The sequence below is a fragment of the Panthera tigris genome, chromosome C2 (assembly GCF_018350195.1).
Source record: "Panthera tigris isolate Pti1 chromosome C2, P.tigris_Pti1_mat1.1, whole genome shotgun sequence".
Taxonomy (NCBI): domain Eukaryota; kingdom Metazoa; phylum Chordata; class Mammalia; order Carnivora; family Felidae; genus Panthera; species Panthera tigris.
In genome coordinates this window covers 127,100,421-127,161,368 of record NC_056668.1, presented here as the reverse complement: position 1 = coordinate 127,161,368, position 60,948 = coordinate 127,100,421, and the positions used below count along the sequence as shown (strand labels likewise).

At 51.1% G+C, this 60,948-nt stretch overlaps 1 protein-coding gene across 1 annotated transcript; it reads right to left on the bottom strand.

Annotated features, from left to right (window-relative positions):
* Positions 1-820: 820 nt before the first annotated feature.
* Positions 821-44,909, bottom strand: KY (kyphoscoliosis peptidase). Its single transcript, XM_042956716.1, has 11 exons — positions 44,774-44,909; positions 41,657-41,719; positions 37,771-37,833; positions 27,662-27,736; positions 24,782-24,844; positions 21,745-21,827; positions 17,435-17,543; positions 15,807-15,924; positions 7,140-7,328; positions 5,704-5,894; positions 821-1,992 (listed from the first exon to the last, which is right to left on the bottom strand). The coding sequence occupies exons 1-11, from the start codon at positions 44,907-44,909 to the stop codon at positions 1,097-1,099; spliced, it is 1,986 nt and encodes a 661-aa protein (XP_042812650.1). The 3' UTR covers positions 821-1,096.
* Between the last annotated feature and the right edge of the window lie 16,039 nt (positions 44,910-60,948).

Below are 60,948 nucleotides of genomic sequence, written 5' to 3'. Positions count from 1 at the left end.
ACAGAAACTGCTCTCAGAGCAGGTGGAGGTCCCCCCCACCCAACCCCAGCCGGGCTTTGCTGGTAGGGACCACTGGGGGCCGGCATAATCCTATTTTTACATGAGTCTGCTTGGCACTACGGTATTTGCACTACTTCCTGCCTGGCCTCCCTGCCCAGGTCTTTGTTTAGGGTTACCAACAAGGCCCCCTCAAGGCTCTAGCAGCCTCTTGTGGCTTCTTATGAAAGCTGCAGGCCAGGGCCTGCGGTCAGGCTCTGAGAGGGCCTGGAGGGCCACCAACTAACTAGACTGAACTGACCCTCAGATTCCTCTGGGAGCACAGAGTAGGAGGTCTCTCACCCTTAGACTCAGGTGGCAGGGCTAATGTGGCATCTTTCACCCCTGGGCCCTCTACCCCCGACACCCAAGGGTGGGCACCGGGAGTCCCCTTGTAACTTTTCTGTTGCCACATCACAGGTATGCACAGGGATTGTGGAGCCTCCAGCCCATCGTGGGCCGGCCAGCTCCCTCTTCACACCTTCTTTTTTCTAAGGCTCTTGAGGAGCGAGAGGCAGGAGGAATGCTGAAGACGGTCAGGTCTGGGAAAAAAACAGCAGTGCAACCCTCCCGGGGGTCCAGGAATTGGTGAGAAACACTGATGCTGCCTGCAAGGGGCTCTGTGATTCAGAATAACTCAGCCTTGCAGATCAGGTCCCTCTTGGGCACAGAGGAGAACTCTCTCACCATCACGTGAAAAGCTTTCTGCCTGAGCCGTGTCCCTGCTTTCCCACATCAGCCCTATAAAAACAACAACAGCATTAACACGAGAAGGGGGCATCTGGGCAGTGGTGTACAGTTTACAATACCTTGGATTTACATAGCACCTTTTTCTTCTAAAGGGCCTTTGCCTCAGTCCCCTCGGCCACCGCCACAACCGAGGGCAGCCATCAGAACAGAAGCGTCACAGCTCCCGCGGCAGAGCGGAGAGACTGGGGCAGAGGCCTAGAAGTGATTTCATGCAGACTCGGTGTCCAGGGCTCTCTGCACTTCCCGTTGGGCCCTCCCTGGGCAAGTGTGGCCTCGGCCCTCTGGGAGGGTGTGGCTGGGGTGCCGGCCCTCACTGGGCGTTCACTTTGTATTTCAGGATGTAGGAGTAGAAGTTGTGGTTGGCATTCTCCAGCACCATGACATAGACTTCCTGGCAGCCGGCCGTGTTGCAGCTGCCCTCCCAGTAGCCCTCCTGATTCAGGGTCAGGGGCCACGTGTCCTGCCCCTTCACCAGGGCTTTGGCGATGCCATGTAGCTTCAGTTTGAACGGGACGTTCCTGTTGGCAGGAAGCACGCCCGACAGAGGCTCCAGCAGCTCATTGTCCTGCCCCCAGTTGCCAAAGCTCTCGGGGAACATGGGCCAGTTCACCTTGGTGTTGGTGCAGCACAGGAGATAATTGAAGACGAAGACATAGTTGCCCGGCTCCAGCCTCTTCTTGACAAAGATCTTGAGGGCAAACTTGCCGGCCTGGGGCAACTGGACTTTGAGCTCTGCCCGCTTCTCCCGCTGCGTCTGGAAGATGTAGCGCCGCTGCGTCTCCTCGGTGATGGGGCCTTCGTCCCCGTGCAGGGAAGCCAGGACGCTGGTGCCCTCCTCCACGCCGAAGCTGACAGAGCAGCGCCCGTCGCTGGTGTGGATGATGGGGTCGGGGTGGGAGGGCTTCATGATGCCCATCTGCTCTGAGAACCAGCTGGGGCCCACGGGCTGGTGCAGCTCAGCTGGCAGCCGGACGCCGATGTCCACGTAGTTGCACTTGAGCGTGTACTCCAGCACTGAGCTGTAGATGTCAGACTTGCCTTTGGCAAAGATCTGCAGCTTGTGGGTGCCCACGGTTGGAGGGTATATGTCCAGCTTCATCCCGTTCTTCCTGAGGCTCAGCAGTCCATGCTCCTGCTTGCCATTGAGCATAAACATGAAGAGCGTGGGGGCGCAGCTCTCAACGGTGACAGTGGCCTTCCCGTTCACTGTGGAGAGAGAACCAGGGTCAGGTGGGATGGGCCCAGTATGTGCTGATTTGCTGGTAAATGTTTAGCAGCTGGCTCTCTGGGCGAGGGGTGGGGGTGGGGGAAGCCCTAATTTCTAGTGGCTGCCCACTTCCATGGTGTAAATACTTTCAGCACGATGGATTTTAAGCAATCGAAGTGATGTCACCGACCACGATGTGAGCCAGCTGCGGCACACCGCTGGAAGGGCTCCCCTCCGCGCTGCGGGTGGTTCTCTTAGAGTGAGCTGAAAGCTGAGGGTCTCCAAAGAAAATCTGCCCCGGCTGGATGTGCTTGCCCCACCCAGGTGATTCACATTAGATGAAAGTTGCATGGAGGCTTAGTCTGGTTCTTGGAGCAGGGGAGAGGGTCCATGACCAGTTGGAGAGACACCCTTTGTCTCCTTCCAGTCTCGAGTCTTGCCTCACACCTCCCCCTCCTGGCATCTGTTCTTTACAGTGTCAGCAGCTGTCAGGTGAACGCAGGACCTTAAAACCTGGCTGGAATGGTTAACCACCGAAGGCTGCGCTCAAGGGGTGGGGCTGCCTCCTAGCTCCTGGAGCCCCCACCCAGGCCTCCCACAGGGAAGTGGCTCGGTGTGTCTCTGGAAAGGTCAAAGGTGAAGGGGAGGGCCTTTTGCATCCACCCACCTTCTGCCTCTCCCTGTGCCTTCCAGTTTTGTCTTCCTCTGTCCTCGTCACTTTCTTAGGGACAGGTGGCCATTCTCTGGCTTTATAGCCCATGAGCATTCCCCTACGTGGTTCTCCCTGCCTCACGGGACCATGGGGAGGGGTGGTGGCTCCTTTCAGAGCCTCACCCACCTTCCTCCATGCGGAAACCTTTCCCTACCTTCCACTGCCAACCCATTCCCCCACTGCACTTCCCCTCCACCCATGTTAACTCTCTTCTGGCCCCTGACCCCACTCTCCAAAGACTTCAGTCACTTCCTCCTAGAGTCTGGGCTGCTGGCATGCCCTCCTGGAAGTGCTCTTCTCCCCTTTCACCCACCATGCTCTCTAGCCTAGCCCTCTTCCCAGCCCGCTGACCACCACCCCATCTTTGCTGCTATCCCTTTCCTTTCTGGTATATCAGTTGTGGAGTGTTTTGTGCTTTGGTGCTATTTTCTTTGTCTACTTTCTTTCTCTTGGTTGAATCTCTACTCTCTCTTTGCTTCCTCTTCTAAGCCAATTCAGCGGGCAGAAGCTGTCTCAGCCTTCCACTGCTCACGGACCCAGTCTGTTCCATCTTGCATGAGAGTTGGCTGTGAGATCCTGTGGAATTCATGTCTGATGTGGAGTGTCAACCAGCACCTCCACATGGCTGCCCGAGGACCCCGAGGAAAATACCTGGTCACTCTTGGGCTCACTTGTGTGGGTCACCATCAAACTGGAGACCAGTGAGAGACCTGTCCCTCCTGCCTGGCCTGAGTCAGGACCCTCCTTTTGGGGACCACAGGGCATTCTCTCACATCCTCCAGGGCACACCTCCTCACATCCAGTAGCCTTCACAGTCTTCTTCCCTCCACTGCTTTCCTCCAAACCAGGTAAGACCTTAGTATAATGTCTGACTGCAAAGAATGCAAAAAAAAAAAAAAAAAAGCCTTTTTCCAAGCCCTCAAGTGACGTTGAGCTCCCAGGGAAGCCTCTCTTGTAGCTCCGCATCTCCTTCAGGAAACTTAGCACCAGTGCAATGAATTAGTTCTCTGCAATGTCTGTCTTCCCTGCAGGGGTGGGGCTGTGGGGAACTGCACTCCTGCCTCCTTTCCTGACTGTCCAGGGAAAGGACCAGGGTGCCTGGCCCAGCAGATTCTAGGCAAAGGTGAGCTGAATGGCTGGAAGACTTGAAATAAGGGCTGGTGACTTCAGGGACTCTGCAGGAGCCTGTGACCCACCCCTGCATCCCTTTTCCCTCCACCTCCCCTCATCCGTCTCAGTGGTATTCCACCCCCTACATCCTGTGTCCTCTTCCTTCCCTGCTTTTGCCCACCTGTTTCCCTCTTCTGCTTTCTTCCCGTCCCCACTCTTAACAAAACTAGCTCCAACAAAGAAAAATTCTTTAAATATGCATCATGAATATGGAATCAAATTTGAGATTACTGTATATTAAGAAACCCAGTGTTTACAGTTCTGTGTCTCTTGTAAAGGCAAGTTCTACTCTGCTATTAATTTGATGTTGCTGTAGCCTGGTCCATTCTTCCCTGTGGTTCCACGGGCCACAACAGACCGACCAGGCTCCCCATCGGATATAAGCACCGAAATGCATTCTCAAAGACAGCAACCTCATGCTGTTATTTTAACAGCAGGAGCCTCCAGGTATTTGTAGTTTTAAAAAAGTAGCCCAGAGCTCAGCAGACTGGTTACGGCAACCATTGTGAGGTGGAAGGGACAAATCAGTTGGAAGGAGTGTGGGGACACCTGTGCTCCCTGCACCCCGATTACTGTGCAGTGTGGGGTGGGGCTCACCCACAGACCCGTGCACAGACCTCTCTGTGCTAACAGCCAGTGTGAGCTCAGGCCTTCCCAGGCCCCATGCAGCAGAGATGGTGCTGACCAGCAGTCCTTTGCTAAAGTGTGTGGTGGGTGGGTGGCTGGGTGGGGGCAGGTGCATTGACAGGGTTGTGCTGGGCCCTGTAGTGTGTCCAGGTTATGTTCCCAGCCCCAGACCAGGCACGAGGGCCTTGAACACACATAAGACAAAGTCCTCTGGAGTCAGCCCTGTGAGGCTTGTGACCACAGTTCTGTGGCCTCCCCTCCCCTCAACATACAGGTGGCCCCTGTAAACCTCAGAGCGCACAAACACACCAGGCTGGGTGCCCGAGGCCGCTGTGGGGATCCGGGGAGCAAAGGTCAGTCCAGGTCAGCCATGGGACAGCTCAGCTGGGTGTCCTGCACTGCCTACTCCCAGGGAAGTTGGCTGGGAAAGGCTGGACTCTGCCTCCAGGAGGGAAGCAGAGCCAAGGGGCATTTGGGCTAGAGAGGGAAGGGCGCCGAGGAAGCCAGGCTGTTCCTCTGGAGCCAGCCCTAGCCTAGGGGTGCTGGAGGGCTTGCTGTGTCCTGCTAGTGCATGTCTGTCCCTGTGTACCGTGATGCCTGCTCTCTTCCAGCTCCTAAGACCCTGCTCAGCAGCCACTCCCCGTAACAAAACCTCCCCCAGTTCTCTGTCCTGGGAGACCCCCATTGCTCCCCCACTAGCCGGTTAGACCACTGATACACAGATCCCAGCTTGGCTGGGCCAACACGTCCTCTTTTCCAGGAGGTCGGAACAACAGAGCAGGCTAGTGAGCTTCTGTCGAGGACCTGAACTGGGAGGTGGGTACAGCCAGGCCTGAGGCAGTCCTTTCCCTGCTGTGGGCACTGGGAGAGACTCACCTAGCTACGGACCCTTCAGTCCTGACTTGCTGACAGGTTGGGATGTGAGTGTGGCCCTCAGGGGCTAGGGAAACCCAAGGACTTCCTACGCAAGGATGCGTAGGTGTGCTCAGGCATCTGTCCCTGCAAATGTGACCTATGGCTGCGTCCTGCCCTGATACCCTGATGGCCTTGGCTGCCTTAGTAGCACCTGCACATACATACAGCTTACAGCAAGCTCACAGGCCCTGGCAGGGAAGTCCCCTGGGGGCCCGGATGCCTTGAGGTACAGAGCAGGCTGCTCTGTCCCTGCTGCTACCTCACTGGCCACCTGCTTTGGGCTTACCTGTTTTGATCACCGAAGTCTCTGGGTGGGCACTCAGCATCCCTTTGTTGTAGAATTCACTCTTGTGGTACATGTTGTTCTCAAACTGCTTCAGAGATTGAGGAGGTTTGAGCAGTTGCCAGTTCTTGTTGTCTGGGAAATGGTCCTCGATGAACAGTGCAGGATGGGTGAGGAAGTAGAATTCATTGTAGCTAGAGGTTGGGGGAGGGTGAAGCTGGTCAGTAGCCATGTGGGGTGATAGGCCTCAGCTCTGTGGAGAAGGAGGCGGGGGCTCGCAAGGGGATCTCTTGGGCCTTCTTTTGCCTAGTGCATCCACAGTAGGGGTCCTGCCAACAACCCAGTGGAAGGGCCACTATCTCCAGTCTTAACACGAGCACTGCAGATGGCCCCTCAGTGGCTGCTTCCAGAAATAGGAGCCATGGCAGGATCTGAGGCCCCTTTTAAGAGAAGGCCATAGTCCACTGGGGCTGTCTAGGTGGGGAATGGGCTCCTGCTAGTCTCAAAGCCAAACAGAGATTTGAGGGAGCAAAGGCATAACCAATGGATCAGGTGCAGCTAGTGGGGCAGAGGGCCGGCAGGCAGGGAAGGTCTTGGGTGGGCAGCCCTCCTCTGGTCCCTGGGGCCAATGAGACATGGCTCTTTAGAGGTTAGTGATAGGGATCAAGAGAAGAATTGGGAGGTTCATCTGAGATGGGGATGCTTCACTCTTAGCTTATATTTGGTCTGTGTGCAGAACTGTAGAGATTTAAACTGCAAAAATCAGAGACAGTGCTCTCATTTATGATTCAGGATGAATGTCACGGCCTTAGGTTAAAACCACAGTTGGTCAAAGCCTTGGAGAACAGACATGCTCCAGCGCCCTGCACCCTGCCACCCTGCCCCACCGTGTCTCGCGGTGACTCTGTGCACCCACAGCACCCCTTCCTACAAGCCATAACCCCTTCCGCACAGCTATGATGTGGCTGCATTCAGCCCAGAGAGGAGGAGGAGGAACCCTGGTGTCTGGTGGTAGCAGACACCAGGAAGAGAATTCTGGCATCCCAGTGAGAGCTGTAATACGGTCAATGGGCCAAAGGCCTCAATGGGCCAAAGGCCTGAAGGGAATCTACAGACTGCTAAAGAAGCTTCTCAGCCCCGCCTTTCGTCTCCCGTATGGCCTGTGGGCAAATGCTGGGCTTTTAGAACTTGGGTGGAGGGTGCTACGGGGAGCCAGAGGAGGGATTTTTGCCGGTGGAGGGTGAGGTGACAGAAATGTCTGGACCCTTACTGTCGGCTTGGAGCTGGCTCATCTCAGAGCTGGAGGAAGGGCGGGAGTGGCCAGCAGCAAGCAGAGCCCACCTTCCCCACCCACCTGGCTTGTCTACCCGCTGCTTCAACCTGGCACCTCCCCCATGTCCACCAAGCAGACAGGCAACAGAACTGAGATTTATACTTACAGGAAGGTGAATTTGGAGGTGGCAGAGTCCACCAGGCCGCTGCCCCAGGTGCTGTCCAGCAGGTGCCATCTCCCCTCCAGGTACACAGCATTCCAGGCATGGTCAAACTCCCCGGAGAAGCTCTGTCCTGTCTGGTAGCCAAAGCCCTTGGAGTAGCCAGGCACGGTCATGCACTGCACTCCAGCGATCCTGAGGGTGGGACAGGGGGTCTGAGAGGTGGGCTCCTGCTGGCGCTGCCCCTCCCCCACAAGTCTGTCTGTCCACAGCCCCAGGCCTCAGACATATCTGCTGTCCGTCAGTTCCCTGCCCCGCCCCCTTCCTTTTCCCTGCCTTTCACAAGCCACATACAGATGGCCTGAGGGCTTTTATTTCCAGGGCTGGGGGATAGGGGGACACAGGGTCGGTGGGTCCTACCTGCACAGACTGGCTTGAGTCCCTACTGCCTGCGCATCCCTAAAGACTCCTGAAACATCCTTCCCTGGACTGAACCTGCCTGGTGCTTCACCTGCAGCTCTTCTGGAGGATGGTGGGTGCAATGGTGAGGGTCACCCCAAGAACATGGAAACCCAGGAAATGACGATGTTCTTGAAGAACCAGAGCAGCTCTAAACAGGTGACTGAGGAGCTGGTCTAGGTGACCAGTATCAGGGAGGGGTGCTGGATGTGAGGGTACAGAAGAAAGTGGACACTGCCCTAGGACACCTGCGTGGGGACACCTGGGGCGGGGCAGCCAGTGTCTCCAGCCCTGACTGGGAGAGGACCGGCCCGTTGTTAAGATTACTCAGGGCTGACTGCCAGGGCCACTGCGGTGCATTAAGCTCATTTGATGACTGATTGCCCTAGCCACAGTTTCAGAGTCCCCTGTGGAAGTCCTTTGGGGGTGAAAATGTTGACCACTCACTCAACCTGAGCTTTCCACCCTCCCGAGAATGTGTTCCCCCAGAGCTCACAACCTAGGTGGCACCACTTTTTGTGGCCTGGACAGTGGGGGGATGGATGCTGGTCACCTGTGGGGACCACAGAAATCATGCAAGCTACAACCTGGGCATTTACAGCTGAAACCCTGAGGCACCACCCCAAGGCCAAAGCAAGAGCCCTGAGAGTCCCTCCATGACCAGCTGGACTTCCTCTTCAGTGGCCCTGCCCACTGCATGGCAGTTACCAGTGTAGACCGCTACTCTGACCCCCGGGGACACCCTGTGCTAGCTCTCCTGGGGGCCTTTGTGTGAATTAGAGAAAGGTGCTCCTTCTTCATGACCCTTTTCCTTCACTTGTGGCAGATGGGTATAATAAACACACAGTGCATGCTATCCAGGACGTTCATGGTGGCCCCTCAAATGTAGCTCCTTTGAGTATCATGCAAGGTACCCGCTGAGTCTGCACTTCCCTCATATGAAGCAATTCTGTACTGTGGGTGTGGATCAGGCCCAGTGGTCCCTGGTGGCCAGGGCCAGGGTCCTTCTGCGGACCAGGCCTGCAGGCTCAGGGGCCTTCCAAAAGAGGGCCACACAGCCTCTCCAGGTAACCAGCAGGGGGAATGGTTCTGCATTCATCACAGGAACTGGAAATTTTCCCTCTAAAAATATATGTTTGATTAGCAATTCGAATATTGGGGGCACCTGGGTGGCTCAGCTGGTTAAGCGCGGAGTCTTGGTTTCGGCTCAGGTCATGATCTCGGGGTTTGTGAGTTTGAGCCCAGCATCAGGCTCTGTGCTGACAGTGGGGAGCCTGCTTGGGATTTTTTTCTCTCTCCCTCTCTCTCTCTGCCCCTGCCCTGCTCATGTTCTCTCTCTCTCTCTAAAAAAAAACCAAAAAACAAACAAACAAAAAAAGTAACAAAAAAAAACCAAAAAACAAAAAAAACCCCACATCAGAATATTGGATGAAATATTATGTACCTAAATATTACTTGTCATTTGTTGAGAAAGTCTGTGAAGCCGACATGGGGAGCCTGCGCGTTTCCACCTCCCACCCTGCCAAGGTGCTGCTTTGCCTGCACATGACAACCGCTGCTCCCATGTCTGCTTGAGCTTTCCTCCTCTGCAGGGGGCAGGCCTGCCCTTCTGCCTGCGGCCTCACAGAAGCGGGTCCAGGCCTCCCAGGCTGTCTAAGAAATGCCACACGAGCAGAGCATCGAAGCCCTCTGGGAAGGGTTTCAGGAGCACTTGGGGAATGGGGGCAGGGAGCAAGAGGGACTGGATCCTGATGTCAGGTTTTCCTGCTGGTAAAAGCCAAAACCCACTCCTGGAGCAAAAGGGTGACCCTGGGGTAGGAGGCACAGGAGGCAGCTGCGGGTGGAGGAGGAGCGGAGGAGCCCCCAGGAGGAGAGAAAGTGCTTCTGGAGAGCCCCCTGCCTCATTAGCTGCAGGAGGAGAAGGGGCGTGCCTCTCTGGGGTGGGGGGATCTGAACATGTTTAAGGTCTTAGAAAAAATGCGCAGCACAGAGGGGGTGGGGGGGAAACCAAGGCCAGAGGGTGGGATGGAGGTGCGCATTGGCGGGGGGAGGGGGTGCTTTCCTAGAGGGTGGTGTTCCATCTATTCAGAGAGAGTGCGAAACGTGAGGGAAGACACGCCCCAGATGATGTTAATTGATAAATGTCTATAAAACTCTGCCGTCAGCGCAAGGCCTGAGCGTGCGCGTGTGCACGTGTGGGTGCGTGTGCGTGCGTGTGTAGGGGGAGAAGCGGAGGAGGAGGGCAGAGCGAGCCGCGGCTGTCTTTACCTGGTCTCCTAGTAATGCGATTAGGGGTGATTGTAATTTTCTATTTCAAACTTTCAAAGTGAGTTATTTTCCTTTCTTGCCCAGAAACGTCCGTGCGCGCTCACTTGCAGGAAGGAGCATGTGGAGGGATACGTGGAGCCCTGGGAACAGTCCTGCGGGGGGTAAGTTGACTGAGGCGGGCTGTACACTCTGGACAAGCCACCCACTGGGGCCCCGTCTCGCCCCAGAGCCCCCTGCAGTCCAGGAGGGAAGCTGAGCACTGAACGTCCACACGGCCCCCAGGTGTTACAGGGCAACGGCCCAGGTGCCGCTGCGGGCAGTGTGGCCCACTGGAATTCAGCCTGAATGCCCTCCAGGGAGAAGCGTGTCCCAGGCAGTGGACCTGCGGGTACCCTCCCACTGAGGGGTGGAGATAGGATTTGAGAACCAAGTGGGGGAGGAGCAGTGGGCTCAGTCCCAAGCCTGCGAAGGGCGGAAGGAGGCAGAACTGGGTGGCGGGATGGGTGGGCTCTGGGCTGACCCAGGGGATCAGGGCTCCGTCTCAGCTGTACGGTCGCCTCCAGTGTGACCTTGCCAGGCCCATCACGGGCAAAAAGAAAGGTTGGCATGAACTGATCTCTAGGGGCTAATTCTCCTGTGACAGGCTGAACAGAAACTGGAAAGGCCATGGGGAATGCCTGGGGCAGAACAAAGAGGAAAAAATAAACTCAGCTGTAGGCTTATGCCATGCTTGACTATGATAGGAGGATATTTTGTTACCTGGCAGCAATATGCAAGATGAATTGGACAAAGAAGTCATAAGGCATTACTGTTAATAATCCATAATTCTCATGCAAAATAGTGGAACTAGTCATTCCAGCTGCTGGGTGCTAGTCAGGATGACCCACGGCCATTTCATGTTACCAGAAGATCACTGGCTGTGTACACTATGTGAAAAGCACTGTACCAGGCACCAGGGAATAATATCATATCTCATAGCATGATAAATACTATAGCATAATAAAATATTGTAAAAGTAAAGTTCACTGGCTGCCCGAGATGCGCTCATAGTTGTAAGGGGAGCAGATATGTGCACCATCACTAAAATGCCAGTGATGAACACAGCCCTTTTAGGGGACCAAAGGAAGAGGAATTCGCTAGAAAGATCTAGAAGAGCATTGAAGAAGGGACAGAAATGTTTCCACCTCCTACTGAGATCTGACAAGCTATCTTAGAGACCAAAATAGCATCCCATGACATCTACCTAATAACCTCAGGCTGCAGAATGTTGGGTTTTCCTTTTGACCGTTAAAAAAAATTTTTTTCAATGTTTATTTCTGAAACAGAGACAGAGCATGAGTGGGGGAGGGGCAGAGAGAGAGGGAGACACAGAATCCGAAGCGGGCTCCAGGCTCTGAGCTGTCAGCACAGAGCCTGACGTGGGGCTCAAACTCACAAACCGTGAGATCATGACCTGAGCCGAAGTCGGTCGCTCAACCGAGCCACCCAGGCGCCCCTTGACCGTTTTTAAAACACCAACACTAGTGGTATCAATTGAGGATGTGGTAGAACCAGCCTGTGACTGTTATTTTATACAGACATGGTCAGGGTCCTGCCATGACAACCATAAATTCTGTGTTAGCCACACCACTGCCAGGCGCCCAGCAGGGTGGCCGCACTGTCTGGGGTGGGCAATGTGCCCTGTGGGCATCAGGCTCTGACCATAGCAGACTCCCCGAACTGTGATCACCTCTCTAGGGTGTGTGAATCATGTGGAAAATAAGAGAGGGAGAGAGGGAAGGATGTTGCCAAGGGAGAGGTAATGAAGCATGCTTTCTTTTTTGTATCTTGATGAAAATATCATGATTTTTAATGTTAATTTTTTATTGGAAATGTAGTTTCACTAACCTTAAGCCTAATGGTCACTTTAAGTGGACAAGCATATGCGAATTAGAAGTTTTAGGCCCTTGTTGTCCCTGAAACATTGGTCCTCAAGAAAGTTAATATTGATGCAATCAAGGTAGTTTAGAATCTACCAAAAACAGTTTGTGATTTCTCTCCTGCAGCAGGACAATCATAACCATGGCTTATGTTTCACAGTTTATATAGTTGATTTCTTGTAAATTCAACAGCGTCTCTATTTCTGCTATACGGTTCCCTTTGCCTTTTCTGGCACCAGCCTTTATGGTGAGGTCAGTAACTATAACCACAGTAATAAGTCTCATGCTGAGACCCTGCGAAGGGCCTTGTGGGGTGTGATCTCAGGGGCCTCCTCTCTGACAGGTGAGGAGTCAGCAGAACAGAGAAGGAAGCTGACTTGCCTGGGGACACACAGCCAACTAGTGGCCAGAGCCGCACCAGGACTCAGTTGTCCTGCTGCACATAGTTCCGGAGGCTTTGTATTGTACTAGCCGTTTTGATTGCCAAGGTTTGTTTTAATTTATAAATGTATGGTTGGGGCACTGAGCAAAATTAAAGGATGGTTTGTTCTGGTGATGTCATCCATGTCTGCGAATGCTATCCTTTGGCGTATCTATAAGGCTGAGGGAATTCAGATGTCCCTTTCAGAGGCTTTTTATGACAAAGTCAGATCTGGGGATAACTTAAGGTTATGCAGGGTATCTGCCTCTTCTAGGAGGCTAAGATGGTCCATCCCCAGCCTTTCAGGGCCTTTGGAACCAAGTGTTGTGCTGGGATCGTCTGGGACATTGTGCTGAGCAGAAGTGTGCCTCTGCTCTTGTTCTCAGGGAACAGCTGAAGGATGGATGCAAAACAGGCTGACATCTGATTGGTGACAATCAGTCTCCACAATATCAAAGCCTCAAATTGTAATAGGCTCCTTGCTTTACCAAAAGTCTCTAGAAAATCTGCTATAGCTGGTGGCGCTAGAGCCGTGATAACAAGGGGAGGGGCTGTACTGGAGGCTGACTTGGTGACAGGAATCTGGGGAATTGAGCTTGGCCCCTGCAAGGAAGTTAAGCAGAATTCATGAAGGCTGTGGGGAATTGAGGCAGAAGAAAGGACATTAATGCTGGATGATGGGAAATCAGAAAGAAACCAGACCAGCAGTTACAAGCGATAGCACTAACAAAAAAACCCCAAAAAACAACTCCCATCAGTTACTCAGGAAAGACGATGAGGAAGTGAAGGATGTTGCAAAAATATCTGAGTTCCCCACCAAATTACTTTATTAAATCAGTCTTTAATGAGGCTGTTGCAGGGAGGCAGAATGGACTGGCAGAAGTAATGATGGCCGCGTGGGTACTACTCTTGCTAAGAGGCCACCCTGACAACTGAGCCGGGATAAATCAGCAAGTGTGGATTACATGTCTTCTGTTATTAAGGACTCCGCTAATGAATTTACCAAACCTTCGGCAATTATTTGGAAGGTCGGGGAATTAGGAAAGTGATGCATGGCCGAGGTTACTGATCTTTAAAGCAAAAGTTAAAGGGATCCAGGGAACCGTGAGCTACGATTAAACGTCTGAGCAATGTGCAGAGTTTTCCACATGCTAACTGCCAGGCTGGAACTTAGCTTTAAATGCTGTAAAATGTTGGGATGTTTTAATGAGCAGCTGCAGGCCAGAATAGGGCCATTGTTAAGCATCCAGACCAGGCCAAAAAGCTGACAGGTTCACTCAAGGCAAGTGTCAATTTTCTGAGTCTATGTGTGTCTGCAAGAAAGTTCCACAGAGCAACAACACTCCCATACTCAAGAAAGACAGGCAAGGTTGAAAAAACAACCCGTATGTCAGGTGAGCAAACTCTAAAATGCGTGTTCTCATCTAGCCCTACAGAACTGCCAATAGGCAATACAGTCCCCATGTACAGATGAGAAAATTGAGGCTCTGAGAGGTTCAGTGCCTTTCCAAAAAACACAGAACTAACAAGTGGTAAATCAAGAACTGGAAATTAAGGACTGGTAAACTGAGGACTGCAAAAGTCTTTCTGGCTTTAAATCTGGCACCCTTTCTGTACCATGCTGGAAAGCTTGTGGTGGATAAAGAAGGATATACTATATGACTTAAAAGTCCTGAGTGCTTTCAAGTTGGCAAACTAAGATGAAAATTACACTCTGAAAGATGCCAGGCACAAATAGAGCTGAAAACAGTCTGAGGGCTATTCCATTATTTAAAAAGAGAATAAGGCCCATTTCATACAACTGCACTCGGAATATCTTGTCATTTCCTGTCATTGAGGACCTACGGTGTGAAGGATTCTGAGTGGGTGTTCATAGGGGAAGCAGAAATAGAGAGCAGCTAAAGACACATAAAAGATGTATTAGACCTATAAGACATATAAGAAAAGATGAGCACAGGGAACACATCTGTGCTAGAACAAAGTCTGGAAAGGAATGTGGCAATGTGAAGTGTTCTCTCTAAATGGTCAGAGTAACTGAATTTTCTTCTTTTTTCTTTGCATTTTAAAAGTCATCTATCATTAACAAGTATTTTTTTTTTAATTTGGAAAAATTACTAAATAGAAGCATAAGGCAAGACGGGAGCTTGTGTATAAGGTGTGCTGATGACATCAAGGGAGGGAAAAGGAGGGGGCCATCCTGGAAGGAGCATGAGAGACGGGAGCAGAGCGAGCTTGAGGACACGGAAGTGCAGGCAGTGTCACAGGTGCAGGGCTGGAAGCGTGCCGGAGGTCAGATTTTAGAGGACTTTACAGGACAGCATGAGTCGGTAGTCCTGTTCGGAAAGTCAGGGCCTAGGGAGTCTGGGCAGAGGGTCAGTGAGGGTCCCGGTTCCTGGAGGGGCCCGCTGGCACGTTAGGGTGTCCGGGTCTGGAGTGGGGGCAAAAATGTGAGGGGTGGGAAGGACCGGTCCGGTGGACTGGATGGGCTGCAGAGGGGTTGCATCCTCTGCACAGGGACCTGCCCTGGCTGCCTCTGGGACTGTGGTCTCAGGGGCAGGGCTTGGAGGTGGGGGGAGTGAAGAGTGGGGAACAGGCAGGAGGCCTGGAGCCACATGGGGGCAGGCACATGTCTATGCCTGGTGGTGGTGTTGCAGGGTGGGAACCCGACAGCTGGGTGCTAGGCCGGGAATGGGCTGTGTGTGCAGCGAGGACAGAATACAAATGCCCACCTGTGGACTCTTAAGTGTCTGTTGCTGCACTTGGTTTGATGATGAATTGCCACCTGAGTCCTGGTGGGCTGATATCTGGGTGCCCGAGGGGCCCCTCTCCCCAGAGGCCTGTGGAGACGGTGGGCAGAGCCTGTCCATCTCCCTGGAGAGGAGGCCAGGGCTGACTGATTGTGTCCTGTGGAACACCGCAGACCTTGGAGACTGGGCACAGGAGGCTGTGGGGTTGGCGGGGCTCCCCCAGCCTGGAGCCTGTCTCGAGGTCACCTAGAAGCAGCAACGGTATCTCCAAACACAAGTGGTTTCCTTACCAGCTACTCGCCTGCTGTCACCCACCTGGGCAGCGTGACCAGGTGCGTGTTCCCAGAGCAATGAAAGTGGAGCCCAAAGGCTCCAGGAGAAAAGCTGCTTCCTAGTTATTCAGCTTCTCCAACTGACAGATCTTTTCAGGTAGGAGCTCTTTTGTTTTCCCCAAGAGAGGGCCCCTGTGCCAGCCCTGAGGACAGCTTTCACAGTCCCCTTGGCGTCAGCAGCCATTGTCCTCCTGTTCCCGGACCTGCCATTCTTCTAACCTTCAGCTGCACAGAGATCGGAGAAGGTGGGAAAAGGGCCTTTTATAACCAAATTATCTCAGTGCATTCATCTGCCATTATGTTAATGCATCGTGAAGCCCGGCAGATGGTACAAAGTCAATTATGCTGGTGTTAAAAAGGGAGAAATTGACCTTTCAGGACTCACTTGGATTCCAGAGCAGAGTTTGCAAACTCAGGTTTCAGGCCTGGCATGTGGGTGAAGGTGCTTGGTGCTTCGGAAGGGGAGAAGGGATGGGTCAGGGTGGTCAGCCCAGGGCTCCCTGCCTTTTGCTGGACCCCTCTCGTACCTGCACATCTTCTCAAAGAGTCCAGCGTAGCCGTCACAGTTGGTCTTCTGGGTCCGCAGGATGTCGGTGGGCTTGAAGGCCTGGCGGTCCTTCTCCTGGGCAGCCTCAATGTCGTACTCTGGAGGGCAGAGGAGGCTGTGAGAAACAGGTCCTGGGAGGCAAACAAGGTTGGTGCAGAGGAGAAGGGGGCGGGGAGTCCATGGCTTGCGGCCCCACCCTCACCCTCGGCTGTGCTTTCGGCACCATTTGGGTGGGCCTCTCTCAGGTCGGGGAGAAACTGCTGTGGGCTGAAGGGAACCCAAGTCCAGCCAGGGCCAACTCTCGGAAACATCACTGTGGCGAGAAATGTGCAGTGGCGAGAGGAAGAACAAGGCATTGGCAGAAGAGGCTGCTGACTGGTTCCTTCGGCCTCCAAGGAGAGGCTGGGAGGGAAGGAGACCAAGATAGCACTAGAGGTGGGGGCTCTGCCCTCCCTTCCCACCCCCACCATGCAGGTCTGCAAGCAGTTTATCCCTGTTGCAGCCACCCCCCCCCCCCCAGGGCCTCACACTGACCCACAGGGGGCACTCCGAGCTACCGCCAAACAGCTTGTCATTCACTAACAGCCTAAGGCCAGCGGTGAGGCCCTGAGGCAGGAATCATTGTGGCCACTAAGGGCACAAAGGGAACATATGTAAGGGTGGCAGGCAGTAAATGAAGTCCTACCTAATGTTCTGTTTCTGATTCTGCCCTCTCAAGACCCAGGCTGAACTGAGCTGCTGGGCTTGGGGTGGGAGGAAATGGCCTCTCAGGCCCTATGGTCAAGATATCCTACCTGTGTAAAGTGAGTTCATGCTGTAAGCTGTATCCCTCACTGCTGCTCTGGGAGGACAAAGGAAAGGCCCAATGGCAGCAGATCAGGAGAGCCCCGCTTGTTATGTCACAAGGAAAACACTGGAAGTCCACCCCACCACCTGGCTCTTCCATCGACTGCAAGGGGCTGCATCCAGCATCCCCCTAGCAACCACCTGTGAGGCTTGGCTTGAGCTGGTCAGACCCCCAAGGCTGTCCTGTGCAGAGCTGGGGACAGCTGCACAGGCCCAGGTGCCCTGAGCTTGCCTGGAGGTGGGGTGAGGACTGGTGGCTGAGGTCACCTGTGTGAGATCAGTGAGCAGGGGGAGGAGAGCCTACTTTTCCTGGCACTGGTACTTGAAGAAACCTTTGGTGTGGCAATAACTTCTCCAACAGCTATGAATCTGCCCCATCCTTCTTGGAGATGACCTTCTGTCCTGGGTTCTCAGGTCTGTGGAGCAGGTGTACCGGGAAGCCAGGACTGAGGGAATACTGCCGCTGAGTGAAGGGGCCTTAGCTCTGGTCATGGGCTGTGGGCAGATGACCACGTGGGACACCCCCCCCCCCAACTAAACAACGCTTCATGGAGACCGTTAGCACATGTTGAGTTTTACCCTCCTTCTTTAGTCTTTGGTGGTTCAACCTAGCCATCTGGGAACCCTTCTTCTCCACCGTCCATCTCTTTCCCTACACACTGCTGGTCAAGGGAATCCCAGAGAGGCTCCCTTGCAAACAGGGTCCTTCAGGAAGTGGTGTCAAAGGAGTCCTAGAGCCAGTGGCACCACAGGTGGGCCTACCTATGTGGTGGCAGATCCAGATCCAGATCACGCGGACCCTCTCCAGGTCACTGTGGGCCTCCTGGAGTAGGTCGCTCACCAGCTCGTCCAAGCCACTCTTGACTGTCACCTGGGGAGTGGGAGGGGCATGCTATGTCATATGTCAGAACCTGGATGAGGGCTGTGAGAGCCCAGTGCCCTGACACCTTCAGCTGGTGTTGCTTTTCTTCCAGGCAGAGGAGGAGGAAAGGGCCGGAAGCACAAAGGCTAGGCTGAGGGCAACCCTTGGTAGGGGGCTGGACATATCAGGTAGGGCTGACCAGCTGAGTCACTGGCCCTACAGCTACACATCTTTTCACTGCAGACCCTGAGGCCAGCCAGGTGGGTAGACATCTGGGCAGCTGTAGCAGCCCCTACTCATGATCTATACCACCCAAAGCAATCTGCAGACTTAACACAATCCCTATAAAATTCCAAAGGTCTTTTTTGCAGAAATGGAAAAGCCCATCCTCAAATTCATATGGAATTGCAAGGGACCCAGAATAGTCAAAACAATTTTGAAAAAAAAAAAAACAAAGTTGGAGGACTCATATTCCTGGATTTCAAAATTTACTACAAAACTATAGTAATCAAAATAGTGTGATACTGACATAAGGATTATATAGGCCAATGGCATAGAATTGAGAGTCTAGAAATTAATTCATACACCTATGGCTAACTGACTTTTCTGACAAGGATGCCAAGTCCATTCAGTGGGGAAAGAATAGTCTCCTTAACAAATGGTGCTTGACAACTGGATATCCACATGCAAAAGGATGAAGTTGGCTCCCTACTTCATACCGTATATAAAAATTAACTCAAAAAAGATCAATGACTTAAAAGAAATTAAATGATAAAACTCTTAGAAGTAAACACAGGAGACGGGCGCCTGGGTGGTTCAGTCAGTTGAGCATCTGACTTTGGCTCGGGTCATGATCTCATGGTTTGTGAGTTCGAGCCCCATGTCAGGCCCTGTGCTGACAGCTCAGAGCCTGGAGCCTGCTTTGGATTCTGTGCCTCCCTCTCTCTCTGCCCCTCCCTTGCACATGCTCTGTCTCTCTCTGTCTCAAAAATAAATAAAACATTAAAAAAATTAAAAAAAGTAAACACAGGAGTAAATCATCATGACTTTGGATTTGGCAACAGATTCTTAGGTATGATACCAAAGACACAAGGTAAAAAAGAAAAAATAGATTAATTGGGTTTCATAACAATAAAAATCTTGTGGGCATCAAAGGACATTATTAAGACAGTGAAAAGACAACTGACAGAATGGGAGGAAGTATTCGCAAATCATATATCTGATAAGGGTGTAGAATCCAGAATATGTAAGAGAACTTCCACAACTCGACAACAAAAAGACAACCTAATTTTAAAATGGGTAGACTGGAATACACACTTCTCCAAAGATACATAAACGGCCGATGAAAAGCTGCTCCACATCATTAGCCACCAGGGCAATGCAGATCACAACCACAGGACACCACAGCCACTAGGATGGCTGTTGTCATCAAAAAGATCTCCGAGATGTGGAGAAATCAGAATCCTTGTGCATGTCTCATGGGAATGTACAACAGTGCAGCTGCTGTGGAGGACGGTTTGGGGGGGGTTCCTCAATAAGCTAAACAGAATTAATCATACGATCCAGTAATTCTACTCCGAGGTATACACCCCAAAGAACTGGAGACAGATACTCAAACAGATACTTGTTCAAACTCCGTTCATGACCGCATTATTCACAACAGACAAAAGGTAGAAACAATCCAAGTGTCCATCACAGATGAATGGGTAAACAAATGTGGCATATATCTGTACCATGAAATATTATTCATCCATCAAAAGCAGTGAAGTTCTGACACCTGCTACAGTGTGGACGGGCCTTGAAAACAGGACATGTACGTATGATTCCACTTAAATGGAATCGAGAGTGCAAAAGTTCATAGAGACAGTAAGTGCTTTAGAAGTTACGAGGGAGAATGGGGAGGGATTGCTTCATGGGTACAGAGTTTTTGTTTGGGTGATTCGGGAACAGATGGTGGTGATAGTTGTACAATACTGTGAATGCAATCAATGCTGCTGAGTTGTACACTTAAAAATGATTAAAAGGGGAAATTTTATTATATTACCACAATTGAAAAAAAAAAAAAAGAACAAATTAGGTCAAGGTTTAGAGTTGTGGGAAAGGCAGCCCTGACTATGTACAGTCTTTATAGAGAAGCTGGGGCAACCCAGTGCTTAATTCTACAATAGCTGCCCACACCTCTGCCAGCCCCCATCTTAAGCTCTCTGAGCGCCTGGATCCTTTTCGCCACTCACATCCGAACCCCAGGATCCACTGTCTGACGACAAGGAGACCTCTGGATCCCTCTTCTGCCTCCCACCTGCCCAGCTGCTGCCCACCTCCTTTTGTTCGATGTCCAGCTCCAACTCCACAGTCCTGGTCTCTGTTGCTCTCCCCGGGCCAAGGACAGCACTGGACACATTGCAGGGCCTGCACACGAGCCTGGCTGATTCCTGACTTAAAACCCTGTGGCTTCTGGTCCTTTGGTCTCCTCTACCTGGGCCCGGCTGGCTCTGGACACTCACTGCCCTGTGGCTGAGTCTCTGGCCTCAGCTGCGCTCCTGGCACTGCTCTCCAAGCAGAACCGGCAGCCTGTCCCATCCCTCCGGGTGGCCATTACCACACAGCCCACCCTCCTCAGACTCTGGCACTGCACCCCCTTCTCTCCTCAGAGACAGCCTGGCCTCAGACTCGACAAGGCCCATGCAGGACTTCGGCATAATGAGCCCTCCCCCTGCTCAGCCATGCCTCCTGTCTTTGCGGGGCTTGCTCTTCCTCAGGCAGTGCCCCTGCTCACCTGTGTCCTCACCTTCTCCCTTCCAGTCCTGGCTGCCCTATCCCCTCCTGTCTGTACCCCTCCCTATATCTCTTTCTCAGGACTGCCTACACCTAGCCTTCCCCTCTTTGCCAGGCTCCTGTGGGGCCTTCACCCCCCCAAACCTCCGCTTTGCTCCTTGGCCTGCCAACTGAGCCTGCCAGAACATTGATCCTTCTTGATCTTGCCTCGGCCTCAGGTGGCTCCGGGCCCTTTGGACCTCCTGCCCTGTCCTCCCCAAGATGACAGCCTGTGGCTTCAGCTCTTAGCTAAATCTGATGGTTCCTGAATCAGTGTTTCTGGCCCAGACCTCTCCAGGCTGGATACAGCTCCACGCTTGGACACCCAGCCACCTCCACTGGCTGTCCCACAGATACTGGAGCCCACTGCCCCTAAACGATCTCATCATCCCCTGAGACTGCTTCTTGTAGTGAGGAGCTGGCTGTCCCATTCTCCCTCCGTCATCCAGTCTGCAGCCTGTGAGCCCCCTGCCTTCTCCCTCCCTCACACACATCCACTGCCTTGCACACACTGGGATAGAGTCCTCCCTCTATCCCCAGCTCAGTGTTGACCTTTCTGCTCCTCTCTGTTCTCAGTGTTCCCACTTAATCCAGGTCACGCCTGCTCCTGCTGGGACAGCTGATGGCTCCCCACTGATGGCCCTGCCTCTAACCTGACTCTGGATCCATGCCCCTATCCATCTACTCATTGGTTAGCAAACAAGGTTCCTGAGTACCTGCTATGTGCCAGCCACAGGGGGGTCTTTTTAGGCTGTAGATGATCTCCCTGCTTACTGGCCTATGATGGCTTACTTCTGACATCAGCAATGGGTCCAGCTCCTTGGCCATTCCAATCAGGCAGCACCTGGCTCCCAGGACTCTAGTTGTCTCTAGTGCTTCTGCTTTTGTAGCTGCCCCTCCCCAACCCCACCCCAGAAGAGCCTAGACCCAGACGTGTGAGAGCTTGGCAGCCTGTGTGCTCCAGGGGTGAGCAAGGCTGTGGTTGCAGTGGGTGCTGGCCAGCTGCACCCATGGCCCTCCCTCATCCTCTTGCCACCTTTCTTCATGGGGCCGGGTGTGGCCTGGCTCAGCAGCAGCAATGCCCAAATGGGCAATGGCAGGCGGTCAGCATAGGGCCGGCCAGAGGGGCCTGGCAATGGGGTGCCTGCGGGGTGTGCGGCCTGGGGTGGGAGCATCAGGACAGTGGGTGGCATTGGGGGGAATAGAATGGTCTTCCATCCTGAGCAGGGGCCTGGTGACTTGGCCTTCTTCTCTCCATCCATGTGATGTGAGAAGGCACTCTGGGCCATCTATCCAAGGGACTCTGGATGCATTTAGGAGGGGCCTGAGCAGAGACTTCATTACTCTGACTTGGGAAACTCCGACCCACCTTATGCAGAGAGGCTTGCTCTCTTACCTGTGAGGCATACGTGTCCAGTTTCTCAAACGCCTGCAGGTCCAGGGGCATGGATTTCAGGCTGGACCGATCCCAGGGGTAAACTGGAAACATAGGGAAGCTCAGTTAGCCACTGAGGCCTGCTGGTGAGTGCTGCTCGGCCCAGGCCTCTCTGTTGTTTTGAAGTGCTGTGATTGCCTGACCTTCAGCATGATTCCCAGAACCTGGAAAACTGCTCCCAAGAGCTATATCTCCTAGAGGAGTTCCTTGGTCAAATTGGTTTGTGAACTATGGCAACTTCTCTAGTTCGTCTGGAGAGTCACGGGGAACATGAGCCTATTTGCAGACCCTGGGAAGTCAGCAGTAAAGAGACTGGTTTCACCTCAATGAACTCAGCAGTGCCCAGGCAGATTAATGATGGAGTCCCCTTCTCCCCACCGTTTAGTTTTCTGCAGATTTCTGCTAACTTTTCCAGGAATGAGTGCTCTGTGGGAAGTGTCCAGGCAATGCGGCCAGCCCCTGACAGGCTCAAGAAAGGAGGGTCTGTACTCTAGTTATGACGCCCAGAGTGAAGGGCACTCTGGGTATGGGAGGAGGGTGTGCCGGAGCCAGGCTCTGTAGGCTTCTGTAGAGTGAGGCGTGTTTGGCACTCAGACAGGCTTCCTCCCTTGCCCACAGTCAGCCATAGACTGGAGCACCCCAAGAAAGCCAAGTGTGTTGTAGCAACAGGTGCCCCAGGTATTGCGGGGAGGGGGGGCTCTGAGGGAGGCTGGGCCCCAGAATCACTCCTTTGTGCCAGCCTTTCTTATAGGAAGCCGGGCACACCAGTCGTCAGACTAGCCACGGATGGGCAGCAAATCCCTGTCTCAGCCCAAAAGAGAGCCTGGCCTACGGCAAGGTCCTCCCATTATTCAAGGCTGACCAAGTCAGGCAAGCTGGGTGGGAGGCCAGGGGTTAGGTGAGGAGGGTGGGGCCAAAGGGGCACTGATCCCCTAACTCAGTGATAACCCCACTCTCCTGTGGGGGTGCTGGTGGGGCCCCAGGGCACGGCAGCCAGCCTGGGAAGAGCAGAGTGACATGGGGAAGCAGCCGATGGGGGCTGCATGAAGCCTAGGTTCTAGTGGGGGCCTGACCTTCACGACTTCCACCGTGCTAGGGGTTGCTGGACTCAGCCGCCAGGCATGAGGTGCACATCTATGGGGCAGCTGGGAGAGTGAACGAGACGGTGGATCACGCTGTAAGGTCAGTGCCGCTTTGCTCCCTGGGAGGGTGTAGGGTGGGGGTCCTCTGTGGGCAAATACAAAGGTAGAGGTGTGAAGCGTCTGTGCCCGGTGTGGGGGCTGCAGCTGCGTTTGCCCAGACATCCCTCAAGGTCTGTGAGAGACCCAGGCCTTGGTGCTACAGACCCAAGAGATGTGGCGAGAGAGTGAGAGTAGGGAGGGGGCGGCCCACCAGCTCCGGCCCGAGCTCCTGCGAGATCCTCTCTGGGCCAGCATTGGCTGAGACACAGTGGCAGCTGGTTAGGGAGCTGACCAATTTCCAGCCACAGAGGAGATCCCAGCCTCTAGTCAGTGGTCAGGCGCAGGCCATGTGGGTCCATCCTCATTTCCCCACCACTCCAACATCCCTTCCTTTTGAGAACGAGGCCTTCTTTCTTTGCAGCCCAACTGGGTCTGGCACATTCCCCAAGGCCACTTTGTTCTGCTTTCTTGCTTCCTGAGGACACTCTGCAGCAGCCCCTAGAGGGGTTTGGTCCCTTTGACCCTAGGCCTCTGACTGGGTCCTCACCACATCCTGTGCTATGACACATCCAGGACCTGAGGACTGTTCCTCTCTGAAGAGGAGGCAGACCGTGTGGGGGGCAGGCAGGCTATGTAAACCCTACCCCAAGGCTGTGGTGTCACCACCAACCTAGTATTTTCTTTCTTCATTTTTCTACTTCTTTTATAAGGACCAAGATATTTCCTGGACCCTCCATAATCCTTGTGTCCTGTACAGTCTTACACTGGGGCTCCCTGAAAGCCCAGCACCACTGTGGGTCACTCCTCTGGTGCTGGCGCTGGGATCGCTTGTCTCTCATCACTTAGATCCCTGTCAGCCCCTGTCCTGTGTGGTCTGAGCGCAGCCCTTGTCCAGCCAGCCTCTCAGAAGGGGGTGGGGACCCGCAGCAGGTCCTCAGTGCCTTTTCCCTCTGCGGAATCTGGCTCTTGCCATTCTCTGACAAGGGCTAGCAGGGTGACCTAAGTGGATATGAAGTGAACTTACATTTAACAAATTTCTGCTTGGTATAACTGCAGAGTTATACCAAATGAGGTCTCCCCCGCCCCCATTGAGAAGAAGGATGACATTTCTAAAATGGGACTGAAAACCCTATTACTAGTTTTACCCTTTCTTGGTTCCATTTTACAATATCTCAACATTAAAAATACCCACAATGATTTATGCCTCATTACATTTACCTTCTGAAGAGATTATATAAGATCTAAATATGATTTTGCATAAATACATTTAAAATACCAGTGGCATTAACTAAATTATTCTAACTTTAAAGCAAAACAATGGGAAGAAGTGCCAAGCTCTCCCAAACCTTAGATGCCATCTGGTCTATGGAGAAGAAAACTGAGGCCCCAGGAAGGTGAGGGAGGGACAAAAATAGGACTCAAAGCCAGGCCATCGATCACCCCATTCAGGGTTTTACCCTCTGTCCCATTCTACTTATTCATATGCCTCCTACCTTACACAGGTTTGGCATTCCATTTAAAGTTAACACAGTTCTGAATTCTGTGTTTAACATGTTTTCTGTAATGGGCTGCCTTGTTATTGGGGTTTATGCTTTAGCTTTGGGCTCATATGGTGTGTGAGCTTTTCATTACTCTGCCTATGTCCATGGCAGACCTTGCTAATCAATCATGATACTCCTCCCCACCCTGAGCCCAGAAGTAGCCCCAGACTCTCATAGGACCCAGAGAGCCATTTCCAATTGCCTGGAGACTGGCCCATGGGGCTAAATCAGTTCACCATCTCACAGAACGGCCCTGGAGAAGGACCTGCAACTTACCATGGGCATCTTTTGCTCCAGGCTGCCGGGGTCTTGTGTTTCCATTTTTATCACCTTGCAAACCTGCAATATCCCAAAGGTCAGAAGTTGAGACACCTGAGAAGTCAAAACGCAAGCACAGACGATTCTTTTTGTGGTGGTCCTGGCTTCTGACCCCTCCTCTTCTATGTCTGTGCCCCGCCTTCTTGCTCCCATATTCACCCACCATCTATTACTGCTGGAATTGTTCTGGACTTCCTGCTGAGGTGGAGGAAGGACTGACAACCAGGGAGGGAATGACAAGAAAGAGAACTGCAGTCTGTAAGCAAAGGCAGAATTTACCCCGACATCAAAACTTTGTGTTCCTCAGTGGGTCCACCTACAGCCTAGAGCTCCTGCCTTCCTCTGGATTCCCCTGCCATCTTGGAACACAGCTGGAGATGCCAACAGCACCAGTGAATTCATTGCCACATAAGAACTGACCATGGGAAGAAATGAATGTGGGCGAGGGAAAGGCAGTTTCTTTCTTTTTTTTTTTTTTCCCCAATATATGAAATTTATTGTCAAATTGGTTTCCATACAACACCCAGTGCTCCTCCCAAAAGGTGCCCTCCTCAATACCCATCCCCCACCCTCCCCTCCCTCCCACCCCCCATCAACCCTCAGTTTGTTCTCAGTTTTTAAAGTCTCTTATGCTTTGGCTCTCTCCCACTCTAACCTCTTTTTTTTTTTTTTTTTTCCTTCCCCTCGCCCATGGGTTTCTGTTAAGTTTCTCAGGATCCACATAAGAGTGAAAACATGGTATCTGTCTTTCTCTGTATGGCTTATTTCACTTAGCATCACACTGTCCAGTTCCATCCACGTTGCTACAAAGGGCCATATTTCGTTCTTTCTCCTTGCCACGTAGTACTCCATTGTGTATATAAACCACAATTTCTTTATCCATTCATCAGTTGATGGACATTTAGGCTCTTTCCCTAATTTGGCTATTATTGAGAGTGCTGCTATAAACATTGGAATACAAGTGCCCCTATGCATCAGTACTCCTGTATCCTTTGGGTAAATTCCTAGCAGTGCTACTGCTGGGTCATAGGGTAGGTCTATTTTTAATTTTCTGAGGAACCTCCACACTGTTTTCCAGAGTGGCTGCACCAATTTGCATTCCCACCAACAGTGCAAGAGGGTTCCCATTTCTCCACATCCTCTCTAGCATCTAGTCTCCTGATTTGTTCATTTTAGCCACTCTGACTGGAGTGAGGTGGTATCCGAGTGTCGTTTTGATTTGTATTTCCCTGATAAGGAGCGATGTCGAGCATCTTTTCATGTGCCTGTTGGCCATCCGGATGTCTTCTTTAGAGAAGTGTCTATTCATGTCTTCTGCCCATTTCTTCACTGGGTTGTTTGTTTTTCGGGTGTGGAGTTTGGTGAGCTCTTTATAGATTTTGGATACTAGCCCTTTGTCCGATATATCATTTGCAAATATCTTTTCCCATTCTGTTGGTTGCCTTTTAGTTTTGCTGGTTGTTTCCTTTGCTGTGCAGAAGCTTTTTATCTTCATAAGGTCCCAATAGTTCATTTTTGCTTTTAATTCCCTTGGGGAAAGGCAGTTTCTATGGAGCCGAAGCCCAGAAAAGTCAAGCAATTATTAAATTATTCCTCAGGAAGGTTCAAGGGCAACCAAATCCTATCAATCCAGGACCCGTTAATGCAGAATGGTTACCAATAGTTATTAGACTCCTGGGAAACAGGAAAGGAGCTGCTGATTTGAAACCAGGTCAGGAAGATATGGGTCCCTGATGGAGCCAGGGGGAGCTGAGGAGGCAGGTTGTTTTATGCCCTTGAAGCCCACCAAAGGCTGTAAATATAACAATGGAAGGTTGCAAATGTATAGAGGCTCTGAGAAAGAGTTGTCCTTGTGTTTCTTGCACCTACATTTTATTTCCATCTCCATTCTTTGATAGGGTAATGAGGGTTCAACATAGTAGCTAGCATTTATTGTGCACTTACTATGCCTGCCTTGTGCTTTATATTGACAGTCTCATTTAACTTCACAACAGTCCTATGAAGGAAGCTGAATTATTTTCCTTTTCTTATAGATGAGGAATTTGACTCCACAAGAGAGGTTAAGCTACTTGCCCAAGGTAAGAGCTGAGATCTGAACCCAGCCTGTCCGCTCTATACCTGACTGCCCTTCTGAGACCCTGACCTCTGAGGGCTACAGGACAAGGCAGGTGGGAGGGCCTGCCTTGCTCAGGCATGGACACAGAGAGAACCTGAGCTCTGGATGCTCTGTAGACTTCATTCCTTGGCCAGCATTTCCCCAGGCCCCTGTAGCTATAAGGTAGACAGATGCCCAGACAGGACCAAGAAGGGAGTGGAAAAGACATCATGGGTCTGACCCCATGCACCTTGCACTGAAGGCAGCCAAACATGGTGGCTAAGAGCACAGGTCTCAGTCAGACCTGGTTTTGACCCACTTCCTAGCTAGTCCCTTCACAGTTATTTCACCTCTCTGGGTCTCACTTTGGTGATTTAAAAAGTGAGGCATCTATCAAAGGGTTAAAAAGTTAATGAATGTAAAATGCTTACCACTGTGTATGCCACTTTTTAGGCAGACAATAAATGGTATCTAAGAACAACACTCTTGTGATGAAATTCATCTTTAGCGAAGTGCTTTGTGTTACCCACACCTAAGTGCACAGACACAAGAACAGTGGGTGTTAGATATGGAGAAGGGAGTCCCTAGAATGAAGCTGTCATGCCTCTGCCTCTTTCCAGTGTGTAGGCCTAGGTTACTCCTCTCGTGCCCCCACAAGATGCCCAGGTTGGACTCTGGCCCATTAAGTGACTGTCACTCCTCCCTCCAGCCCTCCACACACGAGCAGCCCTGTACGTACGTACGTTTAGCCAAGGAGAACTTCTTGAGCAGCTGGGGCATGGCATCTCGAGGGTGGACCTCCACAGTCAGCTGTGTCCCTGCAAAGGAATGGGAGGTGACATTCTCAGCCAGATGCTGCTAGCAAAGGGTGCAATGTCCCATGACAGATGTTTGAACAACAAAACACGATTGGTTTTAAGCTTTCTTCTGAATATACAAGTAATTCTTGTTTAAAGAAATGAAAAACAAAATACAAGCAGACAGTTTCCAAACCCAGGCAAGATGAAATAAGAACACTACCTTGTCTTTTCCAGTGAATACAACTATAAACCTTGGAAAGAAAGCAGGGAGCAACTATTTGAGGACTCTGTAGTCCTCTGTAAATCATAGAAGGCAAGTCAGGGAATAAGATTAGCATTTAAAGCATCACTAAATTTTCAGTGAGTTTACTATTCCCTTTCCCATATGGTATTACTTAGACTTGACTCACAGGCAGCCCCAAACCCAGAAGTGCACAGTGGGTACAGGGAAATGGTGCTCCAAGAGAAGCTCTTTCTTCCAGCTTGTGGAGTAAGAAGGGAAACCTCTAAGAGTCAGAGAGCATGGGGGAAATCCCCTGTTGGACCTCCCCCATCCCTTTTTTCTATTATCTCCCCATTCAGCCTCTAGGAAAGTCTGTTGGTAGGGGTGTAGCAGTGAGTTTGTTGGTCAGCCCAAACCTTAAGCACTCGAGTCTTCGAGGGAAGCTATGATTCCCTAGAGTGTGGGAGCAAATACTCACTGTTTTTTCTCTCTCTCTGTTCCCCACTGATTGTCTCTAGATGTAGACAGAGTTGTGAGAAGTGCCTGGCAGAGTGGGGAAATTAGAGTCCAGCTTTTGTGCTGGAGAGTTGAGAAGCGGGTTGTGAAGGGGTGGGAGCTCAAGAAAGCAAATCCATACAGTTATGGATGAACTCTTGTGGTCCCCTCCGAGCTGAGCACACATGGATCTCATCCTAAACATTATACCACAGTCTTGGAGAACTAAACTACGGTGTAGACCAATGCCTAGACTGGCTACTGGGGGTGCATGTTCTGAGAAGATCTATAGAGTATTGCAAAGGCTACAATCCAAAACTATACAGTGTAGGAAGAATGAGGAGTATCTCTACCTGAAAGGAAAAGATAATCAACAGATGCTAACCTCGGGATGATAAAGATTTTGGAATTATCAGACTTTCAAATAGCCATGGAAACCATGCTCTAACAAATAAGGGCAAATAGTCTTGAAATAAATGGAAAGATACCAAGAATCAGCAAAACATCAGAAGATACAAAGAAGAAACATAAAATTTTAGAGGAAAAAAATATAACAGTTTGAAAAACTATCTGGATATGCTAAATAATAAAAATAGAGATGACAGAAGAGTCAGTGAACTTGAAGAAAGATAATATAAGAAACAGAGCAGAATGAATTGAACTTCAGAGACCTGTAGGATAATACTTTAAGGTCTAACATTCATGTTACTGAGATCCCAGGAGGAGAGGAGAAACAGTGTGGTAAAAAAAAAAAAAAAAAAAAAAAAAACAATTAAAGAAATGATGAGAAAGTAATCAATGAAACCAAAAGCTGATTCCTAGGAAAGATCAGCAAAATTGATAAGCCTGTAACCAGATTGACCAAAAAGAAAAAGAGGTAAGACACAAATCAGAAATTAAGACACCAATATCAGAAATGAAACAGATGAGAACACTACAGATCTTGTATGTATTAAAAGAATAATAAGGGAATACTACCAACAACCCAATGCACATAATTCTACAACTTAGATGAAATGGATCAATTCCTTGAAAGCTACAAACTACTAAAACTCACCCAAATAGAAAACCTCAATATCTCTACATCTATTTTGAAAACTAATTGTAGTTCAAAATCTTCCAGGAACAAACAAAGGCCAGGTCCAGTTGGTTTCACCAATAAATTCTAACAAATGTTTAAAAAGAAATAAGATCAATTTTTAAATAAGATCTTTCAGAAAACAGAATAGTAAATATTTCATTGCCCATTATATGAGGCCAGCATTAATCTGATACCAAAACCAGGCAAAAACAGTATAAGAAAAGAATATTACAGATGAATCTTTCTTATGAACACAAAAATTCTCAAAAAATATTAGAATTAATATTAGGATTAGAATTAAATCCAGCAATATAGTAAAAGAATACCATGGCACTGCAAAGCTCGTTCAATATCTGAAAACCAGTTAATGCAATTTGCCATATTTGCAGGCCAAAGAAGAAAAACCACATGATCATTTCAATGGGTGCAGAAAGTACATTTGACAAATTTAACATCTATTCATGATGAAACTTCTCAATAAACTAGGAATAGAAGGGAACTTCCTTAATCTGAAAAAGAGTGTCTAACAAAAATCTACAGCTAACAGCATATTTAATGGTCAAAAATGAAATGCTTTCCCCCTATGACTGGAACAAGGCATGGATGTCCACTCTCACTGCTCCTAACAAACATTGCACTGGAAGTTCTACCCAGTGAAATAAAACAAGAAAAAGAATAAGAAATAAGAAAAGAAGAAAAGAAAAAAAGAAAAATAAATAAAAGTCCTATAGATTAGAAATAAATAAAACTCTCCTTGTTCACAGATGACATATCTATGTGTGTAGAAAATACCAAGTAATCTACAAAGAAAGCTCCTAGAACTAGTAAGTTTAGCATGGTCACAGGATACAAGGTCAGATACAAAATCTATTCTATTTATAGTCACAATAAATGATTGGAAATTGAATTTAAAAATCAATATTTCCCATAGCTCCAAAAATTGAAATACTTCAATATAAATCTAAAAAAAAAGTGCAAGAGCTGTATGTTGAAAACCATAAACTATGATCAAACAAATTAAAGAAGACTTGAATAAGTGGGAAGACATACCATGCTCATGAATTGAAAGACTCAATATTGTTGTCAATTCTCCCTAAATTGATCTATAGATTTAATGCAACTTCATTCAGACTCCTTACAGGAATTTTATAGATGTTAGATATAGGCAAGATAATTCTAAAATTTAGATGGAAAGATACAGCAACTACAGTGGCAAACCAATTTTGAAAAAAAAAAAAAAGTTGGAAGAACCAGCTATTTGATTTTAAGATGTGCTATAAAGCTACAGTCATTACACAGTGTTATACTGGCAAAGGGACAGATATATAGATCAATGGAGCATAATAAATAGTTAAGAAATAGACCCACACAAATATGGCAAAGTGATTTTTTACAAAAGTGCAAAGACATTTCAATTAGAAAATGGGTAAAAGAAGAGATTACAGATGGCATATAAGCGCGTCAAATGATGTTCAATATGATTAGCCATTAGGAAAATGCAAATTAAAACCACAATGAGATATCATACCTATTAGAAGAGAAGTCATAAAAAATAGTGATAATACTCTACGTTGACAAGGTTGTGGATAAATCAGACCTCTCAGACATCGCTGGTGGGACTGTGAAGTGATACAGCAACTCTGAAAACAGTCTGTCAGGTTGTTATAAAACAAAACATACACTGAACATCTGACCCAACCACTGCACTCTTGAACATTTATCCCAGAGATATAAACACTTACATTTGTTCATACAAAAACATATACACAAATGTTTATAGAAGCTCTATTCATAATCACCCCAAACTGGAAACAGCTTAAATGTCCTTCAATGAGTGAATGGATAAACACCCTATGGTACATCCATATCAAGGAATACTTCTCAACAATACAAAGAAACTCTTAGGAGAGACAGGAGGATGTAACCACTGACATTCTGCACAAGAGGATTTTGGGGTGACAGAACTGCCCTGTATTCTGACTGTAGTAGTCAGAATATGAGCATGCGTTCTGTATGCGTTAAAACCCATGCAAGTATATGCCAGACAATTCAATTTTAGTAATTTAAAATAAAACAAAAATAAATATAAGTACCAGTTGAGCAAACAAGCCTGAGAAGAATTAAAACAAGAACTGGATGATCCAGAATGATACAAAATGGAAATTCAAAGTCCAGAGCAGGATTATAGTAAACACCTGCTTCCTTCTCGAGTCTTCACACGTCAGTGAATCTGGTCCTATGTCATCGTTTTAAGTGAGCTGGATAGTACTCTATTCTGCACATCGTTTATAATCCATATAAGCAATCCCTTTTGGTTGGATAGTTAACTTCTCCCAAATATTTTGCTATTAGAATCAGTGATGCATGAACATTCTTATACACATCTCTACACACTTTTCAAATCAGTCCCTTTGAATACATTTTTAAATATGGATCTTTTGCTGTATTTTGGCAAACTTCCCATGAATGATTTTATCAGTTGATCACACCAACAGCACAAGGGAGTGTCCATTTTGCTCATTCTTACTGTGTTTGATTGCAAAATTCATCACAAAACTTCGTACTTCCAACGAGAGGTCTTTTGTTCTGTCCCTTGAATTTGGGCTATCTATAGGACTTGGTTTGTCTAGTTAGCATGGGATGTTAACAGAAGGGGTCCTGGGGAAGCTCTGAGCGTAGGTCTCAAGGAATTTTGCAGCCTCCACTCTCATTCTTGGGATTCTAGCCACAACTGCTGTGTGAATGAGCCCAGGCTAGCCTGCTGGGGGTGGAGAGACCACGTGGAACAGAGCAGAGGCATCTCAGGTGAGGCCACCCTACCCTACCTGGTCTCCAGCCAACTTACCAGCTGACCACAAATACATGAGCAAGCCGAGCCAAGACCTGTGATGAACTGGGCGTATCTCAGGCGGGAACGCACAGCCAACCTGTGAGCTGGTAAATGCTTATTATTTTAAGCCCCTGAGTTTTGGGGTGGTTTGCAATGTAAAAATAGATCACTGATATACTCACTGACGTGTGATTTTATCAATCTCTGAGATTTTTATTAATGAACAATGGCATCTCATTTTTGTGCATTTAATTTTTAATGTATTTTCATATAGTTATTTGCCATTTGAAATTCTTATTTTGTGAATTGCCTATTTTCCTAGTTGTATTATTTTTTCCTTATTAGTTTTGTAAGAGCTCTTTTTACTAACCCTTTCCCTGCTAAATGTATTGCGATGATTTTCACAGAATGACAATACTGACTATCTTGTATAGCTCAGAAACTTGCTCTGCATGCCAAAGAGGGTAATTCTCAAACAACTTAATAAGATACAATGTGACCTTCCCAGGTATTACTTTGAAGGGGTTAACCTTCACTTTGAGGGTAGTTTCTAGTACATTCACTGTCAAAGAAAATCAGTGTGTGACTTTATAATTAAGACTTTAAGCATTTCAGAGTTTAAAGCATAATTCAGTTCTGGTTATAGGATCGAGTGTCAATGCTAAGAGCAAACACTTCCTGTGTGTCTTCCCATGCTGCGTGAAGCACAGGTCTATTCTCCTTTGCCTTTTTACTTTTCCCATCTGAAACACTTTCGGGTGTTTTTCAAAGTGGGTGCCAAGCTGTACTTGGCTACAAGATGCTTTACAAGAAAAGGATTTGAGAAACATGCCTACTGTCTCCCTTTTTGTGGGTCGTAATGTGTAATGCTCTGAGAAGTCCTGCAGAGAAGAAGCTAGTTTGACCCAGTACTGTTTTGTGAAACACAATTTGGAAAACGCTGGACTGCAACAACCTCCAGAAGCTTAAAGAAGGTGCAGAACTGAACAACTTGGTTTAGTCAACAGCAAACCTCTTCCCCCAACTTCTCACATCTAACATACAGGCGCTTCCAACCACCCCCAATTCAGCCCTGGCTCTTTGTCCAAGAATGAGTGATGTGAGAAACTAGGTACTGGTAAAGCGGTGGTAAAGGTGGACATTGAGGTATTCTCACACCCGGATGTGGTCCTGTTCTGCAACCTCCACCTAGCACCATTTCCAATCCCTTCTCTCTTTCCTGAACTTCCTCTTCCCTCCCCCTTCTTGGACAGGGGCCCAATTTCCAATATCCTCCTGAGCCCCACTTCCTGACTCTCCCCCAAAGAGGCGCTGCTCATCAGCCCCCTGCTGAGGAAAACACAGCTCCTTAGCCTTCCTGATCTGTGGGAGTGTGATACCCACTCTTGTCACACACAGGTGTGTGAGGGCATTTTCGGAGGCCTCTCTGCCCCAGAAACTGGGCCTGGGTGTGCTGTCACAGGTGAGCAGCAGTCACTGGAGAGCCCTGTGCTCCCTAAAGGAGTGAAATGGTAAGATTTTGCAGTCTACTATATTCCCGTATCACATCAACTCTTAATCTAAGAAGAAAATTAATTTGACCAATTTCCAATGAATGAGAGTGGAACATCATTTGGAGCAAAATTTAAAATAAGATCTAAAACCTAACTATAGTCAGACACCATTGCACCAATTTTAACAGTCACGACCAAACCCACAGGAGGTCCTTCCCGGGACTTCAGGTCACCTGGCTGGCTCTCTCATGGCGTCCCTCCCTGGTTCTACCAGTTGTCACCGAAATACCACTCCTGAGGCTGCAGCCCTGGCTGTCTTAGTAGCAGCATATCAGCAGTTGCTTGAGAAGTGCCTCCCAGGCCCCTGCCCCAGGTGCCACCAGCTCCATGTCCTTTCCTCTTAAGCCCTCAGATCCGGAGATGCATCAGGAAGTCCCAGGACGTCGCTGCCCATGGCCCTACTGCCTTGGGTCTGCCTTTTACCTGGTCGGGAGAGTTCTCCCTCCAGTGGGTTCTCCCCAGGTCTCTGCAGGTCTGAATCAGGATTTGTCTAAAGCCCTAATTTGCTCAGAATATCTAATGCAGAGATGGCAAACAGATTTCGTGTTGTTCATTAACTCTGACTGGCTGCAAGTAGCTGCCTGGAGTGTTGATCAATTAGCAAAGACTGTCAGGCACGTGTGTGTGTTATGAATGTGAGTGTGTGTGAGCGTGCACACGTGGGGGGGTGGTGTCTGTGTGCCTAGGGCTGCAGGATTCAGGTTAGATACTTGCTATCCTTGACTTAAGGTGCTCACTAACGTTTTCTGTACCTGGAACCCGGGTTAATAACCGTACCCAGGTTAGTAGCCGGGTTCCTTGCCTTGGAATGTTCCTCTGCAGTAGCTGAGAGTCAGGAAGCCTCAGCTAAAGCATCTGTAATTTAAAAACGCCCTTAAAGGGGCGCCTGGGTGGCTCAGTCGGTTAAGCGTCCAACTTCAGCTCAGGTCATGGTCTCGCGGTCCGTGAGTTCAAGCCCCGCGTCGGGCTCTGTGCTGACAGCTCAGAGCCTGGAGCCTGTTTCAGATTCTGTGTCTCCCTCTCTCTCTGACCCTCCCCCATTCATGCTCTGTCTCTCTCTGTCTCAAAAATAAATAAACGTTAAAAAAATTAAAAAAAATAAAATAAAAACGCCCTTAAAGAGCCCCAGGGTAGGTGTTCAGCAGGGTTGTGCGTGGTTTCAGCCCAGGGACTGGTAGTCCGCTTCAGTGCAGGAAGCCTAGTGCTCTGACAGCCCAAGAGCAGCATGCTGGATGATGACAGGGACAGTCTAACTCTGCAGAACCCTCGCCAGGCTCCACTGGACGCAGCGTGAAAGGCCCACTCAGCAGCCCGAGTCACCAGGTGACAACCTGACAGCTGAGTGGGCTGAGACGGCTGGGACACCAGCCAGGGGGTGATGAAGGGTGTCTCTCGCAGCCCTGACCGACCCCGGCTTTCACCGGGCTCTTGAAAACACGGGGCCATTCATGATCCCTTCTGCAGCACGGAGCTCCACAGGAGCATCCCATATCTGGAAACATGGCCGTTTGACCCCAGTGCCTGCGTGACCAAAGAAGGAATGGAGTGTCTGCTTGGGGACAAGGGTGCATGACCGGCAAGAAAGGAAGCCTCAAAAGAAAACTGGCTCCTCAGGAACCACTTTTGGGGCCCCAAGTCACAGGGGCTCCAGCAACCACCCTCCTGTTTCCTCCCTCACACACCCATTACAGATTAATCTTCTGAAGCACCCTTCCGCATGGAGATCCGAGATTCCACTGATCTGTTTGTCAGCTGTTGCATAAAATTTATCATACCTGGTGCTCCCTCTCCTGGATGCTCTTTCCCAGATGCCCACATGGCTTGCTCCCTCACCTCCTCCCTTATTCAAATGTCACCTTCTCAACTACTCTGTTTTAAATTGTACCCATGTGGTAGGCTGCATAACGGCTCTTAAAGATATCCATGCCTTAATTCCAGGAACCTGTGAATGCTCCCTTATATAGGAAAGGGGACTTTGCAGATGTGATTAAGTTAAGGATCTTGAGATAGGAAGATCATCCTGGATTATCTGGCAGGCCCTAAGTAATCACAAGGATTCTCATAAAACAGAGTCAAGAGATTAAACTAATGTGGAGAAAAGGCCATGTGACAATGGGCCAGAGAATGGAGTGGTGCAGGTGTACAAGTCAAGAAGTGCCAGCAGCCTCTAGAAACTGGAGGAGTCAAGGACCAGATTGTCCCCTAGAGCAGGTGGGTGGAATGTGAGTGGCTCATGAGAGCCAGGGTGTGGTGTGCCAAGTGGGGCTCTGGTGTCTGGTGGGTCCCATACCACTCCTGTCTGTCTGGGACACTGTGGGGACAGTGCAGTGTGGAGGTCTGGCAGGTGTACCTGACTCGGGGACCACAGTACCCCATCTCAGTTTTCTTGTGCACAAATGGGGATAACACCATGGCCCTATCAGGGGGCGTAGCCAGAACTAAGCAAGATTGGCGGTGGCTAATCCACTTTCCTTTTAGTGAGGTATTGCTTATTTTTGTTTTGTGGTGAGCTGTGTGCTGCTAGTTCACTTCAGGGAAGCAGGGGGGCCTGGGTTTGTCTTTGCAGGGCTCAGGGCAGGGGGCAGGTTGTGGTGGGCCCACTGAGGGGGGCCTGCTGTGGAGCCATATTCCCCGGAGTTCTGCCGTAAGATACACTGGTCGGTGTCGTGCTGGTAACCCATCTTGACAGGCCCTTCCTCACCGCCTGCCAGTGCCTTTCTGTGGTGATGGTGGGTTAGTCTGTGATTCTGAGAGCGATTCCGTGAGAGACTCCGAGTCCTCCAGGGACTCCTACTTTGTCACTGCTCCCTGAACACGAGCAGATAATTTCTTTACAAGTTAGGACATCAGTGCTGAGAGCAATAGGGGTGAAATCTTAGGGCTGAGTCTATGAGAGCTCTCAGATAGATACCAGGCCCTGAGTCTTTAATGCAGAGCAGGAGGCCAAGGTGGGAGGTTATTGGTGGGGAGGGGGAGAGGAGGGGTTGAGTAGGGGGTGGGAGTCTCTATTTAACCTGGCCTCCCCTCCAGCCGGAGCTGTAAAGTCCTCCCGTCTCTATCACTGTAGCCTCACCACCCCACATACCCTGTGTTCTCAGATCTGGTCAACTGCAGAGTCAGCATGGTGATGCCCTTGCCTGTCCTCCCAGAGCCCCGGAACCCATCCCAGCAAAGTGAGGATTCTCAGGGAAGAGCTCTCTCAGGGAAGGGCCCTCTCACTTCCCCTTGCCGAGTTAAACTCATCCCTTGTGGGGAGGGCCCTGGAAGACTCAGACTCCGGTGTGACTCAGGAGGAGGGAAGGCTTGGACAGTGGGTAGGCAGTGCGGAGGCCGGTTTCCAGAGTCGTTGTGGAAGCAGGGCTGTGTGAGGGTTAACAGCTGAGGCCTTGGTGGTGGCTGTAGCGGGGTGGGCAGGTTCCCCCAGCTCTGACTCTCACCAGCCATGTGCTCTCGAACATATGACAACTTTTCCAAGCCTCAGTTTACTCATCTGTAAATTGAGGACAGTTAAGAGGACCTATCAGATAGGTAAGCTTCATTTACATGAGAATAATTATGTAAATGGACCGGCAGGGTGCCTCGCACTCGGTTAGCACTCATAAATGTTGGCTATAGTGAAGACAGCAAGGGTGAAGAGGACAGCTGTGAGTTCTGTGGCCCAAGGACTTTATCACTCTATCCCATGCAGCCTCTCACTGTTTCCCATGGGACACGGGGAGAGGGAGAAGAAAAAGGTGCTCCAATGTCCACAGGGCAGAGGGGATCCTGCTCCCCACAGTCTGTGCTCTGCACTTGCTGTCTCTGGCCTGGGCAGCGGATCCAGCCACACAGGAGCTGGAAGAAAGGTCACGGGTAGCAGTGAATCCTTACCTTGGTTGTCGTAGGAAGTGATGACCTGGGTCTGCTGAGGGTGTTGTTTCTCCGCCAGGTTTCCTGTAGACGCAAGACAGAGGGACCTGCAGTGGCCACAGGGACCGTGGAGGAGTTTGCCCCAGGCAAAGCAAGGAGCAAGGAGCTGTGTGCGTCCGCCAGAAAGGTGAGCTGGTGGGGGTCAAGCTCACCCCAGTCCTGGCTTAACCATGCGCACACCCACGAGCACATCCCCATGGTGTACACACGTGGGAATAGGCACAGTTCCACACATGAATGCAGAGGCAAATGACTATGAACCCGTGTGCACACACCCTCACACCTCTCAGCAGGTGCCAGCAGAGGCTGGGTTTCTTGTCCATAAGGTGGGGACAGCTCCAGTGGGCTGAGTAACCATAACTCCCAACTTTAGTGTCACCAGGCTCAGTTGCCAAAATACAAAAAGATGCCTCGCTGATCATCATGCCTTTCTATCCCCATTTTACAGCAGATGAGCCTGCTGCCTGGAGGCTTAACTTCTGGCCAAAAATCCTCCTGCCAGGGTAGGTCAGACTGGGATCTGAACCCCAAGTCTCCTGATTCCTAGCTCAACCTCCTCCTCTGAGAAAAGTGGGGGCAGCCTTCCTAGCTTAGGAGTTGGGGTGATTGCCGCATGGGTCAGTTTTAGAGACATTTGCAGGGCATCCGCTATGTGATAGCTCTCTCCATGCACGAAGGGTATTTATGTCCTGGAACACAGAGCTGTCCTCAGAGCCTAGTGGGGTCAGCTTGCTGTGGAGAAATGCCCAGTTCCTGCCACAGGCCATGAAGGGGGAACCCACAGGCTTACCTGCCCCTCCTATGGGATGCAACACCTTCTGCTACATCTTTCCCTTAACAGCTGCTGTGGTGGCCTGGTCTTGCTGAGGCTGCTTCAGAGGGATCAAGGGAGGGGCTGGAGGAGGGCCAGGGTTGTGGCAGCAGGGGGTTCCCCCACTGTTACCACCCTCACCTGCCACCTTCTCCCCTGGCCTCACACTGGTCTGCAGAAACGGTGTCGAGCCTGACATTGGAAGTAGCCACTGGGACCATTGCCTGGGCCTGGAAATAAGCATGCCTCTGGGGCACTGGCCTAAGCAGGTTCCATTCAGATGACTTCCCTGGACCTAATCAGATCTGCCACTCAGTGCTTCCCACACCTTGGCCTAGGTAGAAGCCAGTCAAGGTGGGTAGGCAGGTCACTGAGCTGGGCTGGACTTGTGATCCAGCTGGCAGGGTCTTGCCCTGGAGAACCTGCCTGCTCCAGCCTTCTCCTATGAGCAGGCCCAGCCAGGACCCTCACCCCATGGGCTGAGGTCGGTGGGTTGGCCAAGGGCTAGGAGCACTGTGTGTGCCAATCCAGGGTGGTGCTGGTCTGGAGCTCTAGGCCAGACTTAGGCGAGGACAGGGAGGCCACCTCCTTCAGGCACAGCTGGCTACTTCTCTGCTGGGCTGGCCGATGAAAGAAACAGGATCTGGGAGGGAATCCTCAAGGAGGACGATTGGCTGGCATAGCTGCTGTGGGTATTTATAGTCAGGGCTGCACAATTGGTTTCCCTGTGGCTGTGGGGTGTCAGTCCCTGTGCTGCTAGGCAGACTTCAGCCAGGACCAAGGAAAGCAGCCAATCACAGTAGGGGAAGCCCGTTGCTGGGCAAGCTAGTGGGGTTGGCTGGGCCCAAACACCTGCTGCTCGGAAAAGTTTGGAGCAGTCCAGGCTCCCCCCACCCTGCCAACGCCCCAGCCCAAGGAGTGCACAGGGCAGCAAGAGGGGGAACATGTGCCTTTTTGGATCAGCTCCATGTTTAGCCACATTTGTGCACACTCCACCAGCATAAGCCGTCAGCTGCCTCCTTTGCAGATGAAAGCCGTCCAGTTTCCAGGGCTGGGTGCCTTGGGCACCAGCAAGGCAAGTATGTACCCAGAATCTTGCCATTAGAAAACACAGAAAAAAAGCTGTAATTTTAACTTCTGCATGCATGCAAACGTGCAATTTGAAAAATAAATAAAAATAAAATTTTACTTTAAATTACATGTATCAGTGGAGTGGTGCAGCCATCATTTTTTCCAAGCTCAAGGCCTCTGTAGAACCTCTCTCCAGCCCTCCATTTACCTGAAACTCTCCGTTCTCGGGTAGTTTTGCAAGAACTACTTTAGTGATCTTCTTTATTTAATTATTTTTTAAAAAATATTTTTATGTTTTTTTAAAGTAATCTCTACACCCATCATAGGGTTCAAACCCACAACCCTGAGATCAAGAGCCACATGCTTCACCAACTGAGCCAGCCAGGTGCCCCATGATCCTATTTATTTTGTTGTATTTTTCCACTAAATTTCCCTCAAACCAGGGATGCTAAAGATGGTAAAAATAGGATAAATTTACTATATTTCAATCTTCTAATGTAAGAACGTGGCCAAGAAGCCATAAGATGAATTTCAGACAACTCAAGGTGAGAGAGCTGTAACAAACGAAGATGCCTTGTCTCTTTCCTCCCACTGCAACCCACTTGCCCACTTACCCACTTGTACACAGGCCAAGCAGTGCATATCTGTACCAGCTGCTGTGCATTTCTGCAGCTGACAGGTTTCTGGTGGTCTGATTCTTATAATTCTCATGAGCCTGAAGCATAGTTTTGCTAACTTTGGCATTTGCTTCAGTACAGCCAGAGTTGATGCATCTATCGCCCTATGGCCTCGTAACAAAGTTAAAGAAGCCATCCCACCATGTATGCCCATTAGCCAGGACCCTGAGGGGTGGTCCTCAGGGCAGGGGTATGTCTTAAGGACAACGTGTCCCCATGCACAGGGCAGGGGACACAGGAAAGCTCTTCACTTCCAGGGAGTTGAGACTCTATTGCAGTGAAAAGCATCATGATTATAACCATCAATGTGGTGCCATGAGGGCAGCGTTCCTATCTTCATCTCAACAACTGGATCCCTGCCTGGCACAAAGTAAGCCCTGTAGAGCTTTATTAAGGGAATGAGTGAATGAATTTACTTTCAGAATTTCATCCTTCCCTTTTGTTACTGTCAGGACGCAGAGCATAGCTGTTTGGTCTTAGGCAATTGGGGTCCTGATTCCCCATCTGCAGAGGGTCATGGGGGGGTGGTATCTTCACATTGGCATTTGATGGGCCCAGGTCTGACTGAGCCCCCTGATGGAGCTCTGGGAGTGGAGGTCTAATTCTTAGTAGAATTCTCATGTGCCTACAGTGAAGTTTCACTGATGTTTGTTCTGGAAGCTGGGCTAATGAATCTGTGAAAGGTACACAATAAGGCCTAGTATAGTCAGTCCATGCATGGCACTCCCAGAGATGTCCTGGGCCTGTTCCCTGCAGGGCAACAGATGCCTGGCACCAGAGAAAGGAGGCTTTGGAAACTGACTTCTCTGAGCTTATTGTATTCTGGGTCCCAGGCCATCCGGGAACCATAGAACCCATCTCCCTAGGCCTGGAGCAATAATGTCCCAAAGCAGGCCACTGTCCTCTCCATTTGGAAAAAATTTCAAAGATGGTTGCCCTGCATGACATAAGCAGCCCCACCCCCAATGGGAACACACTCAAACCTCACCGTGCCAGATGATGCTAAGTCCTTCCCTATATATAGCCAGTGAACAAGTGGGTGCTCAACCTTATGGAATTGCTCCCCTCCCTTCACAGCGTCCAGGAAACTGGGGGACCTGATCTCAGGGAAAACTTTCTAGAGTCACAGCAGCCCCAGAGCTTTGCTGAGTCATGAGCAGCTACTTCCTGAGTGGTTAGATGTCTAGAGCCAGTTTTCGAACATGTGAAATCTAATGCTTCCAGTCATTTTTCAATGTGTTGAATTACAGAGATTGAAAGGAAAACAAAATGAAAAGAGAGAATTTACCATGCACGTCATTTCCTTCGAATTTCTGCCATCTCCGGATTCCATTTCCGACACCCTGGAGTCCTGTGGGATAACAAGGTCTGGAGTGAGGTTCTCAGTGGCCGGGAGACCCAGGCCAGCGAGTGACAGGTCAGTTGCAAATGTATCTGGGGTGAAGTGGGGCTGGTGGAACTTGGCTCTCTCAGGATTCAAGGGGGACTGCCTGTGAATGAGATGCACTTTAAAATATTAAAACAGTGGTTTCCAAGGATGGTGGGGTTGGTTATCAGCATCATCCAGGGAGAATTTTCATGGTGCAGATGCCTATTCTTCACTCCACATCTCTACCTCTTAAAAATGGAAGTATTATTGTAGAAGATGTTTGCCATTGATTTTGCCTTTCTCTTCCTGTATGTGGTGAATCTCCCACTGTTAGGGTCATGATGTGAGGTGGGGGATGGGCAAAGATGGTCCATCCCTGTGGGAACTGCAAGTGATTGTTGCCTACTCTCCCAGCCTCCCTTGCAGCTAGAGCATGGATGTATGTGGCTTAGGCACAGCCAGTCAGATGCACCTGCGTCTGGTTCCATCTTGGGACCTGGTGATGCAAGAGGGAAGGGAATGGAAGTGCATGCGCACTCTCTCTCTGGTCCTGGCTGAAAGTGGTGGCTGCAAGGTCGAGTTCCTGGCGCAGAAATGGCGTATGTTCTGGCAATGGGAGCAGCTGCAATAAAATCAAGTTCCTGGTGAGGACGGAGTATCTAGGGCTCCTTGGTGGCAACAGAGGTTTCCTCACCAGACCAGCCCTGCTGTGCAGCTTATGGCACTCTTCCTGGAAGCTGTGCCTCTAGCCTGGTTCTCCAGCCCTTTCAACCACTCCTCAAGTCCCTCTGTCCCTTCCTGATGCTCTTCTATTCTGCAGAGCTCTCCGCAGGCAAGATCTGGGGCTTGTGGCTCAGAACCCTCGCTGACACACATGTAGAGTAGAATACACACATCACACTGACTTTGGGAATGAAACCTGAATTGGGGCAGGGGACTTTAGGCTACCTCCTCCATGGCTAGGGGGTATATGACAGGAAGTGAGGGCACCCAGGCATATTTTTGAGAAGCACTGCACAATGGAAAATGCTAGGGCCATAGAGGGAAAGAGCAGAGAGCATCTGTTGGCAGCCCAGATCCCTGGCACATGCTGCCTTTGCCTCCTTTCCCTCTGACTCTTTTCTGCCACAAGGACAGAGCAGAAAGCCACCCAGTCCTCTGCACCGTGACGGTAATGGAGCTCAGGCCCTCCTTTGCAGAGCCAAGGACCTGGGCTGGGGGCAGTGGGGGGACAGGAGGAGATGCCTGGAAGAGGTGTGGGGGCGTTTTGGATCTTGTGCACCAACAGGAGGCCTTGGAACAAGCTTGTCTAGTTCAGTGTTTCCCTGCCTTAGGCTGTGTGGGCCCGTAGGCTGGCTTAGCCAGGGGTCTCCTGGACATCACCATTGCCCAGCAGGCCTCAGAGGCTGTGCATTCTCACTCTTCTATACTCTGGTACAGAACTGTCTGATTGTAAATAAGTGACACTGGTCTCTGCACTGCCATAGTGTCTGGGAAAAAACCTCCGTCAGGAAAGTTGTGGAGGAAACTAGCAGAAAGGGCTTGGCAAGCAGGGACTTCTTGCCTTGCATCATGGTCGAGTGTGAAATGCATTGGTCTGGAGTCCTGTAGGGTTAGTGCTAGGGGTCAGACACCTCTGAACCAGTCCTGATCCCTGGCATTTCCGAGGCTTCCCTGTGTTGTTGAAAGGCCCTCTCTTTCTAGTGTTGGAGCCTTTAGGAGAGATGAGATCAGAGGGGGCGGGGGAGGGAGGGACTCACAGGCTGGCCTGGAGCCAGGCCTTGTGGGGGTCCTCTGGCCTTGCCACGCATAGGGGGAGGCCTTCAGACTGCAGTGTCCAGAGTAGAAGCAGCCTCTTTTCTATCAAGGGGCAGAGGGCCTCTGCCGATTTCCTCATTACAAATACGCGGGGTGGGGGGCATTTCCGCCTCTCCTGGGAGCAGCTCTGGGAATGGAAGAACCAACTAACCCAAACAACTGGCCTCAAATCCCGCGGGAGATCGGAGTACCTATCAACATTCTCAGCTCTCCAGAATCTATTTCTTTCCCTGCCTTCCTCCCCAAGAGGTCACAAGGAACCATGGGGCAGGTCCAGCCTATGTGACTGGTGGGGGCAAAGCCATTCAAGGCACCATTGCTTCAGTGTGGCAGGTGGCAGGTGGATGTGCAATGCACCAAGGGCTATTAAAACATCAGTCCCAAAGCACTGGCCCTCCGTCAACCTAGCACAAACCTCACACCAGCCCCCGTGAAGGCTCGGGATGGCCTCATCATACACCTAGGACTTCTGAGGGGCTTTAACATCCCCTATTCTCCATCTGTATTCTCTTCAGTGTGCCCTTTCCTCTGGGATTACAGAGGCCTGAGTGCTGCTTTCCACAATTGCTCTATAAAGAGTCACTTTATTTTTCCAGTCTACCCTTTCTCAGAAAGTCTACAGGAGGAGTAAAATGAATAGATCTGTGAGAGCGGAGAGAGCAGATTTTCAGCTTACTCTAGCAAGCCTTTTACACCACCCTTATGCCTTCTACTGTAGGGGGCTGAGAGAGGCTTCAAGAAAGGGGAAACTGAGGCCATGAGTTGTGCAAGGACACCAAGGGAGCTCCCCGTCTCAAAGTCTGATTCAGCACACAGATTCCCTTGGGTCCCCTGAGCTCTACAAAGTGCCATGTGAGGAGCAGGCCTCGGTCACCCAGGGGTCAGGACTGAGGTTCTGGCCCCCTTCCTCCCAGGCATCTTCCAACCCTGTCGTGCACCCTTCAGAGAGTGGCTGGGAGGAAGCTGGCTCCCGGGGGTGACGGAAGCACAGGGAGTCAACCCGGGGCAATCACGGGGCTGCGCGTTGCCACGGGACGGGACGGGACGCGACGCCACGCCAGTGCTTGCAGAGGAGCAAGAGGAGCAGGCAGCGGTGGGGAGAGAGGGTCGGTCTCCCTGGCCTCTTTCGGGGGCGCGTGGGGCGCCCCCCGGCGGGCGGGCCCCAGGCGAGGAGGCCGAGGTGCCAGGGTCTGGGGGCCCGGGCCGGGCGCTCGTTACCTCCTCTGCGCTGCGGCAGCGCGCCCGGGTCCGCCTGCCGGTCCGAGTGCGTGCCGTGCGCTGCGCGCCGTTTCTCCGAGTGCACGATCAACAGCATGTCGATGGACACGGCGTTGCTGTCCTTCTTCAGCTCCATGGTGCCGCCTCGCTCCCCGCCGTTGCGCCGCGGCCGCTCTCGAGGCTGCCTGCGCTGCAAATGGCCCCGTGTGCGCCGCTGGCCGGCGCGGGAGACCGCGAGGGCGCGGGAGAGGGCGCTCCCCCGCCGCCGAGCCTCTGGGCGCCGCGTTTCGCTGACTCTGCCAAACACGCCATTAGGGCCCGCCCGGGAGGGCGCTACCCTAATGAAGCCGCTCTAAGTCACCTTTGAAAGGAAATCCCGGGCCGAGCCCTGACCTGCACGCAGGCCGCGGGCGGCGTAGCCTCAGGCTCTAGCGCCTCCTACCCCGTGCGCTTGGAGCGCTCGTCCCGGGTTCCAGAGCCCTTCTCCCGCTGGCCGGGCGCTGCCTGGTCTCCGCAGCTGGTCCCGGGATTCCCAGGAGGGCCCGAGGTAGATCTTCTCCGGAGCCTTCGGCGAACGCAGAAATCTCACGGTGCTGTCAATAGTGAGAGTAAATTCGGGAAAAGGAAAAGCAGCACGGTGTGGCCCCACTCCTTCCCTTCCCCGGGTGGGTTTTGGAGGTTGATGGCTTCCTCTATAAGAGAGAGACGGGTAGGGTGTTGGGGTCCGGACCTCTGCGATTATGGCTGCACCAGAACTTGGAGCATGACTACTGGGCATCAACTTAACAGTTCTTTCTGGCTTGTGGTGAAAGTCTTAACATCTCTGTTCCTTCTAGAAGCCTGGCTCATGCTCCGTGGGGAAGGGGGGAGGGGCAGAGGAGGAGGCTGGTGCAGGGAGCAGCCTGCCTGCTGTGCTCAGGGAGCTGGACCTGAGAACCCATCTATTTTTAGTGGGGCCCGGCCTGCCCAGCCAGCAGCAGCAACAGGCCCTTTGGCTCTGGGTCTCAGGAGTGTTTACAGCGGCATCTGCCTGCTAGCCCTTGGCACGGTGGGCCCACCCAACCTGGGCCAGTCCCCTAACTTAAGTTTCCACCATTAATAAATGTCGTGCACCCGGAAGCCTTTGCTCTGGGCCCCTTCCTATTGGAGTGTGATGACCCTACCTTGCAGTGTGGTTCCTGAGAGCCCCTGCCTCCCCCTCGGAGGCAGACTCTACTGTGCAGGCCTAGGTTCCAGTCTCAGCTTGGCCACTCACTGCCGGCGTGACTGTGGACAAGCCATTTCCTTCCATTTCCCCGCCTCTATCGTGGCATGATACGAGTTCTCACAGGGCTGTTGTGAGAACGTGTACTTGAGGTGCCTGGCGCGCCGCAAGCGGTCCCCAAATGGTAGCTGTCATTCATACTTCATTTTAAGGGGGGAGGAAAAGGACAGGTGAAGTGACAAGTCATTGGGGGGGGACACACAGATCTACCCTCAGATTCTGAAGATCTTTGTCCGCGGACTGTGACTCACAGTTTGTCTGCCAGTAAAGGCCAGTGCCTTGCTGCATCACCACTACCCCTCGCCCACTGGGCATCTGAGGAAGGAGATGTCACTGGTTTCTGACAGTGTTGAATTGCAGTCCCAAGAGAGCTGAGCTGCGGGACTGGTGTAGGTGGGTGGCTCCCAAAGCATGTTTCCTCATGTAGTGAGTCCTGTCCCTTGCTGTCCTGCCTGCATGTGTGCATGTGCACACACGCACACACACACACACACACACACACACACACACACACACACACCTGGGAGGCTGGCTGAGGCTTGTTCTCTAGATGGCTAGGGAAGTGAGAACAATGGATTCTTCAGAGTTCCTGGAGTCTTAGAGATTGCCCAGGCGGCATCCCCCATCTGACCTGAGAAAGCACCGTATACCTCCTTCAGGGGTGTTGGTCCCAACAGAAGCTTCTGTGCAGCACCTCTCATTACTCAATGGGGCCGAGTGGGAAGGGCAAGGAAGCTGAAGCCCCCTTGCCTGAAATTTGCATTCCCATCCTTGTTCCTTACTCCCCAGCTGGAGAGCATCACTGTGAGGAGCTTGCTCACATGACATCCCATTCCAGAGCTGCCTCTGAAGCAGGAGATGATGGGGGGTTGTATCACTCAGAGGTCCAGGAAGCTGGTCTGGGGGCCTCCTGCCCCTCCAGGATGTCTGAAGACAGATCCTTTAGAGAGGAGCCTCTCATCCATGGCACTATGGACATTTGGGGCCATAGAGTTCCTTGTTGTTGAGGGAGGGGTGGTCCTGTGCATTGGACGATTCTTAGCAGCATCCCTGTGATCTACCTACTAGATGCCAGTAGCACCCACTTCCCTGTTGTAAGAACCCAGAGCGTGTCCAGATGTTGATAATGTTTCCTGAGTGACAAAAATGCAGTGAAAACTGCTTTGGAACCAACCCATGACATAGGGGCTGTGTTACCTTGACTTCTCTGGAAAATGCTGTTGCTCCTGGATCCTGATGCTGCCTAGAACCTGGACCCACTCTCCACATGTTCCCACCCATGGCTCTCAGTCCAGTAGCTGGTGTCTTGGGCCTGCACAGATGCTCCCTGCCAGCAGCATGGGCAGAAAGATGAGATGCTCTCCTCACTCTTCATGTTCCCCTCAGCCCTGGACTCTGTCGACCCATCCTCTCATCTACACTACTTGTTTTGGCTGAGAGGAGGATGCCACAGGAAGGCATTTGGATGTATCTGGAAAGCGGAGGGGAAGCAGGAGAGAAGGAGGCTATGAGGTATTATTCAGAGGGTCTATGCCTTCTGCTTAAACCCCCCCTCAACCGATGGGACACAGAACAGACCCTCAGCCTGTGATTTACACCCTGGGTCCAGCCTCCTTCTATAGACTCACCTCTTCTACTTTCCCTGCCAACCTACACATGCTGTAGCCATAGCCATGCCCACTACTCCCCAAACACATCTATCTGACCTTTCTGCTTCTAGGCTTTCCTTAACATGCTGGCCTCTCCATCCTGCCACCGTCTTGAATAACATGGAATTCAGGGACTTCCACATTCCGACCTAATGAAGTCATCTGCATCCTTGTCTTAGGATCTGACAAATCAGGGGATGTCTCCGTTCTTGGGCAGACCTTTAATAATTTTCATCACAATGACTTGGAAACTTCAGGAGACCAAAAGACAAAGAGCAGTCAAAATGGTTGTATTTTTGCCGTTATCCTCCATTATCCACACTGCTTCCACACCTTTGCTTGAAGATGGGATTCATCAGTTGTCCGGATGGTTCTGAGCCCTGAGCTGTCTTGGAGATGGTGAGTGGCTGGCAGGGAGACGCTTGCTTCTGGCAGATGAGGCTTTCACCAGAAAGGGTGTGTTCTGACTCACATTTTCATTTTTCCAAAGGCTTAGTGGTTCTTCGGGGGATCACCAGTCATAACTTTTTCACCCCTCTAGAAATCCCGGGAGGTAAGTTTTTCTCTTCTCTATAGAGATGTAATAGACAAAACCAGTACATGAAAGGCTTTTAGCAGGCAGTTTGTAGACATGACATGCTTTTCTCCATTGGTGCAGTGGGGAAGGGGCACAAAGAGAGTGGGGCACATTGGTAAAGAGCACAGACCACATCCCAGCCTCTTCACACCTTGGCTTCTGCTGATATGGGCAAACTGTTACACGGGGGACCAGACAGACGCCTTTCCCGCAAACTTTTTTGAAAGCTGGTATAGGCTTCCTGTGGTGTCTTGACCAGCCTGACTTGGCTCACTCCCACTTCTGAGTTTGTTACTGTTGTCACTTCTTCCCGAAAACCTGTTTGGACATTCCTGGCAAGTACAGTCTAGTCATCCTTTGAAGTCTGACACCAGCCCTCACCTCCACCCTGAAGCCTGCCTGATTACCCCAGTTCTTGGAGATCCTAGAGAATGCCAGCTCTCTGTGGTGCTTTTTAGCCGTCCTCATTTTCTTTTTCCTACTGGAATGGCACAGACATTTAAAGGTTTAAAAAAAAAATACTCTCCCAAACTACGGCAGGTCTTTCCTATTTCATAGCAAAGTGTATGATGAAGTCATTTCCTGGCCTTAGACCATGTTAAGCTCTTTGAGGGCCAGGTCACGGTCTTCCTCATTCTTGAGTCCCTCCCATGTTCCTCTACCAGACTTGAGCCTCCTGTGTGTATTGCACACAGGAGGTGCTCAATAAATGTTTGAATCAAATCAGACAGAACGAACCCTCCCAGTCAGCCAAGATTTCTCCCTTTAGCCCAGAGGTGTGCCAGCCTCCTGTAGGTTTGTAGCGTTTGCTCTGCTGTGCCTTTCTCTCTGACCATCACGAGATGGAAGAGAAGGAGGTTAAGTGAGGACAAGCAGCTCTAAAGGCACCTTCTCCCACTGCTGACAGAGCCATCTGGAGCATGAATTTGGGGGAGTGCTTGGTTCTAACAGCCCTGCTCAGTCCCATGCAGCCGCCTCCACCCCGCCCCAATCAGGAGCCATAAGCTGTGACTTTTCTGTTAAACACAATTCCCTTTCTCAGCCTTTTTGGCATGTCTCTCCCTGATCGGCCTGTCAGCCTGTTTCAGTATTTCTATCCGTGACACCTTCATTGATTTTCCCTATTTTTCTGTCTGTAGCTTATTACAATCCCATCTTCTTGCACATAACGATGTGTAAACATGGGGAGCCCTACCTCCCAAATTCCAGGTCATTTGAGTTTTGGAGTCTTTATACACTATGGCATTCTTGGCCTTTTCCTGTGGATGGAGATGATGAAAATCAATTTGTCTCTCATCACCTCTTCCAAAATATCTCAGGCCATGCCAACAGAGGTATCCAGTGGCACATGAAAGCCCATGGAGAGATTACCTCTTCAGCTTCCCCAAGTGTTTATTGCCGAGCTATTGAAATGCCCCTCGCATATTCCTCGATCCGCCTCCCTGATGGAAACGAAAGGTCCTCTGAAGTGGACTTGACGCTTCAGAGTTTGTCCCTTGGTAGTCAGCTACTTCTGTACAGAAGTCTGCATTTTTCTTCCATGAACTCATGTAGCCCTCACAGTGCCCTGGGGCTGGGCTGATGCCTTTACACCCATTTTATTGATGCTGAAACAGGATCAAGAAGTGAATTCGTGCAGTTTTCTCAGTGAGCCACCAATGGCTTCTACGTGGGCCCAGGGCTCACGCCAAACCTAACACGCTTGCTGTTCTGCATGTGTTAGTGAAAAGGGGCACAGATGTCGTTTCTACTGGCAGGCTGAGGTTTGGGCCAGCCACTTTTGCAGGGCCCCAGCCAGTGCTCTGAGTGACATGTGCCCCCTGGGAGAGAGCCCTCACACCTGGGTGGTGGGAGGTTGTCTAATGAGGTGGTGAGGAGGGTCACAGGAGACAGCTCTGGAATGTCTGAACAAAAACGCAAATGAAGTCAGAACAGCCTTTTGATCACCCCTGAAGACCCCTGGGGACTGTCGGAATGAGGTTGGTGCCCATCTGCCTCAAACGGGACAGGTGCCGTGGCCTGGATCCCAGGGGGCACAAGGGAATGAGTTTCTAGTGTCAGTTCGGACTCCAGCCTTGCCTGTCCCTGGGGCAGAGCCTCTAATAGGAGCCACGGGTATTTTTAGTCTCACGTGTGCAGGCACAGGACAAGGAGAGCTGGATAGGAACAGCTAATAAGCCATGGTCTTTATTAAGTTGGGAAGGGTGAAATGAGGGGGAGGACAGGGAGCCTAGTGGAACTTTTGCACATGCCTCATTTTCTGAGAACTCTTTTTCCATAATTCACCAAGAAAGATTGAGGTCAGGGTGATTATGCATAGCCCCAGTTAGAGAAGCCGGAAAGTGGAACATGCTTACCTCCTGCAGCCTGCACGTCCCCTCCCAAAACGTCCTGCTCTGCCCTCTGGGTGACCAGGTGGGGCAGGAGGGATTCAGCTTTGGGGCTTGGCTATCAAGCCTCCCCGGTGGGGGTGACCCGGAAGGACCAGATGAGAAGCCCATTCCCGAAGGAAAACTTGTAACCTCAGAAGAGAGTTGAGCAGGTGTCAACTACTATCCTGATTTCACAGAGAAGGAAATGCGGCTTCAGAGAGGTGCAGATATTTGTGCAAGGCCACATGGGTGGGAAGTAGGGGAGCTGGGCTTCAAGCTCAGCATCCTAGATCAAGGTCTACCACCACTGTTTTGTATTACATTGGTCTTTTCCCAAATGATAGTCAGTCGTGTCTAAGACTTATTATCCATTTTATTTAACCACATTTTTTTCTATGCCAACTCTGTGTCAGGAGCTCTATCACTGGGATGAGGCAGTGAAGGTGATACAGTTGCTCTCAAGATCTCTGGGCTTAGTGAGGGCAGCATAGAAGCCACTTCCAGCCAAACCTCAGTGTGGGCCAGTGTGCAAGTTTGTGCTGGGGGAGAGGCAGACTGGGAAGTGAAACTGGCAAGTTTCCAGCCTTTGGTATTGAGCATGAGGACACTCAAAGCTCTGCTCACACAGTCAGTCCCCTTCTGTGCAGCATCTTCTGGGGTGGGTGAGACTGGTGGCAGTGGCCAGGGAGGGGCAAGGGTGTCCTCAGCCTTTCTCCAGTCCTGTGGCTCTGAGCACCACGATGCCTGTGGCCTGGGGCAGGACTCAGTGAGTGAGTGCTTGGCAAAGCTGCCATGAAGATAGTATCTGGCTCCTGCTGCTGTCAGCCACTCCTTTCCTTCCCTACCACATCTTTAGGGTTCGAGAGCAGAAGGAGACAGTGAAAACATTGATTTGGGATGAAAAGCATCAGAGTGAGTTCTTTGTACCTCTCTGTCTCAGTCTAGAGCCAGCCATGGCATGTGCTTCTGTCCATCCATTTATCCACCCCAAATCCATGCTTTCACAGGGTCTTTCATATCTGTCCATCCATTCCATCTCTCCACCCATCCAGTCACTCTCTCATCCATCCATCTCACTTAGCTATTTGTTCACCCATGCCTCCGTCTCTACCTGAACTTCACCCCTCAGTCTCTCCGCCACCCCCATTCTTCTATCCCTTCCGTCTAACTTGTTCCACCCATCCACTCATTCATCTGTTCACCCGTTTGTGCCCCCACTCCATCCATTACCAATTTTTTCGTACCATCTGGAACCAGACACTGTGCTCCAGGCCTTGTGTCTGGTGTTGTGGGGACACAGAGATGAATGAGTCTCTCTCATAGTTGACCCGGGAAACAGTGTACGGATCCACTTATGAAGGGAGAAGTGGAACCAAGATAGTCCTGAGAGGCTGAAAGAGAAGAGAAGGGGCTGTAGGAGGATCAACCGAGATACTTAGACTCTGCATTTTGGGAGGATAATAATGGAAAGAGAGAGAGAGAGAACTGGGTGGAGGACAAGGAAGACAGGAAAGGAGAAAGGAAGGAAGGGAGAGAAGGAGTAAGGGTGGGATGGAGGGAAGGAAAGAAGGAAGGAAGGATAAATGTGTGTTGGGCACCTACTCTGTGCTGGACCCTGTGCTAGGTGTTTTCACTAGTCTTACTTACTTATCCCAGCAACTTTTTGAGGTGATTCCCTGCATTTTAGAGATGAGGAACTAGGACTCAGTGCACCATGTGAATAAAACCTGAAGAGCAGGGCTAGGTTGAAAGTGCTTGCTAACACTGAGCATCAGAATGGGAGCCTGAAGCAAACAGGTCCGGGACAATTGAAAAGCATGCCATTTGACAGTTAACTTCTGGACTGTTGCCTGAAAGTGTGTTTGGGTAGGAACCACTCCTATGGTGACCAGTTAGAAGGAGGTGCAGGGCCATGCACAGTTGTTGGAGTTAGATGCCAGGTTGTACCTGTATGACGTGGAATTGGAGCATGCCTTGGTGGTTCTGCCAGGTCCAGGGTCCTTCTGGAAGATTCCTGGCTCTGGATTCTTTCTGTCAGGACACACCAAGCACCTTAGGCAGGGCTGTAGGCATTTGTACACCAGTCTAGTGTCCAGCTTTGCTTTACTTTTCCAGTTGGAGCTCTCCTCCTGGGGAGACTCAGCATAGCCCTAGGCAGGAGAGCTCAGCTTCACCACCCATCTGCTAGGGCTGCAGCCAGGAGTCTATGAGCCCTAGCCCCAGGCCCCTCTGGCACCCAGGATGTACGGTTTCCCACTGACATATCGCTCCTGGCACTTTCTGGATCCATACCCAGTTCTTGTTGTTTGATGCCACCAAATTGTTCCCTGACCACCTGATGAGTAACTGTAAGTGTTGACAACCGCTGTCCCAAGGCCGGAGTATTTCCAGATGGTTAGGTAGGTGGCCCAAGCAATCACGGGCTCTAACGACAACTCAGGGAGAGGGGTTTGGGCGGGGTGAAGTGGCCCTGCAGTTTACCAGACAGAGGCTCTCTAACCCCTGCAGAGTTTGTGGAGGGGGGGGGGTTGTCGGTGGCTGGGTGAGGGGCACTGCAAATTAGAGATTCTAGAATTACACAGGCCTCATTCACGTGAGCCCCTCTGTGTCTTACGGACTTGTAGGTCTTCATTTCTCTGAAGTCAGGCTGTCTGTCTGCCCTTGCCTACCCTGGAGAGCAGAGTTTGGGGGAAGGGAATGCAGACACCCAGGTATCGGTGCTGGGCCCCGGGGCCCCACAGTGGCTGGAAAGGGGGGATGTGTGAGGAGAGTGGCTGCTCGAGGCCCCAGTTACCTCAGCCGTCCTTCTTCCCCAGCTTTCCCCCTCGGCATGACCAGGCCACCCCCCTGCCAGCTCAGCTGTCCTCCCTCCTCACCATGTAATCCCTGCCAGGAAGAGAGGGGGGAAACATGAGCCAGCCTTCTCCCACTGCATCCTGCCTTCCTGTCCTCCGTCCAGCCAGGAGGGATGAAGGGAGGGGGCTGGGGACAGGGAAGGGCAGGCTCCGGGGAAGGCTCCCAGGCTCAGTGGCCTCCTAGATGCACGAAAACTACAAAACTCAGGCCTTCCCCCTAAGCCCACATGTGCAGGGCCTGCCCTCGGCTCTGCTAGCATCTGGACACCTGTGAGGCCAGTTTAGTCCAGCAGAGCCTCTCCTGCCTCCCCTTGGCTTTGCCTTCCCCTTCACCTCCCTGGGTCTAAGGTGGGGAGGCCCTGCTGGCTGTTTTTACTTTCCTCCTAAAAAGGTCACCTATGAATGAGGGAGTTCAAGTCCCAGCATTGCAAGGCAAGTCAGAGCCTCAGTCTCCTGATTTGTAACCTGGCAGCAATCATGCCCGCTGCCCAGGGCAGAAGACAAAGAGAGGTGGTGCAGAGTGTGGCCCAGCACGTGGCCGGCATGTGACCATGACGGTCCATAAACAGAGCCAGTCTGGTCCCCGAACCTGGCACACAACCTCAGATAGGCAACCACTCACCTCATTATCAGGGCACCTCTGGGACTCTGGATGGGAGGAGCAAGGACAGAAACAGCCCCCGTACGTGCACCTCTTGGTGGGATCTCAGGAACATCAGGTGGTGGTGTGCGTACCGTGTATTTGTGCGCGGGGACTCTGCTGTCAAGACCATGCCATTCATCTGCGTTCTCCTAGAGCCCCGCAGCGGGTGTTCCCTTAAAGCAACTCCAGTTGTGCGTGCATGTGTGTAACAAAGCCACTTTGGGTCCCCCACAGATGCTGTGGGGCCCTGGAAGAGTCGTGTCCCTTCTCTGGGACAATGGGTGTGTTGATTCCTGCCTGACACAGCTGTTCTGGGGTCAGCAGCTGGCCTCCTGCATGACACACGCGGTAACGAGGGATCCCGTGACATCCATTCCCTTTCTCCCTATCCGGTGCTGAGGTTTTCCCCTGGTTGCCTTGGGGTCTGCTCCAGGAAAGAAGGGACCCCTCCCTTCTTGGCCAGAACAGGGGCGTGGGGAGCCCTGGCTTCTCAGGAGACACTGATGCAGACTGAGGTGGGGCAGGGCTGGCCTAAGGTCGGCAGCACAAGGTCACTTCTGGCCCCACCCTGCTGGTCTGGGAGAAATAAGGTGGGGGGCTTTAGGGCACTCCAACCAGCCTAGGTTCTTCTCCCCCAGCTCCTGGTAGGAAATGCAGAGCAGGGTGGAGGCCTTAACCATATCTCTCAGTGAGAGAGGTCAGGGCTGGCCTGTGTCCACAGAGGACCCCTAGCTCCCAGTGCTGCAACTGGGACAAGCCTACTGGTGCAAGGCTTTCCTCCTCCCCCTGCCCTTTCCTTGAGGCGGGGAGTCTGGCCCCTGGAGTGGCTATTGAGCAAGCGGGAGTAGGGAGCTTGCCTTCTCTCACAGGGTTACCTGAGGCAGGCTGGGCTGGGGGCTGGGCCAGGCCCTGGAGCACAGTGATGACAGGGACCTGTTGGTGGCAGGACAGTTTGCACTCCCCAGGTGGTGGCTGAAAGGCTGCCACTGGGGGAGGAGCCTGTGATGACATATGCCTCTGGCCAAGGCCTGACAGCCATCTGTTTCCAGCCACCAGCCGCGAGGCCTCCAGGGAGGGAGAAGACAGGGAAAGAAATAGAAAGAGAAGCAGGGGACAGAGAGAGACAGAGACAGGGACACAGAGGCAGAGATAGGGACACAGAGGCAGAGAGAGACAAATAGGGAGACACAGAGACAGAGGGACAGAGATAAGAGGAAAAACCCATAAAAGCAAGAGAGAGAGAAAGAGGCAGAGAAATAGAGGGACTGAGAGACAGAGACAGGTAAAGAGAGACAGAAGGGGAGAACAATAGGAGCAGAGGAGCAAAGAGAGTGAGAGAGAGGGGTGGTGGGGGGAATGAGAGGGGTATGGGAGAGAGGGAGAAGTAGAGAGACAGGGGAAGATGGACATGGGGAGAGACACAGGGAGAGAGGCAGAGAGAGACAAAGAAATTCTGGAGACATAAACAGGGGAGTGCATGCTGGGGTAGCTGGGGTTGGAGAGGGGAGAGAGACCAAGGCTTCTGATCAGGCTCCCGGTGGAAGAACCCTCATAAACCAAGGTTGTTTTAGCTCAGCACATGGAGAGGAAGAAGTTGCACTTGACCCTGGGCTCCTGGCTTCAGGGTCCTGACGGTGGATCTCAGGTGTTAGTAGGCAGCAGAATCACTGGGGGCACATTCAAGTTCAGGTGCCAGGCCCATCCCCAGAATCTGATTCTCTGGTCAAAGTGAGGCCAGGAATCTGCATTTCCATCAGATTCTATTGTGGGGTCACACTAATCACAGAGATACTGCACCAGGAGGAGTCAGAAGTCGGTCCCCTTGTCCCCTCCCTGCGTCCCCCCACTCGCTGTGGGCCCTGGATGGGCAGCTACCAGGGCTCCGAGGGAACTCCCTCCACAGACTTGGAGGCTTCCCACATCCCTTGTTTCACCAGCCAGTGATCCTAGGAAGGGTTGGGGCCCTCTGTCTCCCCCTGGATGGTCAGGCAGAGAGGCACCTTGGAGATCATGATTCAGTTCCAGCCACTCTGTGCAGGTGAGGAAACTCAGCGGCTAGGCCAAGGCAATAAAGGTGACATGACACATTAATTTCTCAAACTCCTGCTATGGCCCAGGCTCTGTGCTGAATATTCTTTCAACTTATGGCTTAAACAGGGGAAAGGTCTTCACTGTCTCCACCTTAAAGGTGAGGAAATGAAGCCCAGAGATACAAGTAACCTTCCTAAGGGCACACAGCTAGTAAATGGCAGAACCTGGACCAGACTCCACATCTGTCTTACCTGAAAACCCATGCTCAAGTCCCAGCTTCTTCCCTATTTCTATTAATGGCTCTACTGCCTCTCAGGCTGAGATCCCAAACACAGCTATCTTGGTTCCTCCCCTGACCCCATCCAATCATTGTCATGGGCCTGCCTGGGCCAGCTCACGGCAATCTTCAGTCACTACAGTTTCCCACTGTAATATCTCGTCCCCAATTCAGCATTTGTATCTTTAGCGCAGAACCAGGCGGTACTCTTCCAACTCAATTTTCCCCCAGACTTGTTACCTATATCCCTGGAAGTGAGGAGGAAGACAGACAGGTAGCTGTCTTTCCAGGCTAGGAAACAGAGCCTGGGGCTGACTTTCGTGCTAACACTTTGTGAGAGCGAGGTGGGGTTGGGCTGCAATTCCAAGGCAGCAAGAGTGAGCGAGATAGCGAAGGACGATTCAGGAAGCGGTGCTGCTGGGCTGGCCACAGTCCCAGGAAATAGAGCCCGTTTGTTCAGGCACTGGGTTGGGTCCAGAAAAAAATTAGTGGGATGTCATCCCTTGAAATGGTGTATTTCAGCAGCTCATAGAACCCAGGACACAGTTTACTTACTATTGCTGATTTATTACAAAGGATATTTTATAAACTTTTTTTTTTCTAACGTTTATTTTTTATTTTTGAGACAGAGAGAGACAGAGCATGAACGGGGGAGGGTCAGAGAGAGAGAGGGAGACACAGAATCCGAAACAGGCTCCAGGCTCCGAGCTGTCAGCACAGAGCCCGACGCGGGGCTTGAACTCATGGACCGCGAGATCATGACCTGAGCCGAAGTCGGACGCTTAACCGACTGAGCCACCCAGGCGCCCCTACAAAGGATATTTTAAAGGATAGGAGTGAACAACTGGGTAAAGAGATTACATACGGTGAGGGCTAGGGGCGCCTCTGTGGCTCAGTTGGTTGAGCATCCGACTTCGACTCAGGTCATGATCTCATGGTTTGTGGGTTCAAGCCCTGCATTGAGCTCTGTGCTGACAGCTCAGAGCCTGGAGTCTGCTTTGGATTCTGTGTCTCCCTTTCTCTGCCCCTCCCCTGCTTGCGCTCTGTCTCTGTCTCTCAAAAAGAGATAAAAATGTTTAAAAAAAAAGATTAAAAATGTATATAGGGTGAGGACTTGGAAGGGTCCCAAATGCAGGAGCTTCTGTCTCTATGAAGTTGGGGTGCACCATCCTCCTGGCACATAGATGTATTCACTGACCTGGAAACTCTCCAAACCCCATGCTTCTGGGCTTTTTATGGAGGCTTCATCACATAGTCATGATTGATTATTAACCCGTTTCCTTGCTCCATTCCCCTCTCTGGAGGATGGCGGCTGGGGCTTAAGCTTCTAATCATGGCTTGGATTTTCTGGTGACTAGCCCCCACCCAGGAGTCCACCAAGCGTCACCTCCTCCTAGCCTCCTATCACCCAGGAAATTACAAGGTTTTGAGGAGCTCTGTGTTGGGAACTGGGCTCAAAGACCAAATATGAGCAGACACTGGAGGCAGAAACTAATATATGTATTTCAGGATTTCACAGCCTGGAAGTATGAAAAACCCAGTGGGACACCCATGGGTCTGCTTCACAGACCTATCTGACTAGTGACACATCCTGGAAGGGGACTGACTCTCTGGCTCCAAAGGTGGCAGCTGGCAGACTTTGTGCTCTAGCTACTGAGGAAGGATTTGCAGGGAGCTGTCATACATCAGATCACGGGACTCTGCTCAGACCCTCCTGATGGAAGTGCAGGACCTGGAAGTATGGGGCTCTGGTGTGCTCTGGGGCTGCACTGTGGGGCTGCTCTAGACAGAGGACCTTGGGGCCTGTAAAAGTGTCTGTGCTTTCAAACTGTTGGGGTGCTCTGACATGACCTGGCTGGGTCATGGATGGAGGAAGCCATGAAGCCCATGACCATGGGACTCCCTGTCGGCCCAGCTGTCCACCTCAGTGTGAGGAGGAAGTTGAGGACTGAGAAAGGCTGTCCCGGTGTGAGCCAACCAGGAGGGGAGCTGCCGGGTGGCTCTTGGCTCCCGGGAGATGAGTCCAGCCAGAGCAGGGAGAAGTGGAGGTGGCATTGTCTTGACCTTCAAGACAAGGCAAGAACACATTCTGGATCTGCTTTTAGCAAAGCGGACCTTCCCATCTCCTGAATGGCTTTCTCTCTGACTGGTATCCAGTTAACTCCCATCATAAAATCATTTGTTTCTTCACTGAACTCAACTGCTCTTGAGGTAGACTGCCGAGTATTCATATCTGATAGATTTCCACAGAGGTGAGTGCACTCTCTACTTTCCCCTTGGACTTGTTCCTTTTCAGCAAAGCACATCTTATTGCTACATGTCTATCAAGAGGTCATCACCTCCACCACTGTCACCATTTTCCCCTCCACCTCCAGTACCATCACCATCTCCACCACCATCCCCATCACCGTCACCGTCACTCATCCACCACCATCACCAGTACTACCAACACCAACCTCACCACCATCACCCCCTCCATCGCCATCACCATCTCACCTCCATTTCTACCACCGACATCACCTCCACCACCTTCACTCTTACCCTCACTACCAAAAGAATTTGTCTTACGTCTCAGAGACCATCAATCTTCAAAGTTGCAGGTAATGAAAGAGGCGGGCTGTATAGTAGCCAGAGGAGCACAGACCATGGATTCAGAGCAACAGCCCTTTTCCTCCTCTTCATGTGCTTCTTCTTGGGGGTTCTGGTCAGACACTGTGCTGGGGTGATAGCCTGGCCTCTCCCTCTACCCACTCCTCCAGCCCTGATGCTTGTCACTCACATGATTCAGGTGTCAGGGAGTGCAGTAGCTCTTGGGCTCTGGGGCCCAGCTCCCTCTCTGGCCGGTTTGCAGGGTGTGGGTCCACCAGGCTGTTGACAGCTGCTATCTGTTCTGATTGCTCAGCTCCTGTGCGGTGTGGATCATTAAGTATTTTACATAACACCGATGCTGCCCTAGGCTAATCGTGCCTCAGTTCTTGTTACTTATTGATGAGGCTGATAGTGATTTCAGTCATGGGAAAGCTCTTTAGTCACTATTCCATGGCTTTTGGAGGACTGAAATGCCTGGGTAAGTGGGTCAAAGATCTTAAGTAAAAATAGAGCCAGTGCATGTTAAAAAGATGGAATTTGGGGACTGGAAAATAAGTTCTGAGCACAAGAAGAGGTTTTTAACTACTGCCGACTAGATCAGGTATGATTTTTCAGGCTCTCTGTGCTATTTTCACAAAAAGTTTTGCAACTTATTTGCCTCTAACGTGAACACACTCCTCCCCAAACCACACACAGCCTCTCCGCCAGGGGCCAGGAGTAGGGGGAAATGGGGAGTGCTAATGGGTACAGGGTTTTGGTGTGTGTGTGTGTGTGTGTGTGGGGGGGGTGATGGCAATATTCTGGAATCAGATAGCAGTGATTGTCAATATATTAAAAATAATTGTAAAGTTTCACTGTACACTTTAAAAGGGTGACTTTTAGAAGTGAGTTATATCTGTTTTTAAAAAGAAGAATTAAAAAAGGTGCATCTGTTTGAGAATGGGGTCGCCAGTGAGGAATCAGAGACAGGAGACAGAGGGAGAGGAGCCAGATCCTGTGATCCCGCTTGAGCCCCGATATCCGGTTGTGCCAGAAGTCAGACTACCTTGGAATGTTTCAGTTATATGAGCCAACAGATTCTCTGTTTCTTAGGTCAGGGTAGATCAGGTTTTCCGTCACTTACCCCCAAAGGATCCCGGGCCGGCACACATGCCCTCTGCCCTCCTGGGGGCCGGGCCCTGCAGGCAGCACTTTTTTCTCCCGTCCCCCACCTCTGCCCCTGCTGGTCCTCGTTCAGGCTTCTCCCGTTTAAAAAACAGTTCTCCCCTCATTCTACTTTACACCTTTTTCTCTTCCCCATTTCACTCACACCTCCCAAAGGGTGGTCCACATGTGCTATTCTGCTTCCTGGCGGTCCCTTTTCCCTCCTCACCCTCTGCCTCTCTGGCCTGCCTTCGGTGGGCACTCTACTGCCCTCCTGTGGCCAAGCCTCACCACATCCTCCCTCCACCAGGGTGGGCTCTGACCTCTGCTCCTCTGCTTCCTGGAGGTCCCTTCATTGATTACTCATCCCCGGATGCTTGTGCCTTCCCCGACTCTGGGCTGGGCCTCTGCCCTGATCTTCTCCCTCTCCCTGGGCTGCTGCCTCCATGCTCAGGACTTACAACTACACGTTACGGACTTATAACTGCATGTCAGACTCGTCCTCCTCCAAACCCCTTCTCCTTCTGAGGCACCCTCATGGGCCAGCACCCTTTCCTCCTCTTCATGTAGTCCCCCAGTCACATCATGCCATGTCCTTTTTAAGTATTCCTGGTGTCCTTGCTCTCTCTGCATCCCCACCGCCGTGGCCCCTTGTCCTGCTCGCTGGTCACTTTGTGTTCTCCCCTCTACTGTTCTTCCCTCCACCTTGACCTCTTGATGTGCTCAGGCTTAAAACACAAATCTAAATATGCTACTCCCTGCTCAAACTCACATG

Bases quoted from the DNA above. Each gene is read 5' to 3' on its own strand.
- KY (XM_042956716.1), bottom strand. From the start codon at position 44,909: ATGGAGCTGAAGAAGGACAGCAACGCCGTGTCCATCGACATGCTGTTG. The intron at 27,737-37,770 runs GTAAGGATTCAC...ATTCCTTTGCAG, and splicing joins CACTTCCTACGACAACCAAG to GGACACAGCTGACTGTGGAG. The intron at 15,925-17,434 runs GTAGGCCCACCT...TCTGCCCTCCAG, and splicing joins CTGGATCTGCCACCACATAG to AGTACGACATTGAGGCTGCC.